Raw genomic sequence first — 72,089 nt, forward strand, 5'->3', positions numbered from 1 at the left:
CCAATCAGATGTAGATTTGGTCTTTTCACATAGTCCCATATTTCTTGGAAGATTTGTTCGTTTCTTTTTATTCTTTTTTCTCTATACTTCCCTTCTCACTTCATTTCATTCATTTCATCTTCCATCGCTGATACCCTTTCTTCCAGTTGATTGCATCGGCTCCTGAGTCTTCTGCATTCTTCACGTAGTTCTCGAGCCTTGGCTTTCAGCTCCATCAGCTCCTTTAAGCACTTCTCTGTATTGGTTATTCTAGTTATACATTCGTCTAAAGTTTTTTCAAAGTTTTCATCTTCTTTGCCTTTGGTTTGAATTTCCTCCTGTAGCTCAGAGTAGTTTGATTGTCTGAAGACTTCTTCTCTCAACTCATCAAAGTCATTCACTGTCCAGCTTTGTTCCGTTGCTGGTGAGGAACTGCGTTCCTTTGGAGGAGGAGAGGCGCTCTGCTTTTTAGAGTTTCCAGGGTTTCTGCTCTGTTTTTTCCCCATCTTTGTGGTTTTATCTACTTTTGGTCTTTGATGATGGTGATGTATAGATGAGTTTTTGGTGTGGATGTCCTTTCTGTTTGTTAGTTTTCCTTCTAACAGACAGGACCCTCAGCTGCAGGTCTGTTGGAGTTTGCTAGAGGTCCACTCCAGACCCTGTTTGGCTGGGTATCAGCAGCAGTGTCTGCAGAACAGCAGTTTTTCGTAAACCGTTAATGCTGCTGTCTGATCGTTCCTCTGGAAGTTTTGTCTCAGAGGAGTACCCGACTGTGTGAGGTGTCAGTCTGCCTCTACTGGGGGTGCCTCCCAGTTAGGCTGCTCAGGGGTCAGGGGTCAGGGACCTACTTGAGGAGGCAGTCTGCCCGTTCCCAGATCTCCAGATGCATGCTGGGAGAACCACTGCTCTCTTCAAAGTTGTCAGACAGAGACATTTAAGTCTGCAGAGGTTACTGCTGTCTTTTTGTTTGTCTGTGCCCTGCCCCCAGAAGTGGAGCCTAGAGAGGCAGGCAGGCCTCCTTGAGCTGTGGTGGGCTCCACCCAGTTGGAGCTTCCCAGCTGCTTTGTTTACCTAAGCAAGCCTGGGCAATGGTGGGCGCCCCTCCCCCAGCCTCACTGTGGCCTTGCAGTTTGATCTCAGACTGCTGTGCTGGCAATCAGCGAGACTCCGTGGGCACAGGACCCTCCAAGCCAGGTGCAGGATATAATCTCCTGGTGCGCCGTTTCTTAAGCCTGTCGGAAAAGCGCAGTATTCAGGTGGGAGTGACCCAATTATCCAGGTGCCGTCTGTCACCCCTTTCTTTGACTAGGAAAGGGAACTCCCTGACCCCTTGCACTTCCCGAGTGAGGCAATGCCTCGCCCTGCTTCGGCTCGTGCACGGTGCACTCACCCACTGACCTGCGCCCACTGTCTGTCACTCCCTAGTGAGATGAACCTGGTACCTCAGTTGGAAATGCAGAAATCACCCGTCTTCTGCATCACTCACGCTGGGAGCTGTAGACTGGAGCTGTTCCTATTCAGCCATCTTGGCTTCATCATTTTCTTTAATATGCCCTTTCTTGTGCCAGGCACTACATCAGCCATTTCATTGGCATTTCTTGTATTTTTTCATTTAATTATCACCACTATAGGGTAGTTACTAACTTGCATTTTCAGCTGAGTAAACTGAGGCACAAGTGTTGTTGGTTTCTCTAAATCACACAATTAGTCAGAGACAAAGCAAGATTTCAGTTCAATTCTAACTCCAAAGTATATGTTCATTTCAGCATATCCTTAAGCCTTATTTCAAAAGGAATATTGTTTTTTAGATAAAAGAAAAAGATTATATAGGTATTCATGAAGGACACAGACACATAAGCTCTGGTTCCTTATTTATACACACTTATTTGCATTTTCGAAACAGGGCTAGTTATTTATATTTAAGTTCTCCCACTGGAGAAAAAAATCACATTTTGCCTTTTGTGTCAAGCTGCAGCGTTGGCTCATTTCATTACATTTTTGTCTTCTCAGAAAGACACTATGCAACTGGAATTTCATCTGTATCAATAGTCTGTTGCCAGTTGTCGGAGATTGCTGACAGTAGATCAATTTTAATTTACAGCTGATCTTGAAAGGCCATTTAAATAGTGGTAATTAAGAAGCAAAATATGGGACTGGAAATGCAGCAAAATGTGGATAGTTTTAAACTAATGAAGTGCTCCAAGCCCTTTCTCTACCAAGCCAAGATGTTCTGTGTGAGGTTTCTCTGCAGTATATATAATTATTTTTGTAGAGTTAAGGAGAATCATTAAGATACCAGTGCCAGATGAAACTATGCCTAAAATGTTATCCTTTATATTCTGCACTTCCTTTCATAATACTCCTCTCCCTTGTACCCCTTTCACTACTTGTATTCCCCATAGATGTAATCACATAGACTAGAGCCTCTGCCCACCACATTTGCCAGTGTTCTCTCACATATAAAACTCATCTGGGTGTATGGCTGGTGCTTAATACCTGTTCGCTTAAATCACTGAGTGACAAAATAACTAAAGGGAGAGACCCTTATTTACATTTGTAAAGGGATCTACCCATTCAGGGATGCATCTCCCAATTTTTAAATGAAACAGCAGTATCGAAATCATGTATGAGAATATTATGCCAGACTACACAAGTCCCAGCATTTTAACCCCAGTTTTTGTAGCTAGCATGTATATTGGTTCTTACTAACTCTAAACCTTGGGACGACCTATACAGTCTGTCTCCACTCTGTCTAAATCTTTGACTCTACCCTCTTTTCTTCATTTTCTTGAGGCTTAACCCCTGATTAGTATTCATACTGGGTTTCCAAAAGACAAAGATCTCTATTTTCACCATCTTGTAACTATCTCAATATACATCACCATTAGGCACTCAGTAAATCTTTCTTTTAACAGAAGTTCTGCCTTTCTCATGACAGACAGTGAAATGTTCTAGGACAAAGCCTTAGGGTTCAAATTCTAACTGCTTTTATCTTTTTTTTTCCCTGTTGCTCTTCTCAACAATATATGAGGGAAGCTGTTTTGAAGTCATTCTTGCAGAAGAGCGAACTGAAGGGCAAGGGGTTGTAAATAGTTTCGAGTCACACTTTTGGGGAAGGAATGTGACAACAGGAAATAAAACTGTAACCTTCTTGCACATAATGAAATTCAGTGCATACACACGCCTATCACAGTACCAGATGTGTTATAGAAATTAATGATAATGACCTTTATTTTTATGGTGCTATTTTCCTTAAGTAAATATGTCCATAAATAAGGTCATCCTAGTAGTCACTTTGTGGCCAGCAAACACTGAGCATGAGCCTTAAGTATCTCATCTATTTTGATGACAAAACATCTTTGCTCTTAGCCTCTTCATCTAAATATACAGCAAGACTTGTATTGCTCTAAATACAAGTCATGTATATGTTTCTTAAATCTCATAATAGGTATGGCTTCTCTAGTCAACTTAGCATCGTTTGCATGTATCGCTATTACTTTTCCCAACCAACACTTGGCAATCTTGATAAAATACACTCACTCCTCACGCCAGCTCATATTCCCAGAATTAGCACACCAGGCCAGTAGTGCTCAAAGCAGACACTTCTTCATCCTTCTACACCCCACTGCAATCCCTCCCTCTTCAGCTAAACTTGACTGTTTTCCATCATGAGATATGCTTTCTTTTGTTTCTTATTTCATAGAATCACTCATTTACATCTCTCTTGTAATACCTAACTAACTCTGTTATTTGCATAGAAAGTTATTCTAATCATTAACAGGAAAATCCTTAAGGACAGGAGTCATGTTATATTAGTCTGAATTTTTAATGCTAACACGTTGCTAGGTATAGATTCAAATGCTATAAATATTTTAAGTGAATGAATGATCTATAAGAAAATGGAGTGTTGGATGTACAGTGTGTTTTATGAAACATTTCCATTTTTCAGTCTTGGCTTGGAAAAATGTTGGTTTGAGGTAAGTAGATTTAGTCCCAATTATTTTTAATTCTTATATATAGTTATTCAATTAATTCAATACTATGTCTTATAGCTCTCTTATGTGACCTATTTCATTTTCCTTTTCCTTTGTATAACTTTACATTCACAATGTAAATTTTAAAAAGGTATTATAACTTGGATAAAAATCTTAATAATTTAAAAGTGAACTATTCCTCCCTCCACACCACCACCCTATGTGACCCGAAGAGCAAACAAAATGGAGTGAAACACCAAGTTATTTTTCCCCAAGATGCCTCTCTGGCATTGAAATGTTTTGAATTATTTATAATGTTTACTCAGAAGGAAAAAGACATAGGATTCCAGTTCCTATAATGAGTAGAACAAAGTGCAAAGATCAAATAATGTCAAAGAAAAAATTCAATAAATAATAAAAGAGTCATGTAAATTAGCATTTGTTTTTGGAATGTTTTGCATTGTAAAGTCATAGATCATGTTTATAGAAGCTTCAGGAATGAATAAAAATCTTCTCATTGACTGCGCATTACCTCATTTTCCTTTATTATAGTTACATGAACCAGTGAATACCTCAAAGTATTTGGAACATCACCTTCCCCAAGGTGGACTTAAGATTATTTTGCTGGAAATCAGAGTCTACTCACCTAAATAAGATGAATAAATATGTTTAGGCCAAATACCAAAGGTTACTTATACCTGAATTTAAGCTATACATAGAACATATAGCAGAAAGCATCATTATAAACCAGGTCTGGGACACTCATTTTGATAAGCAAACTATCAAGTCAGATATCTAGAAAAAACAGGAGCCAGAAAAATGATTACTCTCTCTCTATTGTCAAAAATAATGGTAAACAAAGTGTATGGTCATCTCGTACCAACCTATATTTTAGAATGTTTTAGAAAGTGCCAACACCCTGGAAAATGTCCAGTCATTGCACGAGCACCCAAGGGCAAGAAATGCATTATTTCTAAGCAGGAGATAATATTGTCTTGTCCCTTAACTTAAAAAGAAGCTTCTTTATGTTAAGATAAAACCACGAAATGTGGTGGAGAGAATATGCAATCAAAAAAATCACAGAAATGGAAGTGGTGGTTTGGCTTGGCTATGTCCTGTTTGCATAATCTCAGACATAGCATGTAATGCTTTAAATATATATATATATACACACACATACATACACATATTTCGAGACAGAGTTTTGCTCTTGTCTCCCAGGCTGGAGTGCAGTGGCACCTCGGCTCACAGCAACCTCTGCCTCCAGGGTAAAAGCAATTCTCCTGCCTCAGCCTCCCGAGTAGCTGGAATTACAGACTCCCACCACCACGCCTGGCTAATTTTTTGTATTTTTAGTAGAGACAGGGTTTCACCATGTTGGGCAGTCTGGTCTTGAACTTCTGACCTCAGGTGATCCACCCACCTCAGCCTCCCAAAGTGCTGGAATTACAGGCGTGAGCCACTGCACCCAGCCAATGCTTTAAACATTTAATGCTCTTTATATAATTTAAATCTGTTCATTTATAAAACCCCAAATTTTTGAACTTATAAAATTCCATCTGTTCTTCCTACCTTAACAAACTCAAATGCAATAATATATACAAAAGTATAACTTGTCCTATATAATGTTATTGCTTATATGTTATTACCATCACTAATATTTTTTATCTTTAAGACTATAACTACCATTTATAGTTATAGTCCCATTTGGACTATAACTATATACCATTTGGATCTATAGAAGAAAATTCTGTTTATCTAACACATCAGTAAAAACTGAACTTGAATTATATTATTGGAATCTCCAAGAAAACAAATAAAGCAAATGAGAAGAAAAATTAAAACAAAAGGAAGCACTAGAAGAAAACTAGACACAACAAGTAGACATGAAGAAAGAATGCTCTATTTGATTGTAGTATCAATATGAAGAAAACAAAATGAAAGTTTAAAATAATCAGAGAGTGAGGCAAACATAGCAATACAGAAAAAAAAAATACATTTTATTTCTAGTTAGGTTTATCTGGGGTGAGCACACTTTGAAGTAGTTGGCACACTCTGGATGAGTTGAAGCATAATCTCCACAAAAGTTACATGTTTCATCATCTGCAGGAAGAAAGTGCAGATAGGATTTAGTGATTCATAACCCTGCATTCTCCTTTTTGAATTTGCTGATGAACAAAATTGAGAGGAATATTTAATGACGTGGTACACATTTTAATATATATGTGTGTGTTGATCAGAAGCCACATCTTTGACATAATGTCATTTTCCAGTTTTAATCCATGGGGATCCTCTAAGGTATTTCTGGAGGAATATCTTACCTTAAAAGATAATATTATTCTGGATGGAAATAAATTTGTCTGCCTGCCCACTGAGAAAGATACTACTGATCGGTGATGGCTCTTCACCCATCTGGGAAATTCACAGTGATTTTAATGTCTGAGTGCCTGAGTGTGATGTTTCCAAGGATCAAATCCAAGATAAAATTTTGAATGTATGAGGTCTTTGCATACCCTCAGTATTTCGTATGTATCATAGCATCCCATCTCCCTATACTTAGACAGAAAAAGTTACTCTTGCAGAAATGCTAATTTCTTATGCATAAAATTTTTAGTAACAGTGATAATTATAGGCATGTGAATAAAAAATAGCTATATGGTTCACAAATTAAGATGAATGAAAGAATAGCCAGAAAGTCTCCCATTCTCAAACTATCCTATCAATTATCGAAAAAAAAAATCCCCACTTATTTTCTCTTGACTTAAGGCATTGTCCACTCTGTTAAAAACTATCTACTCTAGAGACAACCTTTTTCAGACAGAACATGTATAATATCTTTCCTAATTAAACATAGCATGTATGGAACACAGAATGGTGTCCAAGACAGAGAGAAGGGGGATGGGTAGATGACTGGTTCAGTGATTACAAACATTGGGGATTATTACAAATATTGGGGATTTATCCCAGCTCAATTATTCATATTTATTAGCCTATGACTCTGAGAATGTTTATAAATTCTATAAATCTCAGAAAAGGTAATGCTAATTTGTATACTGCCCAGTGGCCTATTATTAGAAATAAAAGACATTGCCTGTAGAAGAAATGTGTAAATCACAGATGCCTACTCAAATACTGGTCATTGCTTTTAAAATCAGTATGGAGATGTTGATGGGGAGCAAGGAAAATCTGTAGATTGTGACTGCCTTCAGGAACTACTGTTGCATACCCATACCACTTGTCTTATTTTTTGGCTGGTCTGTGGGAGTCTTGAGGATGGGGACCACATCTCATTTCTTTCAAATGTCCATTGAAGTTAGTAGAACACTCAACACCGTGTGTGTGCTGTATAAGAAACAATTTATGTAACACTTCAGGTTAAAATAACAGGAATAATCTGCTAATGAACATTACTCTTTTCTCAAAGAAAAGGCATGCATTAAGCTAGAAGGTCATTTCTAGCTTAAAACATCTATAAAAATGATACCACAGTTGAGAGGGCACATTATTCCACCCTTAGAGACAGATTTCCTCCAGATGACAGGGCATTTGGGGCAATACAAAGAGCTTAATGCACTCTCTCAAACCCTAAGAGTCTAACTTGGATACATGTAGGCTTCAAATGAATGTATTTAACTCCATTTAGCGGTAGTCTTCATAGATCAGAAGTGAAATCAATGAAACACTAAATAAGAGATTAAATATGAAAATTCAATCAAATTTGATTGCATAACTCAATAAAATGTTAAAACTGAGCAGGTAACCAAAGTAAATCAGAAGATCTGTGTTGGACATATTCAGCCATAATAGGCAATAAACATAATGGCCACTTATTTTTTCTTTTGTTTCATTTTAAAGAGGTAGTCTCACTCTGCCACCCAGGCTGGAGTGCAGTGATATAATCCTAGCTCACTGCAGCCCCAGACTCAAGCGGGTCTCAGCCTCCTAGTAGCTGGAACTACTTGAGCCTGTCACCGCATGCAGCTAATTTATTTCTTTTCTTTTGTGTACATACAGAGTCTTGATTTGTAGCCCAGTCTGGTCTCAAACTCCTGGCTTCAAGTGATTCTCTCACCTCGGTCTACCAAAGTGCTGGGATTACACATATGTATTAGTTCGTTCTCATGCTGCAAATAAATACATACCTGAGACTGGATAATTTATAAAGGAAAGAGGTTTAATGGGCTCACAGTTACACATGGCTGGGAAGGCCTCACAATCATGGCAGAAGCCTTTTTTCCATCATAATATAGAAAAACACATCTGTCACTAATGGGAGATAAGACTTTGAATCGCAATATTTTAGGTAATCATTTTTTTCATCCTTAACAGAGGGTAGAGGATAGTATTTGAGGGGGAAATCTGCTCCTGTTTTTCAAGAAATAGTCTAGTTTAAATCCTTAATCTTCTGGTAAATAATTTGTTGTTGTTGTTGTTGTTGTTGTTTGTTTGAGATAGGGTCTTACTCTCTCTGCCAGGCTGGAGTGCAGTGGTGTAATCATGGCTAACTGCAGCCTCAACCTCCCAGACTCAAGCAATCCTCCCACCTCAGCCTCCCGAGTAGCTGGGATTATGGGCATGCATCACCATGCCCAGCTAATTTTTGCAGAGACAGGGTTTTCTATATTGCCCAGGCTGGTCTCAAACTCCTGAGATCAAGTGATCCACCCACCTCGACCTCCCAAAGTGCTGGGATTATAGGTATGAGCCACCGTGCCCAGCATGCTAAAGAATTTTTATTTTTACTTGGATTATTTACTTAATCTCGCTGAGCTTTAGCTCCTAGCTATGCAAAGGTGAGGAAGGAATTGCTGATCTTTAAAGCACCATCATCAGTTTTAACATTGGGTTGCTTCATCTAAGGGATGACTAAGATGAACTATGCACATATTAATGTCTACAGACTAACTTTTAGAAAGGAAATACTAATTATTTTGGAAATGGGTACTATATCATACCGCTTCTTGGAGAACATTGGGATAATTATCAGAACTCTTTTGAGAAAGAAGTGATTTTGGATTATTCCCAAATTGGGACTGCTGAGAATATCTGCAGCCTATGGCAATTAACTTAATTGAAGCATTTTAAGTACATTAATTAATTAATCTTCAAATTCCCCCTATAGAATGGAACATTAAAGAGGAAATCAATTTATCAACAAAAATTAAGAGATGATATGACTTGTTCAAGGCCATGCAGTAAGTCATGGTCCAGATTTGACTGGGAAGGCAGGGCTTCTAAAGTCCAAGCTTAGCCATTAAGGATCTGTACAAAATAAGACTTTATTAATATTTCTGATAGAGGCTTCAACCACTTCATTGATGGTCTTGAGGCCTGTAACACTCAGTTCTGAGTGTTTTTCTTGAATTTTATTTTCTACAGACGTCAGTCTTCCTTCCTTCTCTCTTGCAGAGCCACAGGTTTCCACTGGTTATGCTATCAGTTGGTGAGAGTATGCAGGTGAAAAAAATCACTGCTAGGCTCCTACCCTTGGGAAGCTTACATTATAAGGAGAAAGATAATTACAAATAGAACATCATCACTGCTAAATGGAGATAGGTATGTAGAGGTTGACACACCAGGAAGAAAATTGCCTTTCAAAATAAGTACTGATCAATAACTTCTATTGAGTTGCCAGTCACATGTGGCACATTCAGATTTAAGAAACTATGCCCTTGTATCAAATTAGCTCTATTCCTGGACTAAGTGTCCTCAATTATCTTGCCTTAGTTGCTTCATATATCTCCAACTTTTATCTTATGAAAGAGCTTCCTGGAAATTTCCATAAAAGCAAAATAAATGTATCACAACATGACTCACTAAAGCATTTCAAACTAGATATGCCTATTTAGGAAGCCAGAATGTGAAGATTTATACACTATGATTATCATTATCATCATCATTATTTTAAAATCTTTACTAAGAAATCATAATGTTCCTGATATTGTATGCATGATCATTTTATGATGATGATTTTAGACACTTCAAAGGAAGTTATCTAGAAACAATATGGTAAAAGGACTTGCCACGGAGCTGAGGTTTTGACATTTTGGCTTTTGTATTGTTTCTCATACTCTGCCTGTTGTGCACACGTTTCCTCTGTGATTCATGAGGATCAGTGCATGAACTCTGTTTAGCATCACAGCCAATCAACCCAGGAATTTCACTGTTGCTATCATGCTTACGTCTTAATAACATTAGCATTGCATTTTGATTTTCTATATTGAGGAATCTTTTGACATCTGAGAGTATCCGTATACTGTCAGACAAACCCTTGTGAGTTATTGGACTGAATGATGCAAACACTAGAAAGAGGCCTAGAGGCTTTAGTTAAGATATTTGGAAAAACTGGCTTGAGGATTCAGAAGTTAACTTCACTAGGGAACATGCAAAGTGAGCATAAATGTGCAGCAAGAGCAGGAGAAACCCAGACCATGTTTACACCTAAGAAACCACTGCCTAGCCAAATGTTAGAGGAACAGAAAAGAGCAGGATACTGGTGAACATAGAGGAAAGGACTTTGACAATGAGACCATGAGACAACCATCCTTGATCAAAGCTTGGCAGGCTTTAAAGTACACACCTGGCCAGGTGAATCTAGTGTGAAAGAATCAAAGCTCTTAAGAGGATCACTGAGCTCTCTGGGGAAATGGAGATCTCTGTAAACTGAAGATGGTCACAGAGCTGTGTGTCTTTGGAGAACCTGGGTAAACCAGAGCTGATGGTCTGTGCTGGCCTATGGGGCTCTGCCTGCAGAAGGGCCCAGGGAAGTGAGTAGGAATCTTGGCTATTTCACAAATGCTGTTGCATGTGAGTCTCCTAGCAACACAAGGAGAGGAGTATGGGGTGGGGGGGGGATCATGATCTCCTTTTTACTGAAAAAAAGAATGGCTCAGAGAGCTAAAAGGAGTGAAGTTACCCAGCAAGGCTGTTCCAGACACAAGATTAAAATCTGATTATCTTATTTTTAACCCAGGGCACTGTTTACCCCAACAACAAGTCCTCTCTCAAGCCTTGTTCTCAATCATTCAGAATTATACCTCCCTTTTAGCATCTGTTATAACTCGAACCCAATTTTACCTGAGAAGTGGTGAGTTATTTCCAAGTCTCATACCATAACCATATTAGAACCTAAAATAATAATAATAATAATAAATGATAATGATAATAATAATAGCAGTTAAAATCTCTTGTGTACCATGTACCAGGCCCTAAGTATTTTATATGTACAGAGATTATTTAACTTAATCACAATAAGTGAGGAAATATATATTAGGATTATTTTCATTTCATAGATTGGGATGCTGAGACTCGTGGAGTATATTTTCACGTTCATGGACACAATAAGAGATAGACCTAAAGTTTTGAACTTAGACTATTTTTGCACTAAAAGCAAGGATCAAACTGTACTTATTTTTGTTTTTTCAATGGTGTAAACCATGATTTGTGACTATATACTACCTCTTATGTCTTTACGTGCTCATAAAATCTTGTGTAAGTGAAGCATAGCTTGATACTTCAACAGTACTGAGTTAATTGGGGAGACCAAACTGTAAGTTGACTAACAGAGGTTTAATGTGCAATCAGAGTATATTATATGCCTATATCTGGGTGTGGAAAAGGTGAAGAAGACATGCAGAGAAGAAAGAGCATACATTAAGTCCCTTCTAGTCATTAGGCAGGTTGGTCTGGCGGCAGGGAGGGGCAGGGTGAAGTGGACAAAAAGAGAAGTTGCAGCTTTGAAGTTCAGACCTGGGCTTGAGTCTCGGCTAGCTACTTGGCTTAGTTCTTTCTCTTATTCGACAAGATATGTAACTTTTCTGTGTCTCATCCTTTTCATTTATGCAATGAACATAACAGTCAGTATCTCAGAATCATATGAACATTAAATCAAGTAACATATGCACCAGCCTTTCGAATGCTCCACTATTTCTCTGTCCCAAGTCATGTCACCACCACATTCACATGAGGCTTGTTTTGTTTATCTGCTTTTTGTTGATTGATTTTTCATAGAAATCTGAAAGGCAGTTATGACTATCTCTGTTGTAGTGCTGAAGTAAGTTAGCATTGTTAATTACACACATTGAGGGTCAGGAGCAGAAAAGAGTCCAGATTTGGCCAATTTCAAACCCCAAAGTCTTTCCATAACATATTAAAATATACCCTCAGCAGAGCTTTCTAGGACTACTCTATAGAGCCTTTTAAGTAATCCAGAACTTATTGTCACCTCATCTTTAGTTTGGATTTCACTCTGTTACTTGTCTCTCTGTTTAAAGCCATTCGGTAACTAGGGCCAAAATTCCATGCCAAGGCTTAGAAGGACCTTTGTTGACAGTCCTTTACTTACATTTTTAGCTTCAATTTCAGCCTCTTTTGCATTTGCATATTAATTGTATAAACACCCAGAGACTTATTTTTTCCCAAATGCACTAGCTATATTTTTGTCTCTGTATTTTGGAACAGAGTTTTTACTAAGCTTAGAATAGATTCACCTTCACCTAGGCTGCTTGAACTCCTACATGTCTTGAAAAATTTAATTCAATATTTCTAAAATTTACCAATTCAAAAACACAAACATTAAGCAAAACAAACAGACAAGAAAAAAAAAACAAAACAAGAAATCTTGTGAAAAACATATTTTTGGATCTCAACTAAGTAAATTTGAATCAGAACTTCCAGAAGAGGTACCTGTAAGACCTACTTTTTACAAGAACTTCAATCAATTTTAAGATCAGATAAGTTTTAGCACTACTTAAATGAAACAAAGTGTATACTGCACTAGTTTTCTGTTCGGAGTCTCTCTCTAATGTGTGGTGTCCTTTAAGAGTGTAATAGAACCTTATTCATCATTATATTCCTAGTTCATTGCTTATAAAAGCCCAGGTCTTCAACAATTATTTCCTGAATAAATGAATTCATGAAAGAATACCCTTGGACTTTCATAATAAGCAGATATCTCAGACGACTTACGGAATCCTTGCAAGTCATAATGAGTAAGCATTCGAGATATTCTGTTGCTGATTTCTGATATTAGATTTTAAAAAAATTTACAGAACAATTTTTCTTAGATCAACAGAAATTCCTCTATTTAGAGAACCTTAACAACTCTGCAGCACCTGTTCAGGTTCAAATTGGTTTGAAGAAGTCTTGTCTATGCACAGTTATACAACAACCAAGATTCAATATGGATATAGAAATTTAGATTTGATGTATTTAAATTCAATCTGAAGGACTTTCCTGGCATGAGTACTAAATGATTATGGAGAAGAAGAGTGGTAATAAATCAGCACACCAGAGAAAAGATAAAGACAACAGAGAGAAGAGATTCAGACCAATCTAATATTTCTGGAATTTATACTGTTATCACAAAGGAACTCTTCTATTCAGAGTTTTATGTATCCTCATTCCTTTCAGAATGTATTCCATACTCCTCATTACGGCATATTAGGTCTTCCAAGTCTGGTCCTATCAACTCTACAAGCTTCATTCTATTTCATTTTTATTACTCATCAAAGGAACTACTCATAGAAACCTCCGCTCTTCCCTCTCTGAACTGTCCCATGACTTATGCCAAAGAAAAAAAAAAGTTGGGCACTAGTTAATGGTGGTAAAGACAGATGTTATTTAGTGACCGTTACTATGGAATAGAAGAATGTCTAGTATAAACTGAGCTCGAATTTACCAAAACAAAAAGCAGAAGACATTTTAAAAGCTGAGGTACACTAAAGCAGAGGCACTGGAGGGCACAGAGTGGCAGTTTTATTCTTATGAACAGCTCATATGGGTTTGCTAATTGGCACACATTGTGGGGGAAACACATTGGCTGCACTGTGGTGATACGAGATGGTTATACAAGTTAGAGCAAGGCTCCCACCAAAATATGTCCTTACCTTCCCACAGGGACTGGGAAGCTGGAGTTATCCCCTTGAATGTTCTCATTTCAAAGAGACAGCTTTGGGGTCTTTGAGGAATCAGTTCTGGGTGATGAAAGATTTACTTCTCAAAGAAGCAGAAAAGGCGTTTATAATTGCAAGCTTTCTAAAGCAACAGTTAAGGGACCTATAGGCCTATCATCAGGTTTTGGCTGGAATAAACACCTGATTATCCTAGTAGCTTTGAGCTTCCTTTGGCAGGCATTTTAAAGGGGCCTGTAGCAACTAAGGCCACAGCCTTAAGGTGCTGCATAGTGTGCTTGAGTTTGGTTAAGTCTCTTAGTACAGGAGCTTGGATGGAGTCAATAAATGCTGAGTTTTTGCAGTTTTTACTTGCTCCTGGGATACTCTTCACTTCCATTTTCCCCAAAGAGAGTATCAGGCCTTTCTATGGTTGTGTCTACATTGTCAAGTGAAGTGTCTGAAAGATGCCTGTGAGACAAAAGAAATAATTAATTAGAATGTCCCCTAATGTTCACAGAGTATACAAAATATCTTCATGTCCATTAATAATGGTGTTAATTGCTGTTATTAAATACCTTCTGCATGCCACATGATTTACTTGCATTATCTCATATAATTCTCACAACCACTCTTTTGAGATAGTCATTGCATCTTTATCTTGCAAATAAAGAATATGAGAGTCAGAGGCACAAATTTTGTTGTCCAAGAGCATTCATTGAGAACTCTAGAGTTGAGAATCTTCAATATGTACCTTCATAGCATTATTCTCAGAAAGTCACATTGCCATTCCATATGCTATATACAACCCATTTGCTGCTAGAAAAGGAGGTGGTTTTACATTTTACAAACGACATAACCCAGACTTAATGTACGCAGTATTCCCAAGATTACATAGCTAAATGGTAAAGATATAGTGACTCAAACTGATGCATTTCTAAACTCCAGAAACTTTAAGTGTTAAATACACCATTTCTTTGCAATAATTTCAACCGAGTTAAAGAACATCTAAACTGTATGTAACCTTTTATCATTTTTATGCTTATGACTGTGTGCTAATGGAAAATGTAAATTTCCTGGCAATTTACAGCAGATTTTACATTAGTGGCAGTGTTCTCATAGTCCCGTTATCTCAGTTTGTCTTAAACATTTATTACTAATTTGACACCAGTGATATTCTAATTAAAGTTCTTTCTCTAACATGAAATAGAGTATTATATAAAGCAGCAAGAATGTTTTCATTCCATTTAGATTGCCAGATATTTCATGGGTGGTTTACAATAATATGTTGGAAGCAATTTTGTTTATTTGTTTAGGAAATTATCATTTCCATCATTCTTACTCCATATTACAACCCTGTATTTTCTTAGCTAATTTTCGTGTTTCATTAGAAGCTCTTTCATGCAAAGAGGTTTTGTTTAGGCACAATTGTTAATTAAAGTGAGTATTGAAATTGCTTAATTGCCTGAAAAAAGATGTTATATTTTTCTAAGCATGACCTATGCTATCGGCAGAAAGATTATTAAAACTTTCATATTTAAGGAAAAAAAAGCAGGGTTTGAAGATAAAATTAGGTCATTCTGAACTCTTTTTACATAATCAGAATCTAAATAAGCTCCACTCAGTCACGGACCCCTGTTGATTCTTCTTCCTAAATACACATTACAAATGTCTTCTTCTTTTTTTCATCTATCCCCACTTTCTCCGCTCTAGGGTCACTGGCTTGTTTTCAAACTGAACAATGAAACTGTTAGAAGTTTAAACAGATTATCCAACTCCAGCCATTCTGATTACATTGATATAGTATGGGACTGGAGAATTTGCAGTTTTAACCGGTTTTGGGGTGATGTTGATGCTGTTGGTCTAGGGATCAAACTTGGAGAATCACTGTTCTCATTTCTTGCTACTGAGCATCTGTTCCATGGAACAGCAACATTAACATTACTTGTTAGAAATACAGAATTTGGGTCCCCATCCTAGACCTACTGAATAATAATCTGCATCTTCACAACATCCCCAGGGGACTCAAGTGCACAAGTGTGAGCAGCACTCAAATTAGCACCTTAGTACTCTGTCATCTCGGCCACTCATTAGTTTCTTTGCCATTTATTCCTCCCCATCCCCAAATAGATCTTCACATTCCTTCCTAATATGCATATACAGTCATAGCAATGATCACAGGACTAAGCTGATGAACACATGTCCATTTCTTCCTAGGTTAACATTTAAACTCCTTTCTTTGTCATGCAAGGTCTGCCTTCTTCCACTGGCTCCCCAAATCTCAAGCCCTGAGGGTTCATTCCATGAATACAGCCTTCTGTACTCTGATGTTTTTCATAAGCTGTTCCCTCCACGAGGAACAGTCTCCTGGCCATTGCCAAAGACCTATGTGCTATAGCAGCCTGGTTGAGAAAATCAACCATACAATATTTTAAGTAAGATGATGGTAGAGTCGAAATAAAACAAACTTCAGCAAAAATCAGAGCTATCTTATGAATCTGAGTTCTGTCCCTTCCTGGATTTACATCCTCGGAAATTCAATGAAATTCAATTGACTTTCTTTCCCTTTTCTTTTATTAATCTATACAATGGAGTTAATGACATAACTATTTTAAATGAGATGGTATTCATAAAATATTGGCAGTTACCTGACCTGCATATAGTGGTTACCTAATGAGTGTCAGTGTATCCCATCACTCAAAAGAGAACTAGATACACAATAAGTGCTTAAACATGCAAATGTGCTTGATGCACTGCCGATCAAAGGAGAGTACATAAAAGCAAGAGTAAGACACCAGACCTACAAGAGTATTTTGTTAAGCTGTCTTTTTTAACCATGGATATTTAAAATATCCCTTAGTGAACCTTTGCACTGACCCAATACTTTTTTTTTAACAAAAAAAAGAAAAATGACTGAATTAAGGAAGATTCTTTACTAGGAGCCAAAAAAAAAAAAAAAAAAAACCCACAAAAACAAGTAGAGGGAAAAAAAGGAACGCCCCTTGAATTATTTTTTGAGAAATATGCAGAACACTTAAAATATTTTATATTTCATATTAAATATTCCATTTATATCAGAAAAGTTCATAAGTCCCAGTGAATACGCCTGCAATTAAAACATTTAACTGAAGAAAAAGGGTATATTTTGGCTGCTGAAATTTAAAGTTGCTTAATTTTTGATTATATAATGTTACCTTGGACTCCCACAAAGACCTGCCCTACTTTAGAAATATTGTATTGTATTAAAGTCTTTTAATCCCAGCTCTCAAATTGTAAATAATATATAAGCGTTGCTTAAAAATGGTAAAATAAAAAATGAATGAACCCATTTTAATAGTCCACATGAATAATTATTGGATCAATAGTTCATAGTATACAACTGCAATTAAATGTACTGAATAATTCAGTAAAATGTTCGTATTTTATACTTTAAAGTCATTGAGGTAATAAAATGTAACCTCTAATCTAAGATCATTCTTCATTATAATGAAGCATATATACAAAAATACATATGTATTCTTTCTAACTCTTCAAATATATTTGATTGTTTTACTTTAAAAATTCTTGTTTAGAAAAATAATGTTTAACCCTTTTATAGGCTACAGTCAATTTGCAAAATCTTGATTCTCAGCATAGTAGAATATTTAGATACATTTAGAATTTTAAGGTAGAAACGTGTAGAAAAATGTTGAATATAGTTTACAGCTAGATATTTGGCATAAAAAGCAAACAATTTCAAATTTAGTTGATAACCAGTTTATGTTAAAAGACAGAAATTGCTTTTCCTTTCAAACATTTGAGTGCATATTGCTGGCCTTAGATGAGATGAAGTCACTATATGCTTATTCTCACAGACCCAAGCAGGAAATGTAGGCTCGAAGCTATGTCTTGAGTGAACAGTTACTCAGCGTTGTGCTGTAGAGTCTGGCCTGTGGGCAAGCAGCATTAGAAACTCCTGAGTGCTAGTTAGAAAGCCAGAATCTCAGACCTGACCCAGTCTTTTTGAATTGGAATCTGCATTTTGACTGAAGCCTCGCTGTTTTGAATGCACAACATTTGGGAAATCACTGCTGAATAGCATGGACCTTAACCACTCAAATTCCAGATTCATTCTGCCTGCACCAAGTTTTGGGTCCATTGCTTTGCAATGCCTTGCAACATATAAAGGATCCATAACTAATAACTGCTATTATTTGATCAGTGAAGAGAGGGCAGTTCTCTTCTCATGTCTCAAAAGTCATTCAGAATCTATAAGAAACTTAAACAAATTAACAAGCAAAAAACAACGTCATTAAAAAATGGGCAAAGGACATGAGCTGACACTTCTCAAAAGAAGACATACATATGGCCAATAAGCATATGAAAAAATGTTCAACATCAGTAATCATTAGAGAAACACAAATCTCCACACCATCTCACACCAGTAAGAATGGCTATTATTAAAAAGTCAAAACATAACAGATGCTGGGGAGTTTGCTGAGAATAGGAATCCTTATACCCTGCTGGTGGGAATGTAAACTATTTCAGCCACTGTGCAAAGCAGTTTGGAGATTTCTAAAAGAATTTAAACCAGAATTACTATTCCACCCAGGAATCCCAGCAATATATACTAGATATATGCCCATACAAATATAAATCATTCTACCATAAAGACACATGCACATGTATATTTACTGCAGCACTATAAATGACAGCAAAGACATAGAATCAACCTAAATACCCATCAATAATGGATTGGATAGAGAAAATGTGGTACAAATACATAATGGAATACTACACAGCCATAAAAAAGAATTAAATTATGTCCTGTGCAGCAACATAGATGCAGCAGGAGGCCGTTGTCTTAAGCAAATTAACACAGGAATAGAAAACCAAATATGGATGTTCTTATAAGTAGGAGCTAAACATTGAGTACACATGGACACAAAGAAGGGAAGAGACACTGGGGCTTACATGAGGGTGGAGGTTAAGAGGAGGGTCAAGAAGAACAAACTACCTATCAGGTACTATGCTTGTTACCTGGGTGACAAAATAACCGGTACACCAAAACCCCATGACACACAACTTACCCATGTAACAAACCTGTACATGTAACCCATGAACCTAAAATAAAAGTTGGAAAGGGAAAAGAAGAAAAAAACAAAGCCACCTGTGGCCTCAGAGAATGTGTCTTTAACTTTGGCTCAGGAAACCTGGATTTGATGCTCAGCTTTGTCACTTTCCACCTGTTTACTTCAGGTCCACAATTCAAGTTCTCATAATTTCCAATTCCTAACCAGTAAAACCAGAATATTAACACACTAGGGTTAATGTTAAGATCTAATGAAGGAATAATACAGAATCACTTTGTAAACTTTAGAATTCTGCATACGTATTAGCTGTTAATATGGCAGCACAGTTGATAAACTAATGTGGGTTCTGTTGACATGGGGTGGGGTGCCCCATCCATATTCCATCATGTCACTCCTCTTCTCTAAATCCTTTTGAGGATCAAATCCAAATGCCTTGCCATAGCCCTCAAGTTTCTCCATGAACGGAGCCCTGGATCTCTCATCTTCTACCCATTTTCCCTATTCTCACACTCCTACAGCCAGATTTATCTTGAAGATTTTCCGTGAAGACAGCAATTTTGTACTCACAATCTGTCCCTTGTTTTGTCACTGTCTAGGAGTGAAATGTACTCCCCTCAGATATCAACATGGCCTCTTCATTCAGGTCTCTCTGAAAATGATACATCCTCAGTCAAGGTTTCTATGATCTCTGAAATCAAGCACTTCACTCGCTACCACACTTTATCCACTTACTCTACTTCTTCACATTTCACTGAATTTAATGCTACCTAACATTATAATTCAAAGTTCAATCAGGAAAGCAGAGAACTCTACTTATTTTAAGAAGAGGAATTTTAATAGACGAAATGCATGCAAAACCATTGGAAGGTCTGGGAGAACAAAGATTAGACAAAGCCTTAAACGACTTTCAGGAAATTTAGAAGGACTGAAATTGCAAAGAAGGTGCCAGCAAAACCACAAGAATGTGCATGCATAGGAGACAGCCTGATCGCTGCTGCAAACTCCACCTTAGCTGTCTGCCCAACTGACTGCCTCAACTTCTGTGGGTGATTATTTTCCTTTCATCTACTTTTCCTGTTATCTACTCTCCAGATCTTCCCTAAGTGCCTATTATTGGTGGATAGAAAAAATAGAAATAATATCTGGCATGCAAATATACTTATTTTCTGTCTTCCCTGCTGAAACATAAGCTCCATGAGAACAAGGACTTTATCTATTTTTGTTTTTCTATGGTCTAAAAGAAGAATAGCAGCAAAAAAATCAGTAGGCTCTCAAAGAACAAAATTTTATTGAATGAATGAGTGAGCAAGTGAATGAAAGAACCCTAAAGCTGGAATCTCCATCGTTACCTATGCCTTATTCTTTGGTTGGTGTGCAAGCTGTGCAAGGCAGAGAAACAACTGTCCAGGGAATTTGCAGTCCCTATTCCCACCATGAAAGTAACTCCAAGTGCTCACATCTTCACACATTTCTCCCAGGTTCGTAGGAGAATTATACCAATGCTAGCAGGACACTGGACTGAGTCAAAAGACTTAGGCTTCCAGTCTGGTCTACATTTTTGGTTACTGGAGAGAACTTAGAGAACACGTTTCACTTCTTTGAGCCTCATTTTGTTTTCTGAAAAATGATGATGATGAATGTTGCCTGTTTAGTTCACGGTTTATCGGAAGGGTCATTTGAAATGCTGTATTTTGCTATCCATTCATTCATTCATAAAACATTTACCAGGCACTTACTTTATTCCAGGAACATTAGAAAAGACTGGGTATATCGAAGTGTGTAGAACATCAGCCTCGAGCCTGAGACACTCACTACTGCATAAGTAGAGTTATAAGCCTATGTAAACAATCAGTGAAATAAAGCTGACAAGAGTAGGAATAGTAAGAACACATTCAAAGTAGTATGAGGGCGCAGAGATTCAGGGAATTACTTCCACTAAAGGACTCAGCAATGTAATTTGTGGTGGGATTTCAGCAGGGTCTCCAGGGATATGCCTAGTTTTGTCAAGGGGTGAACCAGAAGCAGGTGTGTGCTGCTATAAAATGCTATAAAAGTAAAAGTTTTAAAAATAAAGATAAAATGTTTGAATTTGGGTAAACAGTATAGTTCTCCAAAGGCACTGGTGAATGTACTCTATGTTTAACAATGTATGTCTCTATGAAAAGGTTTGTGCGTGTGTGTGTATGTATGTGTTATGTAGCACAGTGACTGCAATCCCTAACTAAGAGATAGACTGCTTGGATTTAAAAATCTGGTTCTACCACTTATTAGTGTGTGACTTTTGGCCACAGACTTAACTTGTCTGGGCATTTTCCTCACCTGTAAATTTGGGGTAATAATAGTATGTGCCATACAGAGCTGAGATTATCTGAGTTTATGCACACAAGTTTCTTTTAATAGTGTCTGACTGTTGAAGAGAGTAAACACACAACTAACCCAGCTATCATTACAGTAACTACTGGACTACCATTATTATTATTATTATTATTATTGATATAATTTATTTGTCTATAAAATCTGTTCTGCCCAGTCTGAGGGCTTGGGATTCAAAACCATCTGAACAGCTTCAGTCCAGACCAATCTGTTATATTATCTTTCTCAGTAAATTGTCACCACTCAGGGCCAGATGTTAACACAGCCTCAATCCAGCCCTGTGTATCCCCCTGGCCTGGGCCAGCTGTGCTAGGTTCCCTTCACTAATCCACACGGCTCAAATTTGTGAGAATCCCTGCTGAAAACTTTCTCTTCTGGCTCTGCCATGTGCTTATAAAGTCTTTGGCAGGTTCTGTTTGAAATGTTTTGGTCAGTTCAGCTCGGATAATTGCATGCAATGATATATGGGAAAGGGACCTGGAGAGCATGTTATCCAGCATCTTCACTTCACAGATGGCAAATCTGAGGACCAGAGAGAGAAGCAGCCTTGCCCGAGGTCACAGAGTTAATTAATGGAAGGTATAAATCCAGAACACAAATCTGCCCAGTCCCAGACCAGTACTCTGTTCCATTACGTGTCCTGCTTCTTAATTACACGCTGACCAAAGCAATGAAATATACCACAGCATTAAATATGTGTTAGATTGACATCACTATCGTTTTTAATTCTAGCGTCAGGAAACACTATACTGTTACACATGTTGGTTTTAAAACCCAGGTTTAACAGCAAGAGTGCATGGATTGAGGTAATCATAATGCAGACATTAACAACAGTAATGGTGGGACTGACAATTATTATATGGCACATTACTGTTCACAAAATATTGTATATACATTGTTTTAATTGTTTTCTCTTCGTTATAAACAAATATGAATTTTGGCACTCAAAGCGGATTCTGTTACAGTCCTGTTTTCAGAGGAGACAGATCTTCCCTCTTTTTCTAGGCTCAGGCCAAAGACTGTCTTCAATATGAAGTTTGTGCTTCTGTCACCAGGCCAGAGGACAAACTTTATCTGAACTCTCATAACCTCCTGGTTAACTAGACTATCCTCTCATCTTAAATAATGGAGGCCGGGGTATGTTTGTGTGTATGTGCGTGTGTGTGTGCGCGTGCATATGTGCGCGTGTGCATGTGTGTTACATTGAGTAATTAAGAAAATTTCTATTGAATAGGTTCATTTGTGTGGATAAAATTCACATACTGATATTGAGTAGGTATTTAATAAAGTTTCCAAAATACAACACTTGAAAATGTTTGTCAACCTATCCTCCCTTCTCTGTTCTCAATAAATTACCTTAAGACTCATCCCACTGATTAAGACAAAAACTAGATGCTATTGTGGTATAATTGTCCCTCAACCACGACATGCAAACATTGCAAAATATGTCAGTGAAACTCTAAAAACACACATAGAATCTACTCACGGTTGTTTATCTCCACAAATATTGCCCCAGTGAAAACCTTCATTTCTTTTTTCTTTCTTTCTTTTTTTTCTCGTTTTAAGACAGGGTCTCACTCTGTTGCCTAGGCTGGAGTGCAGTGTTGTAATCATAGCTCACTGCAGCCACAACCTCCCGGGCTCAAGTAATCCTCCCACCTCACCCTACCAGGTAGCTAGAACTACAAGCGTGTACCACCATACCCAGCTAAAAAGTCCACTTCTTGTCTTATTTACTAGCCTCATAATTTCATTGTCACTTCCTATTATATGATATTTATTCACTTTTTTAACTTGTTTATGATAGTAAAATTACATTTTTACAGTTCTGAATTTTAACAAGAGCATACAATCATATAACTATTACCATAATCAAAAAACCAAGTAGTTTCACTACCCCCAAAATTTTCCTCTTGTTGTACTTTTGTAGTAAATTTCTCCTCTGCTCCACAATCCGCAACAACCACTGATTTGTTTTCTGTTTCTATATTTTGCCTTTTCTAGGATATCATACAACTGGTGTTATATATTAAAGTCTGGATTTTCTCACTTAAGAAAATAGATTTCAGATTCATCCATGTTGTTTTGTGTATCAGTAGTTTTGTTGCTTTTTATTGTTGAATAGTATTTCATAGTAGACATGAGTCATAGTTTGTCTATCTATTCACCAGATGCAAGGTATTTGAATTACTTCCAACTGAAAATGATAGTGAATAAAGTCAATGCATACATTCACTTATGGGGTTTTGTGTGAAAACAAGTTTGTATTTCTCTTTGGTAATTTCCTAGGAGTGAGATTCCTGGGTCATATGATATTTATATGTTTAACTTCAGAATGGCTGTACCATTTTTGTGCTGACTAGACAATGTACAGTATTCCAGTTGTTCTGTATTCTTGCTGAGACCAGGTAATTTAAAAATAATAGAAACTCATTTCTTACAGTTTTGGAGGATGGACATTCCAAGATCAAGGTATTGACAGGTTTGGTGTCTGATGAAGGCCCAGGTTTTGCATCCCAGATGGTAACTTGAATACTGTGTTCTTATGTGGTAGAACAAAAGAGAGTCTACTTAGGTTTCTCCAGCCCTTTTATAAAGTTCCCCATCCCATCTATGGCTAATCTCATGGCCTAATTACTTCCTAAAGACCCCACCTCTAACACTGTTGCATTGGGGATTATGTCTCAACATAAATTTTAGAGGAGGCACAAACATCTAAACAACCACGATATAGCATGTAAAATAACTACATATACATATATGTCAATATATGATGTTGAACACCATTTTATATCATAATATATATTATACAATGTTGAACATATTTTATGTGATTACATGCCACCTGTATATATTCTTCGGTGAGATATTTTTCTCAAATCTTTCATCTATGTTTTAATTGGGTTATTCATTTTCTAATTATTGAGATTGAAAGTTTGTTATATATGTACTTTGTCAGCTATGAGTTTTGCAAATATTTCCTTCTGAGTCTTTCTCATGTCTACTTATTATTTTAGTGGGGACTTTCAAAGAGTAGAAGTGTTACATTTTAATTATATTTACTTTTTTCTAGATCATGTTATTTATTTCATATTAAAGATAAATGATTTGTGTTCTCTGCCTAAGACCACAATTTTTTAGTTTTAGGTTTTACAGTAAAGTTAATGATCAATTTGTAGTTTTATTTGTGTGTGAGATACATGATATAGATAATTTGTGGGGGGCATTTATATCATATATGATATATATCTATGTATATCATATATATCTATGTATATCTATGTATATCATATATATCATATATGTGGTGGACTTTTCATATATTTCATATATGTGATATGATATATGTGGATATATCATATCATATACATGTGGACTTTTCCTGTACTCTATTTTACTTCGTTGGTCGGTGTATCTATTCCTTCATTAATAGCACACTGTCTTGAGTACTAAAAATATATACTAAGCCTTGAAATCAGGAAACATGAATTCTACAACTTCAATCTCACTTTTCAAAATCATTTTGTTATTTCAAGCCTTTGGCTTTCCATATAAACTTTATAATCAATTTGTTCATAACTATTAAAACTTCTGCTGAAATTTTGATTTGGCTTTAATTAAATCCATGAATCAATTTGGGAAGCATTGCCATCTAAGAATCCTATGTTTTCTAATGTATGAACTCAGTATAACCCTCTAGTTAAGTATACAGTGATTCCTTAAATCACTCTAAGGTAGTTTTCAATGCAAGATTCTCCACATATTTTATTAGTTATATACATAAGTATTGAAGGCTAGTTTTTAAAATTTCAATTCAAGCTTTGCATTGATAGCATGTAAATAAACATTTTTTAAAAGATTGATATTATATACTAAAGACTTGTTAAATATATTTATTAGTTCAAAGGTCTTTTTGTTGATTGCTTGACACTTTTTATGCAAGAAATAATACCATCTGTTGATACAGTTTTATTTTCTCTTTTCCAATTCATACCTTATTGATTGATTGATTGATTGCCCTTTTCTACTGCCTCGGACCTCCAATATGATATTGAATTAAAGAGGTAAGAGAAAACATCCTTCCTTCATTTCACTCTTAGATTGCCATCTAAGAATTCTATGTTTTCTAAGTTTCTCCCTGAGCACTGCTCTACCAGCAGCCCACAAGGTTTATATATATATATATATATATACACATAAATTTTTATTCAAACTTTTTAGTTTTAATTTTGAATTTTTCTTGGCTCATGGAATTTTTTAAGAAGTATATTTAACTTTTAAATATTTGTAAACTTTTCAGACATCTTTTTATTACTGATTTCAATTATAATTCTGTTTTGGTAAAAAGCTACAATTTGGATGTTTTCTAGTCTTTTAAATTTGTTGAATTTTGTGTTCCAGAATATAGTCTATCTTGACAAGTGTTCCATTTTGTGAACACAGTTAAGTGCAAAATTGTACACTTAAAATAAGTTATCTCTTGTTGCTTTTGATAGAGCCACCTATAAAAATCAAAGGGATCAAGTTCATTGTAAATATTGTTCAGATATTCTATATCCTTCCTATTTTTCCATCTATTTTTCTGCTTTTCTGAAGATTACCGAACAAGGAAAAATAACATTTCTAATGAAAATTGTTGGATTTGCTTCTTTATACTTTTAGTTCTATCAGATTTTACTTCATATAATAACCTCTCTTGATAGGTTCATACACACTTACAAATTTCATGTATTCTTGGCAAATTGGCTATTATATTACTATGTCATTTTTCTCTTTGTTCCTAGTAATTTTTCTTGTTATAGAGTATAATATTTCTAATACTAAAATTTATGTTCAAGTTTTATTTTGATAAGTGCCTTTTTTCTTTTATGGTATCACATTTTCCTTCTAGTATAGGCTGAATGTTTGAGTACTTCCAAAATTCATATGTTGAGATCTAATCAGCAATGAGATGATACTTGGAGATGGGGCCTTTAGGGGGTGATTAGGTTATGAGGGTGGAGACTTCATAAAGAGGGTTAGTTTCCTATGAAGCAGGCCCCACAGAACTCCTTTGCCTCCTTTGCCACATGAGGTTACAGCAAGAAGACTGCACTCTAAGAACAGGAAATAGACTTCACCAGACACTAAATCTGTGGGTTCCTTGATCTCTTCAACTTCCCAGTTTCCACAACTGTAAGAAAGAAGTTTTGATGTTAACAAGTCATTCATTCAGTCTATGGTAGTTTTTATAGCAGCCGAATGGACTAAGGCACTGTCTTTTAAAAACACTTATCTTATCTGTATCTTTATATTTAAAGTGAATTATTTTGTAGAAAGTCCATGGTTGGGTCTTGCATTGTTTCCAAGTTGGCAATCTATGGCTTTTGGTCACTGTATTTAGAAGAATTACATTTATTTCAATATCAATATGGTTGCATTTAGGTCTGCCATTTCATTATTAGTTTATATGTCTTTTGACCACTCCTATGTTTTCTTTTGAGAAGTTTCATGTCTTTTGCCCACTTTTTAATGAGGTTATTTTTAGCTTGTTGTATTAATTTAGATAGAGATATATATATAGAGAGAGAGAGATAAAGATACTGAATACTAGATCTTTGTTGAATACATAGTTTGTGAATATTTTTTCCCTTTCTGTGGGTTGGCTGTTTACTTGTTGATAGTTTCTTTTGCTGTGCAGAAGCTCTTTAGTTTAATTAAATCTCACTGTCAATTCTAGTTTTTGTTGCAATTGCTTTTGAGGACTTAGACATAAATTATTTCCCAAGGCTGATGTCCAGAATGGTGTTTCCTAGGTTTTCTCCTAGGATTCTTAGAGTTTGAGTTCTTACATTTAAATTCTGTTAACTTTCTCATATAATGAAAGGTAGGGGTCCAGTTTTACTCTCCTGCATTTGACTGGCCAGCAATCAAAGTACTATTTATTAAATAAGTTGTCATTTCCCCATTGCTAATTTTCGTCAACTTTGTTGAAGGTCAGATGGCTGTATGTGTATGGCTTTATTTTTGGGTTCTCTAACCTGTGTCATTGGTCTATGTTTTTGTGTGTGTGTGTTTGTTTTGTTTTGTTTTTGTACTAGTACCATGCTGTTTTGGTTACTGTATCCTTATAGTTCAAATTTAGATAATGTGATGCCTCTGATTTTCTTCTTTTTGCTTGAGATTGCTGGGATATTCAGACTATTTCTTAATTCTATATGCATTTTATAATAGTTTTTTTTTTCAAATTCTCTGAAGAAAATGACCTTGGTAGTTTGATAAGAATAGCATTGAATCTGTAGATTGTTTAGGAAATGTGGCCATTTTAATGATACTGATTTTTACAATCCATGAGGATAGAATGTTTTTATATTTGTTTCATCTATAAATTCTTTCACCAGTGTTTTATAGTTTTCCTTGTAGAGATCTTTTATCTCCTTGGTTAGATGTATTCCTAGGTATTTTTTTGTGATTATTGTAAATGGTATTGTGTTATTAATTTGGCTCCCACTTTGAACATTATTGGTTTATAGAAATGCTGTTGAATTTTGTACATTGATTTTGTATCCTGAAACTTTACTGAAGTAATTTACCATTTCCAGGAGGCTTTTGGCAGAATCTTTAGGGTTTTCTAGGTATAGAATCATATCATCAGTAAAGAGAGATAGTTTAACTTCTTTTCCTATTTTGATAGCTTCTATTTTTTTTCCCTTTTGCCCAATTGCTCTGGCTAGGACTTACAGTACTATGGTAAATAGGAGTGGTGAGAGTGAACATCCTTGTCTTGTTATAGTTCTCAAGGGGAATGCTTCCAGATTTTGCCCATTCAGTATGATGTTGACTGTGGGTTTGTCATACATGGCTTTTATTATTTTGAGGTAAGTTCCTTTGATGCCTATTTTGTTGAGGGTTCTTATCATGAAGGGATGTTGGATTTTATCAAAGGCTCCTTCCTTGTCTATTGAGATGATTATGTTTAATTTTGTTTATGTAGTAAATCACATTTATTGATTTGTGTTTACTGAACCAACCTTGAATGCCAGAAATGAAACCTAATTTATTATAGTAAATTCATGTGCTGGTGGATACAAAACACTAGCTCACTAGTATTTTTGAGGATTTGTGTGTCTATGTTCACCAGGGATATTGACTTGTAGTTTTCTTTTTCTGCTGTACCTTTGACAGGTTTTGGAATCAGGGTGAGGCTGGATTTATAAAATGAGTAAGGAGTCTCTCCTACTTGAAATTTTAGATTGGCTTCAGCAGAATTAGTACCAGCTCTTCTTTGTACATCTGGTAGAATTCTGTTATGAATCCATCTAGAATGTTTCTTGTTGGTTAATTTTTTTTAATATTGGTTCAACTTTGAAACTCAATATTGGTCTGTTCAGGGTTTTAGTTTCTCCCTGATTCCATCTTTGGATATTGTGTGTTTCCAGGAATTTATCAGTTTCCCCTAGATTTTCTAGTTTATGTGATACAAGTCTTCATAATAGTCTCTGAGGATGTTTTGTATTTCTGTGGAATCAGTTGTGACATCACCTTCATTGTTTTTAATTGTGCTTATTTGGACCTTCTGTGTATTTTTCTTTATTAATCTAGCTAGCAGTCTATTCATCTTCTTTGTCTTTTCAAAAAACCAATTATTGATTTTGTTGTTTTTTAATATGTATTTTGGGTCTCAATTTCATTCAGTTCTACTCTGATTTTAGTTATTTATTTTCTTCTGCTAGCCTTGGGGTTAATTTGTGCTTGTTTTTCAAGTTCCTGTAGGTGTGATGTTAATTTGAGATCTTTCTAACATTTGAGGTAGGCATTTAACACTATAAACTTTCCTATTAACACTGCTTTTGCTGCATCTCAGAGATTTTGGTATGTTGGATCTCTGTTTTCATTTATTTCAAAAAAATTGGTTTCTGCCTTAATTTACTTGTTTACCCAAAAGTCATTCAGAAGCAACTTGTTTAATTTCCATGTAATTATGTGGTTTCAGGAGACCTTCTTGGTATTGATTTCTGTTTTATCACAGTGAGGTCTGAGAATATGTTTGGTATGATTTTGATTTTTTTTTAATTTATTGAAACTTGCTTGATGGCTTAGCATTTGCTCAATCTTGGAGTATGTTTCATGTGTAGATAAAAAGAATGTATGTTCTGTAGTTTATGGAAGAAAGTGTTCTGTAGATGTCTATTAGCTCCAATTGATCAAGTGTTAAATTTAAATTCGGAATTCTTTGTTAGTTTTCTGCCTCAATGATCTGTCTAATGCTGTCAGTGGGGTGTTGAAGTCTGTCACTATTATGATGTGGCTATGTCTTTTCATAGGTCTAGAAGTAGTTGTTTTATAAATCTGGGTGCTCCAATGTTAGGTGCATATATATTTAGAAGAGTTAAGTCTTGTTGAATTGAATTGTTTATCAGATATAATGCCTTTCTTTGTATTTTATTTTTCTGTTGTTGGTTTAAAGTCTGTTTTATCTGAAATAAGAATAGTGACCCTTGCTTTTTCTTGTTTTCTGTTTGCTTGATAGGTTTTTCTTCAACCCTTTACTTTGAGACTATGGGTGTCATTACATGTGAAATGAGTCTCTTGAAGACAGCAGATGCATGGGTCTTACTTTTTAATCCAAAATGCAACTTTGTGCCTTTTAAATGGGGGCATTTAGACCATATACATGCACAATTAATATTGACACATTAGGTTTTAATCCTATCATTAAGTTTTGAGCTGGCTGCTTTGTAGTTTCCATTGTGTGATTGCCTTATAGGGTCTGTGGGCTATGTACTTAAGTGTGTTTTGTTGTAGCAGGTATTGTTCCTTCATGTCCCTGTTTAAAACTCACAGAACTCTTGAGAGGCTGGTCTATTGATAACAAATTCCCTTAGCACTTGCTTGTCTGGAAAATATTTTATTTCTCCTTCACTTATGAAGCCTAGTTTTGCAAAACATGAAACTCTTGGTTGGCATTTTTCTTTAAAAATGCTGAAAGAGGCTCTCAATCTCTTCTGGTTTATAAGGTTTCTTCTGAGAATTTCACTGTTAGCTTGATAATTTTCCCTTAGTAGGTAATCTGATCTTTTTCTCTAGCCACTTTTAAGGTTTTTAATTTAGCATTAACCTTGGACAGTCTGTTGACCATATGCATTGGTAATGTTTATTTTGTATTGTATCTCTCAGACGGTCTCTGTATTTCTTGTGTCTTGTCTACCTCTCTAACAAGATTAAATAAATTCTCCTGAATTATTCCTTCAAATATGTTTTTCATGTTGCTTACTTTTTCTCCTTCTCTCTCAGGAATGCCAATAATTCATAGCTTTGGTCACTATACATAATACTATGTTTTATGGTACTTTGCTCATTCGTTTGAAATTTCTTTTTTTTTAATGTATGTCTGACTGGATTAGTTCAAAAGACTGGTCTTCAAGCTCTGAAATTGTCTCTTCTGCTTGGGGTAGACATAGCAATGCTGCACCATAATCTATGCCCAGGAAAGGTGGAATGACTCAAGTTGCTGAACCAGGTAAGTGGGTACTTCATATGCTTAGAGATCTGCCTGGGCATGCATGAAGCATAGAGAGCTTTGCTTAGAAGTCTTCCCAACTAAATATCACAGTTTTTCAGTTTCCAACGACATGTTCCTCATTTCATCCTGAGACCTTATCAGAATCACCTTGAATGTCCATATTTCTAACAACAATATCTTCAGGGCAATCTAGGTTTTTACGACATACATCTCAAAACTCTTGCAGGCTCTACCCATTATCCAGTTCCAAAGACACTTCTACTTTTTAAAATATTTGTTATAATGGCACTCCACTTCTTGTACACCAGGATCTCTGCACAGGAATGATAGGGTGACTCAGACTGCTAGTCTATGTGAGCAGGTTCTCTGAATACCTGGATATCTGCCTGAGTGTGGAGCAGAAAGGGACCCACTGCACCAAAATCAATGTACAGGAATGGTGAGGTGCATCAGGCTGCTGATTCCAGTGAGAGAGTGCTCTGCATGTTTGGAGAGATGCCTGGGTATGGAGCAGAGAGGGCCCTTTTATATCACAGTCTTTGTACAAGAAGGGTGTGGCCCCTCAGGTTGCTAATCCAGGTAAGAGTGCATTGGAATGCCTGGAGTTCTGCCTAAGGGTGAAGCATAGAGGGCCCCACTGCACTAGGACCTCAGGGAAGCAGGCTGGGGGAACCAGCAATAACACACACAAACAGGTCCCAGCTTATCAAACAGGCCCTGGCTGCAAGTCTCATCACCCAGAAGGAACTGAAGCTGTAGCAGCTTTCCTTCTGCTCAAGGCTTGTGGTGGGGGAGACCACAATTTCACCACCTTCTGCTGAGGTGCTTTCCACAGTTCTGGTGGTGAAGGATCCTACCCCTCTCCAGAGCCCAAAACTAAAATATCTGTGTGGCTATACTGCCAAGTTGACAAAAAAATGACTGAGTTTGTATTCACTTGGATTAAAAATGGTGTCTTTCTCTCAGTCCTGGGTCTGGGAAAATGCCTGTAGCTTTTCCTGGTGTCTTTTCCTCTCAGTGCTTCTAATCCTCTCTCCAAGTTATCTCCACAGAGTGGGAGAAGCAAAGGGCTCTCCCTCAGCCTGGGTTGCTCAGATCTCCACAAAAAGTGAGTCACAGAGGGAGGTTCTCTGCCTCTCATGTACCAGGGCTTCATTTACTTGTATCAGCCAAATAACGTCATGGAGGGTGTTTGCCCATGTTCTTCTCCCTGGGATCTGGGGTGTCTTTAACAATTCCTGTGGATTCTCTTTATCTTCTTAAATTAAAGCTCACGGAGTTGATTATCATGTTCTATCTTGCTATTTCCATGTGGCTGAGGCATGCTGAAAGCCTATAATCCCACTGTGATTTTAAAGGCTAGTGGTAGGGCCCAATCATTGAAGCTTCTCACAAGAAATGATTAGGTTGCTGATCATCATTTGAGAAAATCATGCTAAGCAACACTCAATAACTTAGTTTAGTTCATTGTAGGAGGAGTTCCTCTATGTCGTGTACTATGTTCTTTTTCATTTATCTCTGAACTTGTATGGAAATTTTGTCAGTATTACAGCTTGCTTTCCCTCCACATTTATGTGTTGAAGCCCTAACTTCAATGACCTCAGAACAAGATTGCACTTGAAAACAGAGTATGTCCTTTAAAGAGGTAATTAAATTTAAACAAGATTATCTAGGTAGGTCCTAATTTAATCTGACAGATATAATTTGATAAAAAGAAAGAAATTTAACACAAGAAGGGAGACACCAGGGATGTATGTGCACAGAAGGACTACTATGCAAAGAGGCAGGAAGAAGGCAGCAATCTGCAAGTTGAGAAGAGAGGCCTCAGAGAAAACCAACTCTGCCGGCACCATGATCCTATGCTTCCAGCCTTTAGAACTGTGAGAAAATAGATTTTTTTGTTGTTTAAACAACCCAGTCTGTGGTATTTTGTTTTGGCAGCCATGGCAAACTATAGCAGATTTTAGTATTAAGAAGTAGAGTGCTGCTATAACAAATACTTTAAAATGTAGAAGTGTCTTTGGAACTGGGTAATGGGTAGATCCTGGAAGAGTTTTGAGATGCATGTTATCTCTCACCACCACTAGATGACCCTGAAGAAATTGTTAGGAATATGAACATTCAAAGTGATTCTGATGAGGCCTCAGAAGGAAATGAAGAATATGTTATTGGAAACTGACAAACTTTGATATTTAGTTGGGAAGACTTCTAAGCAAATGGTCGAAAGCTCAGCCTGGATTTTCTTTGCTGACTTTAGCAGTATCAGAGGAATAAAGATAAACTGAATGAAATGTTAAGCAAAAAGGAACCAGAACTTGAAGATTTGTAAAATTCTTAGCCTATCCATATTGCAAAATAGTGAGAAATGTTATTCAGAGAACATCAATGGTTTGGTTGAAAAATTATTTTTATAAAGAGACTACAGGTGTAATTCAAGCATCTAATCAGGCATATTATCAGAAGCCAGAAAATAGAGATGGAGTTGCAGCAGTGGAAATGCTGCCAGCTTCATCTGAAGAGGACAAAAATGGAACAAAATAAACAAAGACTGTCAGATTTGTGTGATTCTACATGACAGGCTAATAAAACTATTTGGCTTTGAACATGTGTTATCCTTCAATAAATGAAAAGAATGACCTCAAAGACAGGGTTCTTTCTTCTTCAATTCCAGAGGCTGAGTCTACCTTTGTTGGAGAATTCTAGCCCCCAGAACTTTGAAAAATTAATTATATGTTGTTTTAGCTACTCAATCCTTGGGATTCTCTTATGGAAGCCCTCCAAAAATAACACGATGATGAATTAAGTTTTGTACTCACAAAAATTATGTCCAAGACTTGATCCCTGATGTCTGTGATTCTGATCTTATATCAAAATAAGGTCTTTATAGGTGTCATTAAAGTAAGGATGGAAATGAATTCATACTGGGTAGGACTTCAGTCTAATAACAGTTTCCTTATAAGAGACAGATAAGTAGCAAACATGGAGACACAGGAAATAAGGCCACATGAAGACAGAGGCAGAATTTGGAGAGTACACTGCCACAGCCAACAGATGCCAGACACAAGAAAAAGCTGGGGAAGCCAAGGAGAAATTATCTCCTGTAGGCTTTGTAGGAACTGTGGCCTTGTCAGCTCTTGATTTTGGACTTATAACCTCCAGAACTTTGAGATAAATTTCTGTTGTTTTAAGCCACCCCACTTGTGGTAATTTGTTATGACAGGTCTAGGGAACTAAAACATATTGCCTGAGGTTACACAACCATCTGTGCAAGGTCAACTTTTGAATCCTAGTCTATTTGATGCCAAAGACCTTGCTTTCACCACTACATCATATCTTCGTTTCAGTATTAGTTTCTATAAAAGCACTTGAATAACATGAGGTTACTTCCCCTTTCATCATGCTCACATTTTCATTGGTTTTATGTGTCATACACAATGAAGAAAAGTGTGAGTGCAATAAATGAAAAACCACATGGTTTATTCTCAGGGGGCTGCCAGTCTGGTGGTGAGAACAGATCATAAATATGTATTCTGATAAACATGTAATTATCAATAATGATACTTACTTAAAGTAATCAACAGTAAGCATGGTAAAATACATGGGACTGTGGATAGCATATTGATACAGGATTTTTTTTTATATTGTCAAAAAAATTAGATTCATCTTTCAGTCTAAAATTAGCCCTTCAGTAGAAACTAGCTTGATCTAGTAGTCTAAATCAAAATTGGTTTGTATAGAGGGAGTAGTTCTAGAGGCACAGGTTAAGAACGATTTATTTTTTATTTTTTTTAGAAACTAGAAAAAAACAAATCAAATATCCCACACTTAAAATATGTAAACACTTCCAACTTGGAGTTCAAACTGTGCATAAATACAACTTAATGATATTCAGGTGGAGAGTGTTCCAGGCTGTGTATTTGATGTAAATCAGAAACATACAACGTTTGATGCCTCTAAGATGCCCTTGGGATGCCCCCAGGGTAGGCAAGTTCTTGGTGTTCTCAGATCTATCTTCCTCATGGTTGCCAGAGTGATCGTTCTAAAGCAAAAATGTCACCAGGTTTTACTACTGATTAAAACTTCTGGCTGTTCCCCACAGAGTCCAATTCCTTTTCCTAACACAGAAGGACCCTTGCGAACTTGCTCCTTGTTTTGTTTGTTTTGTTTTGTTTTGTTTTTCCCATCTAGCCACATCTCCAGCTGCTTCTCATGTCATAATATCCACTCCAGTTAAGCCAGGGTGTTTGTAATTACACACACCATTCTGTTTCAGGCCTCTTTGCCTCTGCTATATCCTCTCCTGTATTGCTTGTGATATCACTATCCCCAACATTTACTTCTATTATATCTGGTCTCACTGTTTTATAATTACTTCTTAGAGTGTCTTTTTCTTACTCAAATTAAAAGATCCTTAAGATTTGACTTAATATCTCCCACAAACAGAAGTGGGAGAAGCAGTGGTAAGTGACTTCTGAGCTTTGGCCTCAGTGTGGCAGACCTCCCTAACTGTTTCAGTACTGACTGAGTGGTTAAGTTAAATATTAAAACCCAGGGCCCTTATACAAAGGCTGGGTTGTAACAAAAGCCCATTAAGAATTTTTCCTAGGCCTCTCCTGAGACTTAAAGCATGACAAAATTATGAAGGAATTCTTAACAGGACCCACTTAGGGTTAAACAAGTTTTATTGGAGGTCTGAAGAAACTCCTCAGGCCTCCACAAACAAATTTATTGAGGGTCTGAAAGAAATCTTCAAACTTCCTTGATTTAGCAGGAGACAAGGTAAGGGTAATCATTCCAGCACCTGGACCCATTTAGATTAAGTAAATTTACTGAGGCTCCAGAGGAAGGTCTTCAGGACTCAGACCTTAGTTACAGATGAAAAGAAATTAATCACTTATGTCTGTGGATGAATGCACAATTAGACGTAGACATATACCTTAGAAGGTATATAAGCTCCGGAAAACTCTGTAATTTTGAGTTGGTCTGGTGATAATTTCCAGGCCTTCTCCCTGAAACCAGTTACAGAAATAAAAACTCTCTTCCTCCTCAGTTCTTGTGCATCTTGTTATTGGGCCACAGGAAATAGCAGCCCGACCCTCAGTTTGGTTCAGGAGTCCTGAAGCCCTAGATGCTCCAATAAAGGGCCCCAGATAATGTCTAGTCATCTGTTTTGAGACCATATTTTATCATCTATTTGTAGCCAAGCTCCCAGATAATGGCAGCCACAATAGTGACCTTAGGAAGGCCCAGTAAAACAATTTTCATTCTGAACCCAACCTGTATTGCTAAGACATAGAATAGTGAGAAATATCAAAATAGTGGTTAAGTCACTAAATTTTGGTTGGGTTGATTATAGAACAATAAATAAGTGGTGCATGATCCTAGCTAGTTTAAGCAAAGAGTGCTTATTAAAACAACTAGGTAGTTATGGAACCTCCAGGTAGGGCAGAGAAACAGCATTAGATGCTACCCATTCAGGAAAATGAAGCCAGGAATAGCACAGCTATAAACACCATTATGCTAGAAGACTGAGATGGCACAAACACCACTGTCATCACCACCTGCCACTAATCAAATTCAGGACAGGATATGAAGAGCTCTCATCACAGCTGCCCTTTCTGACACCCTGTCGAGAAGAACACTTGTCCCATTCATAGATACTGCTTCATGTTATTCTCCTCATCAGCCTCTTCCATGAGTTCTGATTAGCTAAACCTACGTCACGTTTACATATCTTCACAGTAAAGGAGTCTGAGGAAGCCAGAGGTCATTGTTATTGTTTATTTGGCAATAGCTTCTCCCCTTAATGTGAAAAACTATCAAAACATGAAGCAGATTTTGAAAGACTCCATAAGCCAAGAAGAAAAGATGTAATGATGAAAGATGTCTACCATGTCCATTTTCACATTTACTTAATACCTGGGCTTCAGAATAACTAGACTATATTTCAAGAAATCTGAATTGTGGATGCTCTATGATTATTGTATTTTCTTATTCAATTTTCCATTTCTGAATCCACTGGCCATGTTGGCCATCATACCTCCTCCCTGATCTTTGACAAACCCTAAAAGCCATTTCTATTCACCATGCTTCAAACTATCACATCAAGATCAAATGTATAGTTTACTGTGCACCAAAGTGATAAAAATAAGGTGCTAAAGTCTGTAAATTTACCTGAGATAATGTCAGAAAGGTGTTATTTTACTTTGAGTGGCAAGATTGCACAGTGATGATGCTCAGAGTCTTTAGAACTAGCCTCCTGAGGTTTAAATCCTAGTTCTTCTTCCTACAAGGCTGTGTGACCTTGGATAACTTATTTAAACTTTCTGTGGTCTAGTTTTATTTTAGTCTGTAAATTTAGGTTAATGTTAATCACTATTAATATATGCATGCCCATGTGCACACACACACACACATGCATATATATATATATATACAGTACACATACACAAAAATATGCAGACATACATATGCACACATACACACATACATAAACACACATGCATACACATATGTGTAAGTGTATATATGTATATACATATATTAAGACCTATGAAAGTGTTAACTATTAGTATTATCACTTATTATCAATAATCTTTAAATTCTTTTGTTTTAGAAAATGAGTGAGGCACTAAAGAATAAGAACTCAACTATGACTCTGCAAACAGATTTTTTATATTGCAATAGTAGATCTGATATGTAAGAGCTTTCTTACCAATTTTCCCCTCTGTAAAATGTACTTTTAAGAAATTAAATAAATTAAATGTTATGTGCTATCATTATATGCCTAGACCATAATAAGTAATCAATGCATGCCTGTGCAGAATACTTCTCTGAGTGGCTTTGGACCACCCCATTTCTCCCTGCCTTCCTTATCCATGGTTCTTAAGAATAGCTGTGGAATGTGCTGGTAATGCAACACCCTGAGGTAAGGAGGAACTACCTGAAATAGCTTTGGCCCTGTTCCTGTCCCTCTTAGGGAATGTAACATCTTGAGATGGAGGGAAATTGCCCAGGAGAGTCTGGGCTTTGTGCCTCTCTCACATAGGAGCAAGATGTCCTTCCAAGCTTTACCTAGGGAGTTGCATTACCTCTGAGGTACGTAACTGAAAGTGGACTGCTTTTCGGAGGATCTAGTTGTGGTACAAGACACTCAAGACTGCATCCACCTTGGGAAGCTTTCTTGATCCTTGAGCAACTGCTTCAGAGTGGATCCTAGGCTTCTTTTGTCCCTGTACATAGTAAATGAGCTTTGTATGACTTGTGTGTGTGTTCTGTCTCATCAAATTCAGATAAGCAGTTAACCAGTTCCAGTAAACCTGCTTCACAGTAAGTACTGGTGTTTATAGTCATACACATGTATATTGTTAAAAAAAATTATAGGCAGTATTTCCCCCAAGAAAGACATGTGATTGCAAGCTTCATTTCTTTTCCAAATCATGCCATTTTATTTTTGCTGCAATTCTGTTAAATAGGCAGTGCATGAACATATAAGCTCATCATAAACATGAGGAAACTGCAGATCAGAAAGGTAACGTGGCTTCTGAAAGGTTGCATATGGTCATAATGATAAAGCACTGATCTTCTTATACTAAAGTTTATACCTTTTTGTATCCACCAGCCTACCTGGAGTAAACCTTTCCTTCCAGCAAAATTTAGAATCTAGTGTCCAGTGCATACATGTAACAATTACTGAATTGCAGTCTGATTTTACATTGTTTTGAACTCAAATTGCATGTGATCCAATTCAATGAAGACTCAGGATCAACCAGCTGAGGGGCATTTATATGATAGCAACTGAAAGCCAAAAGGTTTAAGAACCCAGATTATATCTTAGAACAATGATTTTCAAACTTTATGGTTCATCAAAATCATTTGGATGGACTGTTAAACGTGTTATGTGGCTCCATCTTTCAAGTTCAGATTCAGAGGCCTGTGGTGGAATAAGAGAATTTATATTTCCATCAAGTTCCCAAATGACACAAATGCTGTTGGTACTGGGACCACCCTGTGAAAATCAGTCTTAGAAGCATCCAGGCCAGCTCAATCATTTCAAAAATAAGAGAACGAGTTGAGAATTGAGACGTATGGTAAAGGTTATATGGGAAATAGACTGAAATAAAAATTTGTATGGAGGAAACTTGTTGAGGATTGTTTTCAAAAACACTGAGGAAGTGAAAGAAAAACCCTAAGGAGGTGAATTCAATGACACTGGGTAGAACAAGAAGTTGAACTGCAGTGATGTTGCAACACAGGCCTCAGCTTAGCCTGAAGAGGATGTGGAAACTGGCTTGAGCCTTCAGCATAATCTCCAATTGAGAAAAAGGTCTGCGCTGTTGCATACCCATTTATTATCCCCATATCAACCAGGTTTTGAGTGTGGAATACCCCTATTTTCCTGGCACATGGGAGAAGGAGTGGCTGGATCCCAGAGGGAGACTGTCAATGGTAGGAAGAGGTAATGCATCAAAGATTGCATCACAGTCAGGAAATAGCTCTGATGACCCTTCCTGCAAGATACTAGGAAGAACATAGGAATTGGATTTGGAATGTTGAACAGATTGCCATGTTCACCTGTGTGTCAGCTGTTTGAATTGAATAGTGGACACTAAAACTCTGAAAATAGACTGATGAAATATATAATTAACTGAAGTTCTCTAGACTTGAGTTTGAATTGATGCTGTACCATTTATAAGCCATGTGGCATTGGGTTACTCAAAAACCTTTCTGGCCTGTTTTCTGACTTGCCAGCAATATTTAATATTAGTGGTGATAGGCCTTTTTAAAAGGTAAAAGGCTTTAACGTGTTTAGTAAATCTTAAATATTGATGTTATCTGAGATTGTTATTGGATAAAATTCTCTTATAAACTCACCAGCTGATAAAATTAAACCTCTACGAGGTCTCTCTTCTTCTAAACAGGATTTCAGCTGTCAAACATGTCCAAAAATATATATGACCAGGTTTAATACAAAGAAATAAAGCAGCAAGAATGAAGAAAGTAAGGAAGCATGTGTTTTACCTTTTAAAAATGTAATGTTTCAGCAAAAGTACTATGTAAATAGTTTCATCAGTGCTTCATTACATTATCTAGTTCTGTGTAACAAATGATCACAGTTTCTGAGGGTCAGGAATCTGAGAGGAGGTTAGCTAAACACTTCTGGCTCAGAAACTCTCTGCAGTTGCAGTCAAGATGTTGGTCAGGTCTCCAGTTACCTGAGGACTTGACTGGGTCAGAAGGACCCATATCCAAGGTGGCTCTTTCACATGACTATTGGCAGGAGACTTCAGTTCTTCAGATATTTAGCAACAGTACCATTTAAGTGTTCTTAAGACATCATTCCAGAAAGAATGAACCAAGAAAGCAAGAAATAAGCTGCAATGTATTTTATGCCCCAGACTCAGAAGTCATACTTCATCATTTCCAAAATATCTTATTGGTTACATAGGTGAGCCCTCTCCAGTGGAGGAGATTACCAGGTAGGAAAGAGTCACTGGGAGAGACAGCTCAAAGGCTGACTATGAACAATGTTCAATGAAGGTATCCTTGGGTGGCCTAAGACCAGAGACATCTCAGTCTGTCTAGAAATATTTGTCCCATTCTCAGACCATCTGTCTATTGATGGGAGGAGAGGATACATAGAGCAAAGGATGGTATATCAACATCTAAGGAAAAACTGAATTGGAGGGAATCACTGGCAATAAAGAATTCTGCCTCGTATTGAATAGGAAATTTGGACTGTTGAAGAGAGTATTAATCCATATTGAACCTGCTTTTCTATATGAATTTTAAATTAAAAAGAAAGGCTTCCTTACTTCCTTCATTCTTGCTGCTTTATTTCTTTGAATTAACCCTAGTCATATATATTTTTGGACATGTTTGCCAGCTGAAATCCTGTCTAGAAGAAGAGAGAATTCATAGAGGTTTAATTTTGTCAGCTGGTAAGTTTATAAGAGAATTTTATCCAATAACAATCTCAGATAACATCAATATTTAAGATTATCTCTTTTTCAATGTACTTGTCTTTTTTTTCGGACCACAGAGTGGTCTTTAATTTATAGCAAAGAGAGAGGCTGAGTTTTCAGAAGAGACATAATTTTAGAAAGAGGAAAAACAGTGTACATAAAAAAATAGCCATTTGCCTCATTAATCATTTTTATTAAGAGTCTTCCTGTACTAAAATGAACAGCCTGTTAAGCGAGAAAAGGCTAAATGTCTGAATCTTACTTTAATGGTGATAAAACATATTATTCATAGTAACAACCCTAAGGTTATTTTTATGTGCATATAATGGTTGTGCTGATCTGCTTTCGGGACATAATAATCCAGATTTTCCACTCAGCAAGGCATCTTATTCATGTAAATTTACTGCATATATTTGGAAATACATATCAGCAGTGAATACAATCTAAATTGCCAGGAATAATACTGAAAACATGGGCCTAAATTAGAAGAGAGGCTAAATATAAAGGTGGCTATAATGAATGTGCCTACCTATGACTGCTAAAGTAGGAGACAGAGCCCTAGATTCAAGTCAGAAAACCTGAGTTCTAGTTGCAGGCTCTCTTTTCAGTAATGGTGTGATTGTGACCTTGGAGAAAAATGTTTGACCCAGGTGTGTCCCTAGATTTTTCATCTCAGAGTAGTGGTGTTATTTCTACTAAACCTAGCTATACTGGGTATCATCTGTCGAAGTTAAACTCTTCTGGGGGAGATAAATATGTGAACTTTATTCACAACATAAATAATTTTTTCACCATATTCACAATTTTTTAATTGAAATCTGGTAAGTATCTGCTGTCTAGAATCTAATGACCTTGTCTAGAATCTAGGAATATAGTAGTGAGCAACCATATATATTATACTCTTGATATGGTTTGGGTTTGTGTCCTGCCCAAATCTCATGTCAAATTGGAGGAGGGGCCTGGAGGGAGGTGATTGAATCATGGGAGAGAACCTCCTCCTTGCTGTTCTCGTGATAGTGAGTGAGTTCTCAACAGATCTGGTTGTTTGAAAGTGTGTGGAACTTTCCCCTTTTTTTTCTCTCTCTCCTGCTCTGCCACGGTAAGACATGCTTGCTTCCCCTTCTCCTTTCACCAAGATTGTGGGTTTCCTGAGGCCTCCCAGTCATAATTCCTGTTAAGCCTGCTGAACTGTGAGTCAGTTAAACTTCCTTTCTTCATAAACTACCCAGTCTCAGCTAGTTCTTTATAGCAGTGTGAAAGAGACTAACACAACTATATACACTACACTATGTATATTGCTATATATGGAGATAATTTAATCTTAAATAAATATAATGTAAATACATATATATTTTGCATGTACACTGTGAGTGTGTGCGTGTATATATATATACACACTATATAGAATGCAATGGAGATATAGAGATAGTATATAGAGTGCAATGGAGAAGTTAGAGAAATAATTCAGATTACTGGAATGAAATATTAAGGGTGTCATGACCTAGGGATTATGAAATCAATGAAAATATAAATAGGGCTCAGGAGAATCTAAGATGTTTAGGAAAAGCAGGAAGTCTCAAATCCCATCCTCAAAAAGCAACAGAATCACTTAGCAGAGCATAGCTACTGTGAGAACCTTTCTGCATGTTCTACAAAACAACATCTTTTTCAAACTAGGGAGAATTGTTTTATCAAAATAATTGGTTGTGAATAACTTTCCAGATAAAAATTGTGAGAAATGGACCCAAAATATTAAAGTAGGTGTCTTTGGACACACAAGAATGAAGGGCACTGAGATAGAGCAAGAAACTACAATTCATCAAGACAGCCAAAGATAAGTAAATCACAAGATAGCTAAAAAGAAATAGAGCCCCTTTATATAAATAGACCAAGGAAAGATTAAGGCAAATGTGCCTGGTACCTTTCATTTGCACAGTGCTCTATAGTGGACATTGCTATTCAACCTCTACTTGAAGCTTTTAACAATAAAATTCAGGGCATTTGCTCTCATTATCATTTGTGAAATGAGGATTTTGAGCCTTCCTGATATGAAACAGTAGCAGATGACTCACAAGTTCTGAAGCAATTGAGCTCAACCTTAAAACATCATATTTTTCATATTTTCTACATTTTCAACAGGTTCAGCTTATAGTTTCATTTTGTAACCATATAAAATTGGGGATAGTATCACTGTTAAACACATTGCCCACCTTTAGCCCTCAGTCCCATCCAAAGTTGTTAATTCCCTCCCTCCCTCCCTCCCTTCCTTCCTTCTTTCTTTCCTTACTTCCATCCTTCCTACCTTTCTTTCTCTCTTACTTTCTTTCTTTCTTTGGAGACGGACTCTCAGTCTGTTGCCCAGGCTGGAGTGCAGTGGCACGATCTCAGCTCACTGCAACCTCTGCCTCCCGGGTTCAAGCAATTCTCCTGCCTCAGCCTTCCGAGTAGTGGGGACTACAGGTGCGTGCCACCACGCTTGGCTAATTTTTTGTATTTTTAGTAGAGACGGGGTTTCACCTTGTTAGCTAGGATGGTCTCCATCTCCTGACCTCGTGATCTACCCACTTCAGCCTCCCAAAGTTCTGGGATTACAAGCATGAACCACCACGCCCGGCCTAATTTTTGTATTTTTAGTAGAGATGGGGTTTCACCATGTTGGTCAGGCTGGTTTCAAACCCTGACCTCAGGTTATCCGCCTGCCTCGGCCTCCCAAAGTGCTGGGATTACAATTGTGACAAATTTGTTAATTTCTAGAAGGGCTCATATCCTATAACAACTACTCTTCCAAGAGTAAAAGCTTTGCTAGTACACCTGCTAGTTTATGTGATGCCCTATCAGTGAGAATTATGAAAACTACGTCTTTCATGTGCATGTTTCCCACAGCTCCTTAAGTGTGATATGCCATTTAATTATGGAGCTGTGATTATTCTCATGTTATAGATTCAAAATTTTGAGGAATAAATAAACTAGATGGTCAATTTAAGATATTAGGACCATATTTTGAATATATAGCTATGGGATTATATATTCTACATACTTAAAATTAGAATGGTGTAAAGATTTTAGTTCAATGTTTTTTGTCTTTAACTATGATTGTTATAATTACATTTAAGTAATTAATGTGAAACAATGGAATACAAAAGATGCATATAATAAAAAAGTTTTTAATTTAAATTTTAACACTGTTATATAACAGTTGAGTTGCTGCGGGCCATCATTTCTTCCTGAACCTCAGTTTACTCATTAAGTGGTAAAAATAATGGCAACTTCAAGATCTATTTTATGAATAAGTAAGATAAATAAAGTATTTAAGATAGAGCATGAACATAGGTGGACAATCAATTGTAACTGATATGGTTTAGATGTTTGTTCCTTCTAAATCACATGTTGAAACATGATTCTCAATTTGGAGGTGAGGACTGGTGGGAGGTGAGTGAATCATGGGGATGGATTTTTCATGAATGGTTTAGCACCATCCCTCTGGCAATAAGTGAGTTCTCTTTCAGTTAGTTCACACAGTGTCTGGTTGTTTAAGAGTCTGAGACCTCTCTTTCCTCACTCTCTTGCTCCCACTCTTGCCATGAGATGTGCCTGCTCCTGTTTCACCCTCTGCCATGAGTAAAAGCTCCTGTGGCCTCACCAGAAACCAAGCCGATGGTGGCATCATGCTTTCTATATAATCTGCAGAACCTTGAGAAAATTAAGTCTCTTTTACCTAGCCCCAAGTTTGTTTTTACAGCAATGCAAAATGGCCTAATATAGTAACTATTGTTATTTTTAAGATGTATGAGCATTTACTTTTTATATGATTTTTATCTCTATTTTGCCAGGTATACCTGGAGGAAAACATCATAACGATGTGGTTAGACATCTGACCTTGAAGCTACACATCCTTCACTCAAATCCAGTTCCACTGTCTATTATCTAAATGACCTTGAACTCCATTTCATATCTATAAAATGAGATTATAATTTCTTACACATCAAATTTGTTTGATTATTGAAAAAGGCAATGCAGGAAAACTAAAAGATGCCCTATAGATAAAACTATAGATAAAAATAATCATAAATGTTTGATAATATACCAGTCTCATCTAACTGATGAAAGAATTATGATGAGATTAATAAGACTAAATGAAAGCGCCTAGATCTTGGGAATATCCAGCTGTAAGTAAAATCTATATTTGAAAGTGCCTCTATTGTTAGCCAAACATCAGTAAGATAGCAGAATACAGAATTTATGCACTTGTCAATTTCTTGCTAATCAAATTGACTTGATTATTGAACAAGGCAATATCAGTTTGAACAACTATCCATGCACAAAAATATAGTAACAAGAACTAAGGAATCCAGGTGAGAGATACAGTCCTTAAGTGGAAAAGAAAATTAAGAAAATACACATTGAAGAGAGAAGGAAGATCATTTTTTACGTTACACATGATATCCCTTCTCCGAACCTGGACAGCACATTGTAGAGAATGATACCCTTTGTATGGAGAAAGGAGAGTGAAGTGAGCATCAGATCTTGTGGTGAAATCCAGTACCAGCCTCACCTCAATGAACCCTAGCACCAGGCAAATCTAATAGCCCCAGGCCCCAGGACTGTTCCAGCACCATGCCAGCTCCTGTGGCTTCAGGCTGTAGGTTAGTCCCTGTGGACTTAAGACCCAGGTCGGCCTCAGGGACTCAAGGGCTCAAGAACTGTCCCTACAGACCCAGGTCCCAGACCTTCCCCTGCAGACCCAGGCGTCAGGCCCACCCCAACACCAGGCTAGCCCATGTGACTCAGGCTGAAAGAATGTCTCAGCACAGATCTCTGTGGATTCAGGCTTAAGGCCAGCTCCTGTAAACATAGCCTCTTGACTAATCCCCACATACTTGGGTACATGGTCTATGTCTATATGGATGTACCCAGTTGCCAGGCTGACTCAAGCGAACCTGGGTGCTAGGCTAGCCCCTGTAACCCCAGAATCCAGGTCTGCACTCACAGACCCAACTACCAGGCCCACCCACACAGAACCAGGCTCCAAAACCACTCCAGTGGACCAGGCTCACCCCTACAGAGCCAGGCACCAGACTTGCTTCCTGAGTTTACCTGCAGCAAGCTTGACAGTAGACCTCAACAGTCAGCCTACTCATATTAATATCTATATAGACTTACCGGTGACTGGTGACATTGTCTTTCCCTGACTAGCCAATCTGTAAATCGTGGAAGAGCGGCTTACTTCTTCAAATGCACAGACAAAAATGTAAGGACATAAGGATTATTAATAAAAAGAAAAATACGACACCACCAAAGAAAGAAAATAAAACATGGGTAACCAGCCCTAAAGAAATGCATATCTATTAACTGTCTGACAAATAACTTAAAATAATACTTTTGGAAGAGTTCAGTGAGTTACAAGAAAAGAGATCAACGAATAAATATTAGGAAAACAATATATGAATTCAATTTTAAGTTCAACAAACAGATATAAGCCATAAATAAAACAAAACAGAAGTTCTAGAGCTGAAGAACCTAATGACTGAAATAAACAATCTTATAGAGTGCTTCAACATCGGATTCAATAAACTGGAAAAAATTAGCAAGCTTAAAGAGTTTATTTGAAGTTGCCCAACTAGAGGAAAAACAACAAAATGAATGGAAAAGAGTTATGAAATTTTATGTAATGTACAGAACATGATAAAAATATCTAATTTATGCATTATGAAAGACATAGAAGGAATAAAGAAAGATAAAGGTAAGAAAAGCATATTTAAAAAAATAATAAACTTTCTGAATCTGGAGAGAGAAAAGAACATCCACATCCAGGAAGTAAAATATAAACCCCAAATATATTTATACAAACAGACCTTCAATAAAACACATTATAATCAAAGTCTCAGAAGTAAAAGTCAGAGACAGTTTTGAAAATAGCAAGAGAAAAGCAACTTATCACATACAAAGAAACATATGTAATACTATTGGCACATTTCTCAGCAGAGACCTTGAAGACCAAGGGACACAGCCTGACACATTTGAAGTTCTGGGAAAAAAACAAAAAACTGCCAACAAAACTACTACATCTGGAAAAGCTATTCTTTAGAAATGGAGAAATAAAGACATTCCAAGACAAACAAAAACTGAGGCACTTCATCATCACTAGATCTATGTTACAAAGCGTGCTAAATGCAATTCTTCTAGTTGAAACAAAATGAAGCTAACAAATAACAATAAAACATATAAAATTATAAAACTTACAGTAAGATAAGAGTATACTCAAATTTGGAATACTCTAACAGTGTAATGCTGGTGCATAAATCACTTTTAACTATTATATAAAGTTTAAAAGACAAAATACAGCTACAATAATTTGTTAATGGTTGCACAGTATAAAATGATGTAAATTGTGATATTAATAATAAAAAATATAAGGAGAGGAGAAGTTAATTTGTGGTATGTTCATATGGATTTGAAATTATCATCTTAAAATTGACAATTATAAATATAAGTTGTTTAATTTCAGCCTCATGGTGACCATAAAGAAGAAAACCTGTAGTAGAAATACAAAAGATAAAGAGAAAGGAATCAAGGCATACCATTACAAAATCTTTCAAATCACAAAGCAAGACAATAAGAGAGAAAAAAAGGACTACAAAACAGTACAAAAACAATAAAGAAAATGGCAGTAGTCAGTCCTTAACTATCTATAATTACTTTAAAGGTAAATGGATTAAATTTTCTAACAAAAGATACAGAGTGGCTTCATGAATTAAAAGTAATAATAATAAGACCCAAGTGTATACCACCTATAAGAGATTCATTTAGACTTAAGGACAGACATAGGCTAAAAATGAAGAGATGAAAAAAATATTTTATACAAATGGTATCAAACAAAGAGCAGTATTGGCTACAAATATTAGGCAAATATACTTTGATTCAGTAACTACAGAAGCAACAAAGAAGGTCATTATATAATGATAATATGGTCAATCGTTGAGAGGCTATGTTAATTATAAATAGATAGGCATTCAATGTTGAAACATCTAATATTATAAAGCAAATGTTAATGGAACTGAAGGGAGAAATAAATAGCAATAAAATAATATTAGGGGACTTCAATACCCCACTGTCAACCATGAATAGATGATTCAAATAGAAAAATCAATAAACAGCAGACTCAAACAACATCTATAGATCAAATGGAACTAACAGACATATACAGAACAGTTTATTCAAACAACAGCAGAATGCACATTCTTTCCAAGCACACATAAAACATTCTTCTGGATATAGTACATGTTAAAATATAAACAAGTCTTAAAATATTAAGAAGATTAAATTTATATATATATTTACTCTTAAGCACAATGTTGTGAAACTAAACATTAATAATAGAAGGAAAATTGGAATATTCAGAAATATGTAAACATTATATAACACATTTCTGGGCAATCAATGGTTTAAGGAAGAAATCAAAAGGGAAATCAAAAAATATCTTGAAATATATGAAAATGAAAATACAACATACCACACTAATGGGATGCAGCAATGACATCCTAAAAGGATATGTCATAGCAATACATGTATATATTAAGAAAAAAATCTGTAATAAACAACCTAACTTTACCACTCAAGGAAATACACAAAGCAGGACAAACTTAAGTTAGCAGGAGGAAAATAATAATAAAGACCAGAGCAGAAATAAGTGAAACAGAGACTACAGTAACAATAGAAAATAATTAATGAATCGTTGATTTATTTTAAATATGAACAATATTGACAAAATGTTAGCTAGACTAAGAAAAACAAAAAAAGAAGACTCAAATCCATAAACAAAAAAGTAGACATAAAACTGTTACCACAGAAATGAAAAGGATTATGAGACTACAATGATCAATTATCCACCAAAACTTGAATATTCTAGAAGAAATGGAGAATTTTTTAGAAGCATTTAACCTATCAAGACTAAATCAGGAAGAAATGGAAAATCTGAACAGGCCAATAATGAGTAATGAGATTTTTATCAGAAAGTAGAACCTCCCAAGAGAGAAAAGCCTAGAATCTTATAGCTTCATTGGTAAATTCTGTCAAACACTTAAAGAAGAACACCAATACATCACAAACTCTTCCAAAAACTTGAGTAAGTGGGATCATGTCCAAACTTATTTTGTGAGCCCAGCATTATTACAGTGACATGAAAACAACACAAGGACAAAACAAGAAAATAAAATTACAGGCCAGTATTCCAAAGAAGATAGATGTTAACCATCTCAACAAAATGCTAACAAACTGAATTGTACAGCATATTAAAAGGATCATACACCCTCATCAGGTGAAGTGTGTGGCTGGAATGCAAGGATGATTTGACATAAGCAAATCAGTAATATGTTACACAATATTGAGAGAATGAGTGATAAAAGCACATAATCATCTCAATAGATACAGAAAAGAATCATTTAACAAAATTAAACAGTTTTTTATAATGAAAACTGTCAATAAATTAGGTATGTGCCTCAACATAATAAAGATCATGTGTGGCAAGGCCACAGTGGATATCATAACCTATAAGAAAAACTGAATGCTTTTCTTTTAAGATTAAAAGCAAGTTAAGGATTCCCACTCTCTACATTTCTATTTAATATAGTACTGAAGGCACTAGTAAGAGTAATTAAGAACAAGATGAAAACTAAAGAGCATCAAAATTTGAAAAAATAAAGTTGTAGATTTTTTGAAGAAAATTTTATTTTATATAAGAAACCCTAAAGAAAGAAAAAACATTAGAACTAATGAACTAATTCTGTAAAGTTGAAATATATAAAAATCATAAAAATCTGTGTATCTATACACTAACAACAAATTATCCAAAAGAAATTAAGAAAATAATCCCACTTATAATTACATCAAAAATATAGTAAAATACTTAGGAATACATTTAACCAAAGAGCTGAAAGATCTGTACACTGAAAACTATAAAACATAGATTAAAGATATTGAAGAAAGCACACATAAAGAAGATATCCCATGTTTACACACTGAAAGAATATTGTTAAAATGTCCATACTCCCTAAAGTGGTTTACACATACAATGAAATGCCCATCAAAATCTTAGAATCTCAGACCTTTTTTTTTAAGAAATAGGAAAAAGACTGACAATTTTTATAAAATCCCAAAGGACTCCAATAGCCAATGCAATTATGAACAAGAATAACAATGTTGGAGCCATGAAACTCATGATTTCCAAATATATTACAAATTTATAGTAATCAAAACATCATGATACTTGTTTAAAATCAACATGTAGACCAATAAAGGAGACCAATAGAGAGCCCAGAAATAAATTTATACAATTACAGTTGATTGATTCTCAACAAAGGTGCTAAGAACACACAATAGGGAAAAAATCATCTCTTCAATAAATGGTATTGAAAGAACTACACATTCACACACAAGAAAATTAAATTGGATTCTTATCACGCAACATATATAAAAATAAACTCATAATAGTTTCAGGATTTGAATATGAGTCTTGATTTGTATAACTGCTAGAAGAAAACAGAAAATGTAGGATAAAAGCTTCTTGACATTGTTCTGGGCAATCATTTTTTTGTACATTATTCCCCAAACATGGGAAACAAATGCAAAAATAGCCAAATAGGATTAAATTAAGCTAAAAGGCTTCTGAAAGAAAAGGAAACAACAGAGTGAAAAGATACATACAGGATGAAAGAAAATATTTGCAAACTATACATCTGATAAGGGTTTAATCTCTTTTTTTTTTTGTCCCCTGACTGCCCTGCCTTCCCCCACTTAAGGGTTTAATTTTCAAAATATATAAGGAACTTAATAGCAAAAAATAACGCAATTATAAAATGGGCAAAGTATTTGACTAGACATTTCTCAAAATACAAAAGTATTTTGACTAGACATTTCTCAAAAGAAGATACACAAATAGTTAGCAGGTACACACACACAAAAATCACTCAACATCACTGCCACAATCAACTGGAAAATATAAATTAAAAGCACAATAAACTATCACCTCACAGTATTAATTTAATTAATTAAATTAAGATGACTAGAATTTTTAAAAAAGTGTTGGAGAGAAACTTGAAATATTGGAGCCCTTGTTCACTGTTGGGATTGGAAACTGGTATAGCCATTAGGAAAGTCAATGTGGAGGCACCTCAAAAAATTAAAAAGAGAACTATCATATAATCCAGCAATTCCACTACTAGGTATATATCCAAAGAATATACATTCAGTACCTAAAAAAATTCTACACCCCCATGTACACTGCAGCATTATTTTCAGCAGTCAAGATAAGGAATCAACCTAAGTCTCTATGGACAGATGAATGGATAGAGATAATGTAGTCTGTATATACAATAACATATTATTTCACCTCTGAAAAGAAACAAATTCTATCACTTGTGACAACACAGACGAGCCTGGAGGACACTATACTAAGTGGAAAAAGCCACAAAAAAACAAATGCTGCATAGTATCACTCATATATGGAATCTAAAAAAATCAAACTCATAGACACAGAGACTGAAATGGTGGCTACAAATGTTTGGGGAATGGAGCAAGTTAGGAGATGTTGGTCAGAGCATACAGTTTGAGTTCAGCAGGATCAATACGTTTCAGAGATCCAATGTACAGCATGAGAACTATAGTTAATAATACTGTACTGTATACATGAAATTAGCTAAGAGAGCAGTTCTTAAATGTTCTTACCACCAATAGGTAATTATGTGAGATAATGAGTATGTTGATTAGCTTTATCATAGTCATTTTTACAATATGTAAGTATATAAAAATATCATGTACAAAATAAATACATAAATATTTTATTTGTCAGTTATGCCTCTGTAAAACTAAAGAAAAGTAAGTGGCTTTATTGGCCCAAGACTGGTCTCAGTGAGTAACTCAGTTATCCTTTCTGATATTCCCTGCTTCACCTACACCTAAGAGCATTCTGTAGTTCATCCATCATAAGGCACATGAACATTCTAAATGAGAGTTTATGTCCCATCTGAAAGCTTTTGTGAACGCCTGTGTTGTGCCAAGCACTGTGCTTGGAGCCATGTATCCAAAAGAGAAAAAGACACAATATCTATCCTTAAAGAGCTCTCGGTCCATCAGTGAGAGAAACGGAAAAAACAGTTACAAAGTCTTGACATTTGTTCTCTTAAGTAAAGTCATAGAAACTGCTGTTTTTCTATGTCAAAAACAGTTGACTATCAGCAATTTTAATATTTCAGCCTTATATATATGAGGCATATACTGGGGTCTATGGAGCAGATTGTTATAAATTATGACTAGAATTATTGTTCTTCTGGCACATATTTATAGAAAGCACTGTAGGGAACCACAGAAGTGAGCTTGAGTTAATCAAATATGAGAAAAGCAAGCTGTTGAACTGAATTCTATTCTAACGTCATAATGCAGTTGCAAAGTAATTCATCACCAATAGGCCTACTCAGCCAACTTCCTTGGACACATGGAAAGACAGGAGAAGGTAAATATGAGTGTACGTGTGTATATGGAAGGGGCTGAGGGCTGAGTTTACAGTGGTCGTGAATCCATCAATGTGGAAGTTCCGTGTGATGTTGCTCCCAGTGAGAGCTGTATGTCTGTTGATTAATTTGCTTTCTATAAAGGAGCTATTTTTGAAAACCCCTTGAGGATTCAAAGTAAATGCAAATGAGTGGTTAGAAAAATCTAAGTGCCTGGGAAAAAAATAGGTGGAAGGGGTATTATTCTATTTTATGGGTGTTGATATGAATGCCAGCTGCCTGTCTGCATCCTGATAGCCTGTTGCCTTAAGGGTTTTTAAATAGCTTTAAAACAATTTACTTTCACATCGATATGATTTTCAGGAAGTTTTATTCATTAAACATTTATTTGTTCGATATCAAAATCCATGGGGACATAATGAATATGCCTATGTATAAGCATGTATCATAGAGCTTTAGCTATTTAGGCAGAAAAAAATGTTTGTATAAGGAAGACTGTGTTTTCTATCTAGAGGAAACAGGGCAGGTTGCCAGGATGTGTGGATTTTAGCCATTAACACTAATAAAGGCATAGTAACCAACAGTTAGCAAATATCTGCTACGTGATGTCAAGTGCTGTGCTGGTAGGCTTATCTCTTTAACTCATATCAACTCCCTATAGCAAGTGTGATCACTGCTTTTCAAATGATAAGTTTGAGGTTATGTCTGTATTTCAACCCCATGCCATAGTGTTGAGTCGTTTGCCTTTATAGTCTTTATTAAATATTAGTTAAGTGAATAAGTGAGTGAGTAGGTTTGCAAAATAATGAATGAATGAATGAATGAATGAATGAATGAATGAACGAATGCATAAAACCTCAATTTTTAGTGAAGCAGAAGCCCACACAGCCTGGAAAGGAAACCTGTTAACATTTTAATACTTTTCTTTGTCCAGTTGAGCTGCATTTAGTAATACCACCCTAATTGTTCCTGGGTTGATTTATATGGAATTACTCTGTTCGATTACCCACACTGTCCTTATAAAAAACAGAAAGTTATTTCCCAGAGTTTGGAGACTGGCAAGTTCAAGATCAAGGTCCCAACAGGCTTGGTGTCTGGGGAGTGCCAATTTCCTGGTTCACAGATGACTTCTCACTGTGTCCTCACATTGTGGAAGAGGCAAGGTCACTCTCTAGGGCCTCTTTTATAAGGGTACTATTTCCATTTTTGAGGGCTATGACCACAGGACCTAATCACTTTCCAGAAACCCCACCTCAACAGATCATCACGTTGGGAATTACTTTTCTACATATGAATTTTGGGGGAGATACAAAGTGTCTATAGCAATAGTATTTTAGAAGAAAAAGAGTCATAAAGTCTTGAACTAAGGTGGTATCAGCGAACAGACATGGCTAAGTCATTTGCAACTTTCCTTCATTTCTGATTTGCAAAGCAAGTTTGTACATGTCATCTCTTTGTAGTCCCCCAATAAACCTCAGAGGTTAAGATTTCTCACTTCCTCTTGAAAATGAGACACAAAGAAGTCACATAACTTTCCCAAGATCATGCAGCTAGATTGTAATTATGTAGCTTATAGCAGTAGTCTAATAATGCCCATTAAATGGAATGTTTGTGTCAAAATGAAGTTTCAGATCCTCGTCTCCCTATGTCAAAATTTTTCTGTTTATTTGTGACATTTTTTATTAGATAATGAAGAGAGCATCTACCAGTCCAAGCAATGTGAAAAGGGAAGAAAAAGGTTTTAAGCACGAATGACTGGGGGTGGGGAAAGGGACTAGAGAAAAATTAAAGGTGGTTAACATGAAAATAGGAGTATTTTAGGAAGAGAAGATTTATGAGTCCAATTAGAGTCTGGTTGATTTGCAGTCACCAATGAGCTATCCAGGTGAAGATATGTAATAGATAGAAATTCAGCCCATAAGATTATGGAAAAAGAAATTGATAGTAATCACAATGACAAAATGAGGATTTCTGGAAAAAATTACATGAGATTTCCAAGAGCAAATGTATAATAAAAAAAGATAATTCGATAATTGTATTTATTACCATTTACTATTATCTATTATTTATACTCAGAACATTAATGTTGGTGAAAGATTTAAATTCAGGGTGCTGTATGGATAAATTTGTGCTGTATGTGTATGCATGTGGGTTTATATGAGTGTGTAACATCAGAAAGAACATTGTATTCAGTGTGATAAGTGACACTGTGTGGTATCAGTGGTTTGTATTTTATCTGAATTGGTTTCCTCCAAGAAGCTAAATTACTGCTTCACAAAAACCCAGAGATATAATGCCGCCCACTGAATTTCCTTCCAAGCTTTAAAAGTTGTCCTTCTAGTGATAAAGTATGCCTCAGACATCCACAGTTAACAATGATAATCTGCAGTAAGTTTTTTAGAGAAAGCCTCAACAAAAACTCAGAGAGTAATAGACAACACAAAGGATTTACAATTGCCAGGCCCGTGTTCTGTTAAGTCTATCACCCTAATTTGTTCCTGGGTTGATTTATATGGAATTACTCTCTTCCATTATCACACGATCCTTTTAAACAACATAAATTCTGAGGGGAAGAGTATTGCAACAAGAAATACATTAAAAGAATGAATGATCTCTTCACAATGAACTGGTGGATGGTTACTTAAAAGAGTATATTTTAACATTTCTCATAAGGCAGATCAGGTGGTAATAAAACAGACTAAGTGTCCATCCATGGATGATTGTGTGTATATGCACAGTGGAGTGCTATTCAGCCTTAAAAAAAGAAATAAAATATTCTGTAATTGCTGACAATATGTATGAACCTAGAAGACATTAAATAATTCAATCACAGAGACAAATGCAATATGATCTCACTTATATGTGCAATCTATAAAAGTCAAATTCATAAAAGTAGAGAATAGAATGGTGATTACCAGGGGCTGGAGGTGGAGATAGATGAGGAAAGGGAAGACAATGGTTAAGGGATACAAAGTTTCACTTAGATGGGAGAAATAAGTTCTGGTGATCTATTGAATAGCATGGTACCTATAGTTAATAATTTGTTAACTATATATATAGTTATTATTATTATATATTATTATTATTATATATATAATTGTTAACTATATATATAGTTATTATTATTATATATTATTATTATATATATATAATTGTTAACTATATATATAGTTAACAAAATATAGTTAAAAATTACTATAGAAGAATATTTTAAATGTTCTCACAATTAAATAAATATTTGAGGAGATGTGCATGCTAATTACCCCATTTGATAATTTCACAATGTACACATGTATCAAAACATCACATGGTACTCCATAAATATATACAATTATTATTTGTCAATAACATAAAACTTCTGAAAAGTGTATATCTTAAGCATTTATCTATGTCTAGGCGTCATTTGCTCTGGGCTTGGCTCATGATGGCAGTGCTCTGGAAACTGTCCAATTTTCCTCTCTTAGCTGGAAGCTAACTTGACCTGGAAGAGAGGGAGAAAGAATGGGTGGAAGTGACTTAGTCTCTCGCCAGCTATTATAGAGGAGGAAATTGGAGAGAAATGACAAAACACACCTCCTCAAAAAGATTATGAGAATTATCCCATTGGTGCATTATTTCCCAAACTAGTATATTGTGTATACCTTGGTTCTACAATGTACACCCTTCCAAAAATGGCTCTTCTCTTTGGGTAGGTCTGAAACAACTGATTATTTCACTTCCTTTTGAGCTCTTCAAAACACATTAGCATATTAAAGTTGTAGAAAAATCCTACAATAACAAAATCTATTTTACTTTGTTTAATCCAGTGATTCCCAAGTTTATTTGACCATGGAATTCATTTTTACCTTATTATGTATTAGTATATGGCAATTCTGCTGTGCACCGAATCATACTTTCAGAAACAGGACCAAGCTCTAGACTGGAGGTCCCTTCAAGGCAGAGGCTACTCCTCTTGCATTTCTGAATCTTGGCACAGTGCCATGTAAAAAGTGTACACATCCAATAAATTAATTAGGAAGTAATCAATTTTGTAAATTTACCAATTATGTTTTCAACATAAAACAAAGTAATCTGTGTTTCACAAGAGGCTACAAAATTTCTGAAAATTTACAATCTACTTAAGCAATGAAATGATCAGAAAAGTATGTCTGGAAAATTTCATTATGAAGACAGTTGGAATTGTATTATAGAACAGAATTGAGAGTGGAGGGCACAGGGCTGAAAACAGAGGGTTTTTAATCAGCATAAAGAGTAGCTCACTAGAGCCAAATAGGTCATGTCTTGGAATTAATTCAGAACTGCTTTGCCCTCAATGTGTGGTTTCCTATGTGGACCCATATCATTAAAAAATATCTTTAGCAATTGTCACCACTCACCAGTGGATGACATCTTTCAAAAATATTAATCCCTTTAGAAAGCAGAGGTGCCTGTTTATTTAATGTAAGCATACGTTCTTTGTTGAAAAAGTTAACCTGAGTGAATTCTTCTTCAGTATAAAGAGTTATTTGTGGTGCAATGGATGTAAGAGTAATAAGACAACAAGGAGAAGATAATGTACTTATTTGAATGTCAGTATGACCAATACCATTTATGTCTACATTTTCTTCTGAAGTATCCTGAGTATGTGAGCTTTGAAAAATAAAGGAAAGGTACTAGGTGCAATGGATTTCACAGTAGCAAAGGACATAATCAAGGTAGCGCTGTCACTTGTCATTATCAGCTGCATTCACAGAACAATATATTTTAGTCCAAAGTGATTTCAATGCAATATTTCCTATACATGGCCTCTGACATTCACATTATTGTTTGCTTATAACATATTTCAGTAGGCTTTTCTGCATCTATTCATCACCATCCCCTCTTCTCCTATTTTTTATTAATTTTTTTTCAGGATGACTTTATATTAAAAATGTATGACCCTAAGAAATAGGTACAGGAAGTATCTTAAGGGAATTAACATTTATTGGGTGTGTTACGTGGTTTGGATGCTTTATTTAAAGTGTCTCATTTAATCCCCAGGAAATCTTATGAAAAGCTTAAAAGAGGATTAATACCTAGCATAAGTTCAAATAACTACTCCATGGGAGCACTAGGAGTGACCATCATTCTAATTATTTAATAGATATACACTACTTATTGTACACATGCCTTCCTTTGAGAAAATAGTTCCTCATCCATTCGTAGCAATAACATAGATTCAGAGAGGTGCAGGTGAAGCTAATTTTAACTCCTTAGATGCGGATGAAATATTTTAGTATCCCAGTACTGAGGTATATGGAATGCACACAGTTACTGATGTCTGTAATACCAACGCTTTAGAAGGCCAGGGCGGGAGATCACTTGAGGCTGGAGGTTCAAGACCAACTTTGGCAACATAGTGATACTTTGTCTCTACAAAAAATTTAAAACATTAGCCAGGTGTGTGGTGCCACCTCTAGTCACAGCTACTTTCGAGGCTGAGACAGGAAGATCACTTGAGCCCAGGAGTTTGAAGTTACAGTGAGCTACAATCAGGCTACTCAACACTAGCTTGGATGACAAGGAGGATCCCGTCTCTAAAACAAGAACAGAAGCATATGGTTCAAGTGAGACACATGAACTGAACACAGTGAATCCAAGTTTACTCCTGGACACACAGGGAAAAAAAGGCCTGTTTTTCTCTGAAAAGAATGAAACTGGAGAAATAAGTTTAAGGTGGGCTTAAAGCTGAGTGATGCTTCCTTGCCATTATTTATTTTTTAAAAATCTGTCTGAAAATGAAATAAAAGCAAAGAGAGTCAGGAAAAGAAGAGAAAGAAGAAGCCATCATGTCAATGTCTGAAAAGATGAATCCACTTCTACCTGAAACTGGCTTTAACCATTAGACTTCCCAGTTATATCAGCCAATATTTTCCTCTTTTATTTAAACTGATTTGAACTGGGTTTCCCTCCATTGGATGTGAAGTAACTTGATGAATACAGATTGCTAAGCCAATGCCTCTTTTACAGTTTTAAAAAAAACTTTTCTCTTTTTCAATTTTAATGTTTGGAACAATTAATTTAACTTAAAACACATTAGCAGAGGGCTATAATGCAGAATGAGCCACAGAGCCATCGTAGATACTCAGAGGTGATAAAGTACATGATCCTGGGCCTTTAGACACTTATAAAACTGTTTTGTGAAAGAGAAACAGATAGGAAGGTAGACGTCAACCATGTAAGGCAGACTGTAAAGTTCTACACTATTAATTCAAAATGCCATGGGAATCACAGATAGGAAAAAGAATTCTACTTGGATATTGCATATTTAAAAGAAAGTTTTCTGAAAGGACTAGGATTTTATCTGGGTTTTGTAGAATGAATATGATTCAAATACAGTTCAGAAAGTGATATTTCTGCCTGGTGAGGCATTAAAGAAAGGCATGCAGGCTGAATAGTGCAGAACATGTTAAAAAAAAAATTAGGGTCTGGGCACAGTGGCTCACATCTGTAATCCCAGCACTTTGGGAGGCCAAGGTGGGCGGATCACCTGAGGTCGGGAGTTTGAGACCAGCCTGATCAACATGGAGAAACCCTGTCTCTACTAAAAATACAAAATTAGCAGGGCATGGTGGCACACGCCTGTAATCCCAGCTACTCGGGAGAATTGCTTGAACCCGGGAGGCAGAGGTTGCGGTGAGCAGAGATCGCACCATTGCACTCCAGCCTGGGCAACAAGAGTGAAACTGTCTCAAAAAAAAAAAAAAAAAAAAATTGGTGGGTCAATATGAATGAAATATAGGATATTATACAAATGGTCATAGGAGCTTGGGAAAATGCTTGTTTTTTCTATAAACTGTGAATACCTGAGAATATGAAGTCAACAAATTTGACCTTTATTCAAATACATTGATTTAGATAAAATCATGCATAATAGGACTATAGGGATAAAACAAAGTTTGGATAAATGTATAGTCACCTTATAATTTTGTAAAATTTATAATTGGGGTGATGCTATTTTCCCATCCTGAGATTTTCTTTATTTTGGATAGACCACCATGAGCATAACTCTCCCAGTTTCCCTCTGCCTTCAAAAGCTGAGAGGGAATGATTCATGTGACTAGTAACTTGAGAAGAGTAACTGGCTATAATCAACTAAGTTCCTTATTTCTTCTTTTGTAGTAAGATAACCTCAGAGAAAGGACTTCTCTGATTCTTTATGCCCCAGCCCTTACCTGGACAGGCATTCTACCTGTGGAGATATGTCTCGTTCAGTGTTGCCTGTGACTGGAAAATTGAGTTCAGATAATACTGGGGTTTACTGAGTGTAGGTGGATATTTACAGGTATGTCCCCCATAAGCCCTTTTATCCACCTGGCTTTTATTAGTAGTAAAGATACAATTTTTTCTTCTATCTTTCATTTCTTTGTTATATCTCTTAGTTTTTTTTAATAACTTAAGTGGAGAACAGAGGTTTGTGGTACCTACAGATATTCACATTGGGTGGATGGACCAAAAAACTCAAGAAATGAGACACAGAAAGAAAATAATGTTTGGAGAAAAATACCTGAGGAGTGATTGTGTTGGTGTGTCAGGTCTTCGGACTTTGGTCTTTGATGGGTGGGCCGAACATTTTGATCTCGATGGTGGTGCAGACAGGTGCTAGACTAGGCAGATTTTTAAAGTTCTGTAATTGTCTTTTAACTGCAGAATCTTAGCCAGTGATCTTTAGCAGTCCATAGGCTATTTTGACCTTGATGGATGGCTGCAGTTTTAGATGACTTTGTCCAAGGAAGATGGCTGTATCTTTAGAGGCATACCAGAGTGTGGGGATGCTCAGGTCTCAATAAAATCCCTGGGCTTCATAATTGGTCCTAGAAGACACGGCTACTCTAATAAATGTGGGCCACTCTGGTCTTAGTGAAATGGAGATGACTCAGATGAGATAACATCAGAGTTCCTTCTGCTGCAGCTTGGCTTTGAGCTACATTTAGCTTACACAGGCAGGCAGTGGAGTACTCAACAAAGGTATAAGCTTAGCAACAGCAAGAGCATCAGCAGGCTTGGAAGGGGCCTTATGGTCAAGGCATACTATATAAGAAAAGTTTTCCTAAGCAGCACAGAAGAAAACATAAGACATATGTGACTCAATCACTGGGGTAAGAATCTTTGTATAATAAATACAGGCCTTGCTGTTTTAAACTGCAAGGCAGCCAGCAAGTTCTGAGTGTACAAAAATGCACTAATGAAGTTATAGCTTAAAGTGTTCAGGCCAGGCCTAGGTAGGCAGTGAATGACAATTCCATTAAAACTGAAAATGCCTAAGCTCATTAAAGTGGCATATTATATAATTGCAAAGATCTTGTTCTCATTTTAGCACTGAAGTACCAGAAACATAAGGCTCAAAAGAGAAAATCAAATTACAAATGGTATGCATATCTAGACCCTTACCCAAACTATTCCCTATCCTGAAAAATGATTAATAGATAAAGCAAAAATTAGGCATGAATTGAGGATTTATCTCAACCAAGTTGAAATGTACTTGCTATGGATTTTGGACAACTGGAAAAAAGGGACAATATCTGAGTGACACAGAAGCAATAAAGCATTTGTTTTCTTTGTCCCCCATCTATCATGCTTTATTCAGATATCATTGAGTCTATGCTATGGTATTTGTCAATGATAAATAGAGCCTCTTGGACCATGATATTTTCTGGATAGCTGTTTTAAGAGTTGGGCGTTGGTTTCTAAATTCAGTGGATATAAATCCAATGCTTTGATACTCCTGAGTGTGCATTTCACTTTTAGGATTAAAAAATGATACTCACAAAAGCAGGCATTATATTAATATAACCACCAGGAATACCATTCCACGGAGAAAGAGCTCAGGTGGTAGTTGCTAAAGTGACCCCCCCACCCCCACACACCTAACCTATGTATTGACAATCTGGCACTCCCGCTAGCTAAAGCTGAAAAGAATAAAAAGTTAAAAATAATTAATTTTAAACTTTAAATTCTAACTCAACACAATTTGAGCTCAAACTTCAATAACTTCAGACTAACATCCTTGAACTTAAAGTGCAATGGGAAATAATCTTTCAACTTTAATTTCTGCTTCAGAATTTCACAATTAGAGACAGTTTACATTTAAATTTTGCATATATCTATTTTTGGCATTTTATTGTCTGAGTATCATTGTGTATTGTATTACAGAATCTTAACTTTTCAACATTTTATTTTATGCAGAATTATTGATAGACTATATTGGATAATGCAGCTAGATTTAAGTTGGGATTGGAAATAGAGTAAGAAATGACTTTTTAGTGATGTGTAAAGTGACAGTGGAATTCATATAATTAACGTCCCGTCTGGCACTTTTCAGAGCCTTCTGGGGACAAAATGTAAGCTACAGAGCAGTGCTTTCAAAAAAGGATTTCCAAGGAGCAGTGGATGTCATTCTTATGTTAATTTTCCACTGATGAAAACCCATGCCCAGCAGTCCAGCAACCCAAGCCTTCTGAACAATGAAGGGGATGTTTTTCCTATCCCTCCACCTCTGCCATTCTTTTATCTTATTTCTCAATTGATCAGAGCTTGGGGAAGAAAGGTTAATGCCATTCATAGTGCAGTCTCAGATTCCAAAATTATTAATCAGATGAGCATAATTTTTAGAATCAAATCTAATAATGCTGGAATCAAGGATTATTCTTTAAAAATAACAGAAAAATATTTTTAAGACATCACTTTACCAAAATGAGAGGAAAACGGAAGAATCTTTTATATTTTATTTGTGAATTAAAATTAAACAATGATGTTAAAGAAGAACACTGTAGTAGATCTGAGTGGCAGGCATTATGCAACCTTATACAGACCTCCTGGGCCACTCAGTTGATCTGTTAGAGTCTCATCTATAGAATAGGAATGATAATATGAGACTGGGCTGAGATCAGCATATTGGATAAGATGGTCTTTTTAGGTATATTCAAGCTAAAAACCTACAGCTTGATTATGCATACATTATACCCATTAGTATCCTGAGTAGGATTGTCTAAAATAAATACAAATAGAATAACTAATTTAAAGCTTTATAAAAGCCACATTAAGCAAAATAAAGCAGATAAAAACTAATTTAATATTATATACTATTTGACTTGATATATTCAAAACATTATTTTTGTATTAAATTCTTATAAAAAATATAATATTCTAGATTAGTTTTAAATTTGTCTTTAAAATATGACATGTATTTTATACCTCCAGTACATCTCAGTTTGGACTAGACACACTTCAGGTGTTCATGGCCATATGTGGCTAATTGCTTCTGTATTAGCACATAGACAGAGAAATTAAGGCAGCTGTGGAAGAAAATTAGTACTAGTTTGATTGGAACAACATAGGTAATATTCTCAAGTTGATGTCATGGTTTACAACTCCCCTAGTCAATCATAATGTGGCTAAATCATAGAACAGTCATAAACTTTACATCTGGATCAAACTTGAGAGGTCATCTGATCTAACCCTTTTGATTTTAGTTGCAGGAATTACGCTCAGGAGAAAATAAGTGACCCACCAATGTCACACAGGGAATTGGCAAAAGAGCTGAAACCAAAAGAAGGCCTCTTATTTTCCAGTTATGGGTACACTGCACAAGATAGCTTTGGGGTGTCTCCCTTCTTTGGACCCAGTGAGAGCAGTTTACTTTCTTCTGAGTGACAAGAAAGAAAACAAGCAGTAATGGTGTTTCCACTTATGCTGGCTTCCTTATATGCTGTGTTAGTTCTTGCATTGCTTTAAAGAAATACCTGAGACTGAGTAATTTATAAAGAAAAGAGGTTTAATTGGCTCACTATTCTGTAGGCTCTATGAGAAGCATGATGCTGGCATCTGCTCAGAATCTGGGGAGGCCTCAGGAAACTTTCAATCATGGTGGAAGGAGAAGAGGAAGCAGGCATAGCTTACACGGCCAGAGCAGTAGGAAGAAAGACAGAGGGGAGGTGTCACACACTTTTAGGCCATCAGAACTCATGAGAACTCACTCACTATACAGTACCTATATAGGGCATGGTGCTAAACCATTCATGAGAACTCTGTCCCTATGGTCCAGTCACCTCCCACAATCCCCCTCTTCCATAATTGGGGATCACAATTTGACATGAGATTTTGGCAGGAATACAGAACCAAACCATATCATATGCATTCACATATCTTAGTATTTTGTTCTGTTTTAATGACAAATTACCCTTTTAGAAATGAAAAACACTTGAGATTTTTTTTTCCTCCTAAAATGGGTTATTCTACAGTGGATATTTTGTAGCAGAGGTAGCCTCACCTCATCCTCCTGGAAGGCAAGCATGATAAATACCATACTTGTATAATTGAATAGAAATGCCTTTTCCATTTCCAGGTTTTAAAATCTTCCACCTGCCAACCTCAATATTCCATTATCATCAACCTCTGCATTTCATTCATCCTGCAGATTAGATTTGCAAATAAGAATTGTGTATTCTCTCTTTATTTTAAACTAGGCTTTTCAAGTACTGCATTATGCTCCATTAAGCCAGGTTTCAAGACGTGGAAATAAAAACTCAATGAGAGATAGTCATAAACACTGTCTTTATCCTCTAGAATTATAGTGATATGTGGCATTACAGGAATTGTCAACATGACAGAAGTCGTAAGACGGATTATGAGGTAAAACATCTGATGGAAGGAGAGAGTGTAATGGTGGGTTATATGAATGTAATAAATGGTACTCCAGAAGAGATATGTGGGAACTCTGAGGTTTAATGCAGACAAGTGCCCTTAGCTAGGTCAATTGGGAAACCAAATCCTCAAATGACCAGAAGCCTCCTTCTAGCAACACCATAGTCTTAATGTGTGACCTTAGGCAAGTCACTTACCTGCACGGTCCTCACTTGCCTAGCTATAAAATGATGCTCATAATCTGTACATAACCAGATAATGTTTACAAAGAGCTCTGAGATACTTGGATGAAAGGCCCTATTTACATGTAAAGTAGTGTTATTATTCAAATCCTCCCTCTGCTAAATACTCTGTAGCAGGTGTATTAAAGGAGAGCAAATGAGGAAGGAGAAAAAGGAAAATTGGCTCCTTAAGGGATGGAAATCTGATTATCCCAAATTGACTCATTCTGAAAAGGGGGAAGAGGAGGGTAGATCTGCTGCATTTAACCATTTCCAAACAGACTTGACTTTGAATAAGCGAATAAACAGAATGAGACCAATCTGTACATTTTCCAATCATGAGGGAAAAAAACATCTGAGATAAGAATAAGTCCACTAAACTTCTGAGCATAATCCCCCTACAAACAGTTCCAAGTACATGCATGTGGCTTTCATTCATATGTAGCACTCTAAAAATTTAAAATACATCTATTTCACCACTTTCTTCTTGACCCGTAATGTATTTATATATATATATATATATATATATATATATATATATATATATATATGTGCATACATGCAACTAAATTAACATTGATGTTATTGTCATTTGTTAATTGAACAGTGGTAGGGTCAATGACTATTTTCCTAATTTTATATCTTATTGATTCATAATGACATATAGTTATTTTTTCTTTTTAAGAAAAATTGTTGTGGGTACATATTGGTGTATATACTTATGGGGTACATGAGATGTTTTGATACAAGCATTCAATGTGAAATAAGCACATCGTGGAGAATGAGGTATCCATCCCCTCAAGCATTCATCCTTTGAGTTAAAACAATCCAATTACATCCTAAGTTATTTTAAAATACACACCGAAGTTATAATCAACTATAATCACCCCATTGGGCTACAAAATAGTAGGTCATATTCATTATTTCAAGCTTTTTTTTTTGTACCCATTAAAAATCCTCATCTCCCCCCTGTCCCCCAACTACCCTTCCCAGCCTCTGGAAACTATTCTTCTACTCTCTATGTCCATAAGTTTAATTCTTTTGATTTTTAGATTACACAAATAAGAACATGTCACATTTTACTTTCTGGGCCTGGCTTCTTTCACTTAACATAATAATCTCTGTTTCCATCCATGTTATTACAAATGACTGGATCTCATTCTTTTTTGTGGCTGAGTAGTACTCCATTGTGTAAGTGTACGTGTACCACATTTTCTGTATCCATTCATCTTTGATGGACACTTAGGTTGCTTCCAAATCTTACCTATTGGAAACAGTGCTACAACAAACACAGGACTGCAGATATCTCTTTTATATACTGATTTTCTTTCTTTTGGTGTATACCCAGCAGAGGGATTTCTGGATCATATGGTAGCCCAATTTGTGTGTGTGTGAGTGTGTGTGTGTGTGTGTGTGTGTGTGTGTTTTGAGGAGGCTCCAAACTGTTATCCACAGTAGCTGTGCTAACTTACATTCCCACCAACAGGGTTCAAGGGTTCTCTTTCCTCTGCATCTTGGCCAGCATTTGTTATTGCCTGTGTTTTGAAAATAAGCTATTTTAAGTGTGGTGAAATGATATTTTAGATTTTATTTTCATTTCTCTAATGATCAATGATCATGTGCATCTTTTCACAGACCAATTGCCATTTATTTGTCTTCTTTTGAGAAATGTCTATTCAGATCTTTTGCCCATTTCTGGATCAGATTATTAGATTTTTTCTTATAGAATTGTTTGAGCTCCTTTTGTATTCTAGTTATTAATGCCTTGTCAGATGGGTAATTTGCAAATGTTTTCTCCTGTTTTGTAGATTGCCTTTTCACTTTGTTAGTTGTATCCTTTGTTGTGCAAAGATTTTTAACTTAATGTGATCACATTTGTACATTTTTGCTTTTGTTGCCTGTGCTTGTGAAATATTGCTCAAGAAATGTTTGCCCAGACCGATGTCCTGGAGATTTTCCCCAATGTTTTCTTGTAGTCATTTTGTAGTTTGGGGTTTTAGGTTTAAGTTTTTATTAAACTTATTTGTTTTTTTTTTTTTGTTTTTTTTTTTTAATTTTTTTTTTTTCTTTTATTATTATTATTATTATTATTATTATTATTATACTTTAGGTTTTATGGTACATGTGCACAATGTGCAGGTAAGTTACATATGTATACATGTGCCATGCTGGTGCGCTGCACCCACCAACTCGTCATCTAGCATTAGGTATATCTCCCAATGCTATCCCTCCCCCCTCCCCCCACCCCACAACAGTCCCCAGAGTGTAATGTTCCCCTTCCTGTGTCCATGTGTTCTCATTGTTCAATTCCCACCTATGAGTGAGAATATGCGGTGTTTGGTTTTTTGTTCTTGCGATAGTTTACTGAGAATGATGATTTCCAATTTCATCCATGTCCCTACAAAGGACGTGAACTCATCATTTTTTATGGCTGCATAGTATTCCATGGTGTATATGTGCCACATTTTCTTAATCCAGTCTATCATTGTTGGACATTTGGGTTGGTTCCAAGTCTTTGCTATTGTGAATAATGCCGCAATAAACATACGTGTGCATGTGTCTTTATAGCAGCATGATTTATAGTCCTTTGGGTATATACCCAGTAATGGGATGGCTGGGTCGAATGGAATTTCTAGTTCTAGATCCCTGAGGAATCGCCACACTGACTTCCACAAGGGTTGAACTAGTTTACAGTCCCACCAACAGTGTAAAAGTGTTCCTATTTCTCCACATCCTCTCCAGCACCTGTTGTTTCCTGACTTTTTAATGATTGCCATTCTAACTGGTGTGAGATGGTATCTCATTGTGGTTTTGATTTGCATTTCTCTGATGGCCAGTGATGGTGAGCATTTTTTCATGTGTTTTTTGGCTGCATAAATGTCTTCTTTTGAGAAGTGTCTGTTCATGTCCTTCGCCCACTTTTTGATGGGGTTGTTTGTTTTTTTCTAAAAATGATAAAGGGGATATCACCACCGATCCCACAGAAATACAAACTACCATCAGAGAATATTACAAACACCTCTATGCAAATAAACTAGAAAATCTAGAAGAAATGGATAAATTCCTCGACACATACACCCTCCCAAGACTAAACCAGGAAGAAGTTGAATCTCTGAATAGACCAATAACAGGAGCTGAAATTGTGGCAATAATCAATAGCTTACCAACCAAAAAAAGTCCAGGTCCAGATGGATTCACAGCCGAATTCTACCAGAGGTACAAGGAGGAGCTGGTACCATTCCTTCTGAAACTATTCCAATCAATAGAAAAAGAGGGAATCCTCCCTAACTCATTTTATGAGGCCAGCATCATCCTGATACCAAAGCCTGGCAGAGACACAACAAAAAAAGAGAATTTTAGACCAATATCCTTGATGAACATTGATGCAAAAATCCTCAATAAAATACTGGCAAACAGAATCCAGCAGCACATCAAAAAGCTTATCCACCATGATCAAGTGGGCTTCATCCCTGGGATGCAAGGCTGGTTCAATATACGCAAATCAATAAATGTAATCCAGCATATAAACAGAACGAAAGACAAAAACCACATGATTATCTCAATAGATGCAGAAAAGGCCTTTGACAAAATTATTTGTTTTTTTTAAACGGTGCAAGATAAGGGTCTAGTTTGTTGCTTCTCCATATAGATATCCAGTTTTCCCAGCACAATTTATTAAAGAGATTGTCTTTTTCTCATGTATGTTCTTGGCTAATTTATTGAAAATCATTTCGCTGTAGGTATATCGATTTGTTTCTGGGTTCCCTATTCTGTTCCATGGTCTATGTATCTGTTTTTATGTCAGTACCGTACTGGTTTGGTTACTATAGTTCTGTAATATAATTTGAAGTCCTGTAATGCGATTCATTCCGTTTTGTTCTTTTTGCGTAGGATAGTTTTTGCTATTCTTAGTCTTTTGTAGTTCCATAAAAATCTTAGGATTGTATTTTCTATTTCTGTGAAGAATGTCATTGATATTTTGACAGAGATTGCATTGAATCTGTAGATTGCTTTGGGTAATATGGACATTTTAACAATATTGATTATTCCAAACCATGAACATAGAATATTTTTTCCATTATTTTGTGCCCTCTTCAATTTCTTTCAACCATGTTTTTCAGTTTTATTACAAAGATCTTTCACTTGTTTGGTTAATTCTGAGGTATTTAATTTTATGTGTGGCTATTGTAAATGGGATTACTTTTTTTCTTCTTTACATTGTTTTCTGTTAGAATATAGAAATGCTACTGATTTTTGTATGTTGACTTTGTATCCTGCAATTTTACTAAATTTGTCTATCAGTTCTAACAGTTTTCTTGTGGAGTCTTAAGTTTTTTTTCAAATATAAGATCATATCGTCTGCAAACAGGGATAATTTGACTTCTTCCTTTGCAATTTGGGTGTCTTTATATCTTTGATCATCTCCAGTACTATGTTGAATAACAGTAGTGACATAGGCATCCTTGTCATGTTCCCGATCTCAGAGAAAGGACTTTCAGTTTTTTCCATTCAGTATGATACTAGCTGTGGGTCTGTTGTATATAGCTTTTATTATATTGTGGTATGTTCCTACTGTCTCCAGTTTTTTAGGGCTTTTATTATAAACAGATGACGAATTTTATCAAATGCTTTTCCAATAGTGATTAGAATGACTGCATAGTTTTTATCTTTCATTTCATTGATATAATGTATCAAACAGATTGATTTGTGTATGTTGAACCATGCTTGCATCCCAGGGATAAATCCCAGTTGGTCATGATAAATGATCTTTCTAATGTATTGCTGAATTTGGTTTGGTAGCACTTTGTTGAAGATTTTTACATAAATATTCATCAGAGATATTGGCCTGTAGTTATATTCTTTTTGTTGTTGTGTCTTCATCTGGATTAGAGATCAAGGTAATAGTGGCTTTATAGGATGCATTTGGAAGTATGTCCTCATCGTCTAGTTTTTACAATAGTTTGAGTAGGATTGGTATTAGTTCTTCTTTAAAAGTTTGGTGGAATTCATCAGTGAAGCCATCAGGTCCTGGGCTTTTCTTATTGGGAGACCTTTTAATATGGCTTTAATATTGTTACTTGTTCCTGATCTGTTCAGGTTTTGGATTTCTTCCTGGTTCAGTCTTCATAGGTTGTATGTGTCTAGGCGTTTGTCAATTTTTCCTATATCTTCCAATTTATTGGCATGCAGTTGCTCATAGTATCCACTAACAAACCTTTACATTTCTGCAGTGTCACTTGTTTTATCTCCTTTTCCATTTCTGATTTTATGTGTCTGGATCTTCTCTTTTTTTTTTAGTCTGTTTAAAGATTTGTCCATTTTGTGTTACTTTCCAAAAAAACAGCTTTTTGTTTTTGTTTTGTTTCATTTCTTCTTCTAATTTTAAAGTTGGTTTGCTCTTGCTTTTTTAGTTCTTTAAGATGCATCATTAGATGCATCTTTGAAGTTTGCCCTCTTTTTTGATGTAGACAGTTATAAATATAAACTTCCCCTTTATTATTGCTTTTCCTGTATCCCACAGGTTTTAGTATGCTGTTTCCAATATCATATGTTTCAAGAAATTTTTCAATTTTCATCTTAATTTTTTCATAGACCCACTGGTCATTCAGGAGCATATTGTTTAATTTACATGTATTTGTATGAATATAATTCAAATTTTCTCATATCCAAAATTCTCTTGTTATTAGTTTCTAGTTTTATTCTATTGTGGTCAGAGGAGACGGCTGATATTATTTCAATATAATATCATCAATATAATGTACTTCAATATAAGATGCTTTATATTATTTCAACGTTCTTTTTCTCTGTACATGGATCATTCTCAAGGTTACTTCATATGTTAGCTCACAAAACAAGTCTTAAAACATTATTTGAATAGCTTCTCCTTCCTGTTGCCTTGTAAAGAAGGTGCCAAGCTTTTCCTTCATCTTCTGCCATGACTGTAAGTTTGCTGAGGCCTCTCCAGGCATTCTGAACTGTAAATCAATTAAACCTCTCTTTTTCAATTGAACATCATTTGAATGTTTTAAGACTTGTTTTGTGACCTAACATATGGTGTATCCTTGAGAATGAGCCATTTGCTGAGGAAAAGAATGTATTCTGCAGCTGTTGGATGAAATGTTCTGTAAATATCTATTAGATCTATTTGGTCTACAGTGCAGATTAAGTATGATGTCTCTTTGTTTATATTCTGTCTGAAAGATCTGTTCAATTTTAGAAGTGGGGTGTTGAAGTCTCCAGCTATTATTTTATGGGAGTCTATCCTTTTAGCTCTAATAATATTTGCTTTATATATCTGAGTGCTCCAGTTTTTGGTGCATATATATTTAAAATTCTTATATCCTCTTGCTGAATTGACCCTGTAATCATTAGTTACCTTATTTGTCTCTTCTTATAGCTTTTGTCTTGAAATCTATTTTGTCTGATATAAATATAGCTACTCCTGCTTTTTTTTTGGTTTCTATTGGCATTTTTCATCCTTTTATTTTTTCATCCTTTTATTATTAGTCTACGTGTGTCTTTATAAGCAAGGTGTTTTTCTCATAGGCAACAGATCAATGAGTCTTGCTTTTTTCATCCATTCAGCCAGTCTAAGTCTTTTGATTGGAGAGTGTAGTCCATTTAAACTCAATGTTATTACTGATAAGTAAGGACTTACTCTTCCAAGTTTATTATTTTTTTTCTGGTTGTTTTGTGGTTCTCTTCCTTCTTTTCTTCCTGTCTTCTTCTATTGAAGGTGTTCTTTTTTTCTGGTGATATAAGTTAGTTTCTTGTTTTATATTTTTTGTGCACCCATTGTATGTTTTGTGGTTTGAGGTTATCATGAGGTATGCAAATGCTATCTAATAACTCATTATTTTAACCTGATAATAACTTAACATTGTTTGCATAAACATATGAACAAAAAGAAAACTAATAAAAACCCTACACTTTAACTTTATCCCCCTGCTTTTTAACTTTTGTTATTTCCACTTATTTCTTGTTGTTATATGTATTAAAAAGTTATAGTTATTATTTTTCATTGGTTTATTATTTAGTCTTTCCACTTAAGAGTTTACATTCCACAGTTATGGTGTCATAATATTTTGTGTTTTTCTGTGTATTTATTATCACCAGTAAATTTTGTACCTTCAAGTGATTACTTATTATTACTATTATTCTTTTCTTTGTGATCAAGGTAGATTTAGTATTTCTTGTAGGACAGGTGATATGGTTTGGCTCTGTGTCCCCACCTAAATCTCATCTCAAATTATAACCTACATATGTTGAAGGAGGGAACTGGTTGGAGGTGATTGAATTATGGAGTGATTTTCCCCAGGCTGTTCTCCTGACAGTAAGTGATTTCTCATGATATCTAATAGTTTTATAAGAGGCTCTCCCCTCTTCACTTGGCATTTCTCCCTGCTGCCTTGTGAAAAAGGTGCCTTATTTCTCCTTTGTCTTCTGACATGATTTTAAGTTTGCTGAGGCCTATCCAGGCATTCTGAACTGTAAGTCAATTAAATCTCTTTTCTTTATAAACTATCCAGTCCTGGGCAGTTCTTTATAGCAGTATGAAACTAGACTAACACATTAAATTGGTACTGGGAGTGGGGTACTGCTATAAAGACACACAAAAGTGTGGAATCAACCTTGGAACTGGGTAACAGGCAGATTTTAGAACAGTTTGGAGGGGTCAGAAGAAGACAGGAAGATATGGGATAGTTTGAAACTTCCTAGAAACTTGCGGAATGATTATTATTATTATAATACCTTAAGTTCTGGGGTACATGTGCAGAATGTGCAGGTTACACAGGTATGCACATGCCATGGTCGTTTGCTGCACCCATTAACCCATCATCTACATTACGTATTTCTCCTAATGCTATCCTTCCCCTAGTCCCCAACCCCCTGACAGGCCCTGGTTTGTGATGTTCCCCTCCCTGTGTCCACGTGTTCTCATTGTTCGATT

Source organism: Pongo abelii, chromosome 3 (assembly GCF_028885655.2).
Source record: "Pongo abelii isolate AG06213 chromosome 3, NHGRI_mPonAbe1-v2.0_pri, whole genome shotgun sequence".
Classification (NCBI taxonomy): Eukaryota; Metazoa; Chordata; class Mammalia; order Primates; family Hominidae; genus Pongo; species Pongo abelii.